This window comes from Arachis hypogaea, chromosome 13 (assembly GCF_003086295.3).
Source record: "Arachis hypogaea cultivar Tifrunner chromosome 13, arahy.Tifrunner.gnm2.J5K5, whole genome shotgun sequence".
Taxonomy (NCBI): Eukaryota; Viridiplantae; Streptophyta; class Magnoliopsida; order Fabales; family Fabaceae; genus Arachis; species Arachis hypogaea.
Window position 1 is genome coordinate 47885072 of NC_092048.1, and position 72089 is coordinate 47957160.

At 37.7% G+C, this 72089-nt stretch overlaps 1 protein-coding gene, 1 long non-coding RNA gene and 2 other non-coding genes across 4 annotated transcripts; 2 read left to right on the forward strand and 2 right to left on the reverse strand.

The window, feature by feature from the left end:
* Positions 1 to 1156: 1156 nt before the first annotated feature.
* On the reverse strand, positions 1157 to 2419 carry LOC140178149 (uncharacterized). Its single transcript, XR_011870392.1, has 3 exons — positions 2281 to 2419; positions 1545 to 1578; positions 1157 to 1293 (listed from the first exon to the last, which is right to left on the reverse strand). It is a non-coding gene; the product is annotated as an uncharacterized lncRNA (long non-coding RNA).
* Positions 2420 to 37678: 35259 nt separating this feature from the next.
* Positions 37679 to 42591, forward strand: LOC140178150 (uncharacterized). Its single transcript, XM_072213395.1, has 2 exons — positions 37679 to 38694; positions 41799 to 42591. The coding sequence occupies exons 1-2, from the start codon at positions 38101 to 38103 to the stop codon at positions 41931 to 41933; spliced, it is 729 nt and encodes a 242-aa protein (XP_072069496.1). The 5' UTR covers positions 37679 to 38100; the 3' UTR covers positions 41934 to 42591.
* Positions 42592 to 45674: 3083 nt separating this feature from the next.
* On the reverse strand, positions 45675 to 45782 carry LOC112739043 (small nucleolar RNA R71). Its single transcript, XR_003169984.1, has one exon. It is a non-coding gene; the product is annotated as a small nucleolar RNA R71 (small nucleolar RNA).
* Positions 45783 to 52754: 6972 nt separating this feature from the next.
* LOC112739644 (small nucleolar RNA R71) lies at positions 52755 to 52862 on the forward strand. The gene has a single exon (XR_003170575.1). It is a non-coding gene; the product is annotated as a small nucleolar RNA R71 (small nucleolar RNA).
* The last annotated feature ends 19227 nt before the right edge of the window (positions 52863 to 72089 follow it).

Genomic DNA, 72089 nt, shown 5'->3' on the forward strand with positions numbered 1-72089 from the left:
CCTCGCTCGCTCTCCCGCTGCGGGGGCAACTGTTACGGATCCGACCCACGGATCCCGCATACCCGGTTACCCGGGGACGACCCGCTTCAACACGAAGGCCCAAACACCGGCCCTTCAAAGCCTCTAACCCAAATATCTCTCTTATCTTAACTAAATAAGATAAGATAAGATATCCACCGTCACCTATAAATAAGAGGACCCAGGTCCCCCCAGGTATTCATTGATTCCACACACTTTCTGCCTCTTAGATCCATTCTGACTTGAGCGTCGGAGTGTCTTTGCAGGTACCTCCCCCCATCGTCCCAGCCAAGCCATCCGGATCCAGTTCGCCCGCGGATTCCCGATCCACCCTTCAAACCGTACCAGAGACTTCTCGTACAAATTCATTATTCCCATCCGTTTTAAGAATGTCTGATTCTCCATATAATTGACTTCTCACTAAATTAATAAGATAGATTTATACTGTCGATTATAATACTTTATTTTATCTATAACTTAGCTAGGCAGTCTTTTCATATATTACACTATTAATTAATACAAGCACTTATTGTAACCATAACTTGAACAATATTAAAACAGATACAAATAAATACAAGAGACAATAATAAAATTTTGAATTTAGCTAACATGTGCTCGAATGATACAAGTTAAAATTATTAATTAAAAAATTTATTATAAAAAATTGTATGATAAAAAATATAATCAAAATTAGTGTATAAAAAATATTGAGAATTTTAAATTTACAAAAAAAAGAGAAAAAATTAATGAAGGGACTAATTTGGTGCATGCCATTCAATTTTAGAGACTAAAATGAGTCATTTAATGTAAAGTAAGAGACCAATTTGATGCATATATAACAATGACACAGTGGATGACATATGGACAAATAACATTGTAACATGTGGCATGATCTGACACGTGGCATAACCATCCACATAAGTATACTGCGGTGTGTTGCTAACCGACACGTCATCATATCGTTACACGTGGCCAAACCATGAAGTTACATGTGTCACCAAAGGTCTACTTCATCAAACCACCTTAGTGTGTCGTTAACAAAAAACAGGTAAGGGACTAATATGATAGAATTTTTTTAATCTCAAAAACATAATTGGTGCAATTAAAATCTCAGAAACAATTTTAGTGCATAGCTTCAATCGCATAACCATTTTGAAGATACCATAAAGTGTTAATGCTGGCCAACAAATCACGATAATAATGAGTTATTCTTAATGTCTTTTCATGTAATCCAGCTTTTAATGCTTCAGTGCTACTCATTGTGGTACTCCCAACCTTCATAAGAATCAATAGAATTTTAAGAATGACTGCTACATTAAAATATTATGACAGAAAATTTAAAGAAATTGTTAGAATTTAGAAAGAAAAAAAAAACCCATTTGTGCTAAGAAAGAAAATTATAAACTAAGAGAAAATCATATGCTCTAAGCGAAAAGCACATAATAAATATATTGAACATCTTCCTATACTCAATGTGCAACACATAAAGCAGCAAAAACAATACATTAAAGAGAAAGAGAAATAACCTGGATTGTTAAATGATCCATCGGCATTATCATCCTGTACCAAATGAATAGCATATAGATAAATGTAAGGGTAAATTATTTGATTAGAAAAATGGAATGAAATAGAAGTAACTATAACAATTTACAGAAAATCTCACTGCTAAAATGGAACAACATTCACAACTTATATATCATAAATATATTACATTAAAATTATTAACATTACAGTTCACGTTATGCTCTTCTTTAGATAAAATTAGGCCTTCTAATCATCTGTTGCTGAGTATTGTCTAAGCAATAATACCTTAATCATAGTTAGGACATAAGAAACTAAAGATAAATTGTAGAAGTCTATGACTCTGTTGATTTCTCAAATTACGTACAGCTGAATTGCTGAAATAAATTAATTGACTAAACATGCTAATTGCTTTTAAATAAAGAACTTAATCACAAAATCCTCAAAGGTTTTTTATAATGGTCATTCAAGCAATGCAGAATTTCGATTTTCTCATACTTGATAATGTTTTTAGTAAAATCTTTATGCAGTGTCCATGTTTAATCTGAATAAGCACAGAATATTTAGTGAAAGATCCAACCTCGTTACATATGATAGAATGAGTAGATGATTTAAAATCATAAATATAGATACATGGATCAATAATCCAAAAACACTCCGAAAAATTCTGCTCTATTTGCAACATAGAGTAATTAAACAAAAAGAACTTGAGCATAAGATACAATAGTAACGATTCAAAACCTTCGTAGTGCAGAAAACACAGAACTGCAATTGGCTCTCCAAGTATTTTCGGCTGATCAAGGAAATTGGCATTCGAACCAAGAGCAAAGACACGCAATTGAGGAACGAATTGTGCAGAAACTTATAAGCATCATTAGCTGTTTTAAAACAATTGGTGAAGCACATAATTAAATTTATCATCACATAATATATATAGAAGCATAGGAATTAGTAAGACTTTGTTGTTCTACACATTATTATAATATTATGCAATATCTTTTTTTTAATTACATGGAAGCATAGAAAATAGCAAGGCATAAAAAAGTGATACATAATATAAAAGGGGAAAACTCAATTGCAGTCGATTTCACGTGAAGTTGATAGTTGAGAGTCGTTACATGAAAATTTAGTCAAATAAGTCAAATCATCTAACGACTCTCAGTTATCAACTTCACGTGAAGTCGACTGCACTTGAGTTTTCACCAATATAAAATATAGGAAACATTTCAAGTGCATCGGGAGTATCGATACTCCAATTGTTTTAACCGTTGATCTAAATTATAAAAAAAATATATAATATATATTAATTGAAATCAACGGTTAAAATAACTGGTGCACCGGTACTCCCTGGTGCACTTGAAAAGGAAACATTTTAAGTATACCGAGAGTATCGGTGCTCCAATTATTTTAACCGTTAATTTGAATTATAAAAAATATATATAATATATATTAATTGAAATTAATGATTAAAACTTGAAATGTTTCCTAAAATATATAAGACAGAAAACATAAGAAAGAGTAAGACATAGAGTTATTTTATAGATAATATATGGAAGCATAGGAAATATAGCAAGATATAGAAAAGTGATACTTTGTTGTAGCATAATATTATGCTACGTGTACACTAAAATCAGTCACCAAAGTTAGTTATCAGTATAAAATACATACTAGAATACTAATATATTAAACTATACATATATTTATACATAAATATATTAGTGGCTGATTTTAATAGTTAATTTTAGTCTATAAATAACATTTTTGTATCTTTTAAGTGTGTCTTCTTCTTTTTCAATTTCTTCCTTCTAAGGCTTGACACTATCTTGATATGTGGCAATGCAATCTTCTTTTTCAGATTATCCCAAGGAACTTTCCCAGCCTCCCACCAGGTATTTGAGTATACTACTTTTTTATCATATTCATCAGTTCTATGACAGTAGTCTATACATTACGACAAAAAAGTAAAAACAAAAATTACTTCTTTCAGAAGTTGAAGCCACTAATTTATCAGAAGACGATAATTAATAGTTTTTACTTTATTAGGAAGCAAACAATACTTATAAGCTAATATCAAAACAAACGTAACTGAATCATACACAATGTAGACTAAAGATATATATTATAGACTATTCAAACATTCCACCGAAAATAACAATACACTGCTATAAAAGCATTCCTGTAAATGTGAGACCTGACCCCCAATATAATTAAATCCATTATGAGCAAGGTTTTCGAACTCATCAATAAAATTAATAGGCATTATACAAATTTTTATGTTAATATAAAAGTCAAATAATGCATGGAATTATCATAATTCCAAAGATTCAAACTGAAATGCCTTTTTTTCTTGGAGATGAAAAGATCATAACATTATAATATTAGAATAAATAACTGCAATACCTTCTTGTCTTAAACTAAAAAATATATAATTTAGAGTCCTAAGTGAGGCTTACTTTTTAGTATTGATTGTGCATTTTATTGGTGAAAAATTACAATAAATTAATTTACCATTTTATAATACCATCCACTTTATCTTCAATTGTTCTTCCTGTAGCACAGGTACACATTATTTTAGATAATTAGATAGACAAATAGGTAGTACATAAATTGTCTCTGCAATTTTAAAAAGTACCTTTGCTTATTGTTCTTCATTTCTGTTGCTCGATAGAAATAGATTCGAAGCTTTTGCAACCATTTTTTTTTTCTTTGCAAATGCTTTTCCAACCAAAGTACTGACTACCGTCAGCATCTATCTTCTCTGTCAGTTACTACTTCCATTACCAGTGACCTTCTTTTTTTTCATTGATGATATATATATGTGTATTTTAAATCTCTATTCCATTTGTGCTTACTTTACATTTGTCTCAACCAAAAAGAGAGCATGAGAAAGAAAGAAGAGAAGGAGAGATAAAGAGAGCCGTTTGGATTTACACTGAAATTATTTTAAAACCCTGAATTTTTTTTTTTTCTCAAACACTGATTTTAAATGCTTAGATTTACACTTGCATGCAAATAGATTGAGAGCCGTTTGGATAGCTTGATATACTTTTTTTTTTACTTTTAATTTATGAAAAGATATAATATTAAGGTAATTTTTTTTATATCTAATTAATTTGAGAGTATTACATACTCTTTTTAGATGTTTCAATTAATTGGTGACAAGTGTATTTATTAATTCTAATCAGTAAATAAATTTTTAATTTTTAAAAATAAAAAATAATAAATTTAATACATGTATTAAATATTTTATATATACATATTTTAATACATTGTACATATATTTAACTCTGGTTAAATCAAACCATTATATGTGGTAAACTTTAAATAAATTATTTAAAAGAAAAAAAGAATTAAAATTGAAACGTTGTATATACTGCTGGAGAAAGAGGGAAGAACATAAAACACTAATCATTTTCATCTAATTTCGTCTTTTTCTCTTTTCTATATTCATAGAAAAAATTCGTTTTCGTCTTATTCCCTCTCCTTCACTCTCAGTATATACCTTCTTTTTCCTCCTTCTAGTTTTCGAAAGTCGTCGATCTTGTTGTTGTAACCCAAAACAATCGATCGTTCTTTTTACCGTTCTTCCATTCAAAGTCGCCAACATAACAAATCTCTCTATCTCAAAATCAGATACTACCACACTCTCAGCATTTGCGAATTGTTACAAATAAGTCACTCTTTGTTCTCTTTTTTTTTCTCTTGTTTCATTCTTTGCTAGTGTTAGGTACGGTGCTCTAGCGACGCTGTGTTTACACTTTGTGATAAAGCATCGAAACATCGAGATGACTTCATAAAAATCAGAGAAGACATTATTTGATTGATTATGAAACTCCATAAAAGACACAATCCTAATGAGAAGCTGCCTTCTACCGCCAACTTGGTAGGTGACCCAAGTGTTGTGAAGACAAAAGGAGCCTCACGACAAACAACTAAGACTGTTAAGGCTTGTAAGTGTTCGCATTGTAAACGGATTGGTCATACGGTTCGTAGCTGTCCAAAACTACATGGTGGAGAATGCTCAGTAAATTTGAACGAAGAAAAATTACATACTGACAATGACCAATCAAGTACAGAATCAAATGGTGTTATGGTAATATTTATTATTGATTTTTCTTTATTTAGTGTAGCGACTTTCAATTCTAAAAATATAAATATAAATATGTTATAATTTATTTTATAAATTGAAATTTTCTATTTTTAGAAATCATTTTATTATAAGTAATTGAATTAATTTTTATAACTATTTGAGTTCAATCAAAGTTATATTCTAATATATATATATATATATATATATATATATATATATATATTATGGTAAAATATTCTACATAATTAAAACTATAATTCTAGTAATTTATAAGTAATGAAACTTATATGTATATTTTAATTTGAGTAATTGATATTTTAATTTAAAAATAGAGTTTAGTTAATAATAATATTATCGAGTTCGATATCAACCGATATGAGTAACTATCGGTACTCTTCGGTGAGTTTAGTTTTGCTAATGCTTCACCAAATATCTTTTATCATTAGTAAAACTAATGTCATTTATATTAATAACTCATATACCTTTAATTTTATATATTATTATTATTATTATTATTATTATTATTATTATTATTATTATTATTATTCATTGCTAGTTCTACTAAGAAAACCTTATAATATTATAAGTTACACAATTAGATAGTGTAACATTATAAGTTACGTTAATATATATAAAGAAAGAGTACTCGGTCACTTTTATATATATATATATATATATATATATATATATATATATATATATATATAACGTACGAAGAAATGAAACGGTGAAGAAAGAAGAGCGTAACCGAGAGCGAGAAGTGTGAGCATGTAACTTCTTCGGACTTCCGGCTTTAATTTTTTGCAATCTGTAACCCCAATAAAAATTCTAATTCAATAAAAGTATTCGTATCATCTTTTTCTACACGTTGGCACCACTTTTGATCGGTGAAAGTTGATGGTGATGTAATCCCTCTACTCCTTGAGTTCGGCCAACTGGAGTTCTAGGAGGCACAGATGATTCTGGACGTTTTTTTCTTCAATAGTTTGGTCAGAAAACTTCTCCGGAACTTTGAATATTTTGATTCCGTACGAATGTATGATTTTGATTTTTCATACTTAATGTTTAATGTCACGTGAAAACTTAGGCTAGAAGACCTTAAGATAGGAACGAACTGAATGAATTATTGATGAATTTGTATGTGTTGGATTATGACTTCGATGAGCATGAAATAATTATAAAAGTTGATATGTTGAGGATTTATAGTGAGTTTGTAATATTGAATTGAATGGATTGGTTGAAAGATATGTGATTTGATTTTTGAAATGATTTGACATTGAGAATAATTTGAATGACTGAGAGTGGTTTAGTTTGGTGGTTGGGACCCTTGAAGGGTGGCAGAAGTTCGAGTTTTAGAGGAAATGATGCTGAAATTTCTATAAAAATTAGAAGCTTGGTTAAAGTAATTATTCAAGAATTTTAAGAAACATATGTTTTAAGTTTGATTTATTTAGAGAATAATGCATTATGTTTTGAGTTTAAATTATTGATGAATGGAATGGGGGGATAATTGATTTGAGGAGATTATGAATATTGATGAAAGAGACAATTTTGAGAACAATGCTGTTACGGTGGGTAACCGGAGATTAATGGGTTGGATAGCGTTGGTTAGCCCAAACGTATGAAGGAGGTGGCTTTCGAATGGATCTGTTACTCGGTGTTCCTCCGTCCGACTTGTACGTGTGAAAGAATGGGGGGTGGTACCTGCAAAGACACTCCGATGCCTAAGTTAGCAAGAGTGCGAGCAGGTTAGAGTGTATTGGAACTTAGAGATACCTGAATAGTGTCAGTGTATTTATAGTGGTGAACCAATAACCACCGCTGAAGTAGTGCCACCTTTTTAGGTGGATAGCCGTTCCCATATCTTAGGGAGGTTAAGATATGGCTCTATGAAGTGGTTAGAGAGTTTCTAGGGGAAGTTACCCATTCGAATGAGTGTTATCTGCCAGCTAACCCTCGTATCCGACTTCTTTGGAGCAGGTCGTGTTCAGTACCGACTTCTTGGGATGAAGGCTAGTATTGGGTGAGGACCAACCCTTTGGGTTGGGCTTCTTTGCTTGGATCCTGGGCCTTTATTATTGGGTCAGGGTATGAACAGTGCCCCTACTCGAGCCCAATCTCTTTTTAAGGTTTGGGTTCGAGTATTCTACTCGGGGTCGTAGCCGATTTGTAAGAGGACCGACGTGATGGTTTGAAACCGACGTGACCTTTCGTGACCTTTTGGTTCTGACAGTTACGTCTAATCAAGCGTCGTGTCCGTTAGGGGTGTGCGTAGGGATTCAATAGCCTTGGTAACGGTGCATCTTCATTAATGACTACCCCTATTTTACCATTATGCCCCTAACGTTCTTATAAATACTTTCCCTCTCTTTCGTTGTTTCGTTTCTGCGATCTTTCAAATTTCCCTTGCATTCGTTCGTACTGCATTCTTGTGCTTTCGAAGGCTTTTGCTTCCAACCCTCATTTCCAGATAAAGGTTAGTTTTTTAATATGCCTTTGTAGATAAATTTGATTTGCAGACTTTAGTTTCGCATCCCCCTCCCTTTAGAGACCGTGTTGGTGATTTTTCTTTTCCCCTTGTAGGTTTTGTCACCCCTTTTTTAGAAAAAGAAATGGCTTCTGTAGATGCTCTCTCTCACTGGGTTGATGTCACAGTCTTAGGGGAGGAACCCTCAGTCGATTCTGAGTTTATCACCCATCTTCGTACTCGCCACAGAATTTGTTCTTCTGAGGAGGACGAGCCGAAGTATGAGTTAGTGGCCCCAGGTCCCGAAGACCGGGTTTGCTTTGGGAGGGCTAATGAGGCTGCCTCCCATTTTTTCTTTATGTATGAGTGTATGATCACCCGTTTGGGTGTTTTTCTTCCTTTTTCAGACTTTGAGATGTCTGTTTTACGTCATTGCCGAGTCGCTCCTACCCAGCTTCACCCCAACTCTTGGGGTTTTTTGAAAATTTATCAATTCATCAGCCATGCTTTAGAGTTCCCGACTTCTTTAAAGATTTTTTTCCATCTTTTTCATATGACAAAACCCTTTAGTGGGATAAACAATAAACAACAGTGGGTATCGTTCCGGGCCATACAAGGTAGGAGAATTTTCACCCTTTTTGACGAATCCTTCCACGACTTCAAAAACTATTTTTTCAAAGTGCAAGCTGTAGAGGGTCACCACCCCTTTTTTCTGGATGATAACTCTTCCCCCCGCTTTCCTTTATATTAGTTGGAGGCCTCCCCTTGTGAAAAATATGGTCTTGACGACCTGGATGATGTGGAGGCGGCCATTGTGGGGTTCCTCCGAGAAGTTTGGGGGAGGTCTCTATACTTGGACACGAAAAATTTTCTCCAGGGGTCTCCGAGTTTTATCCAGGCGCAAATAGGTAGCTTTCATTTGGTTTTCCGACTTGTCTGATTAATTCTTCCGACTTGTCTAATCTATCAATTGTTGCTTTTTTCAGAGATGGCAAAAACAAATGCCCAGGAGTCTTACCAAAGAGTTCAGGAGGCCAAGGCGAGGTCTCGTGCCAGGTCTGGTGGTGCTAGGGCGGTTGCCTCTCCTCCTCCTCCTCCTCGTAACGTCGGGACTCCCTCCCAACCTATTGTGATTTCCTCTTCTGCTTCCTCTCTGCCACCCCCCTCCATCCGACCTACTCCTGAACCAGAGAAGAGGAAGCGTAAGACCTTAGAGTCTGGCGCTTCTGGTGAGGCGGACGCTCTTGCGTTCGTCCGAAAGAACATTTATCCCCATGCTCGTATGAGCATGGATAATGTTTCTGTTCGGCACTACCTCACTGCTGTGGTTGAGGAGAGTCTCAAGACGGCGGGAGTTTGTGGCAAAATCTTAGATATATTTGAGAAGACTCCTCTCAGCTCTTTAGGGATGACCTCGAGGGTCGAGGAGCTGGAAGGCAGGCTTCGCATATATCAGGAGCACGAGAGGGAGTTGGAGGGGAAAGTCGCTAAGCTGAAGGAGGAGAGGGATAGCCTCCGGGAGAAGGAGAAGAAGTTGCAAGCCTAATGCAACATGGAGGTGGATTTGAGGAAGGCAGTGCAAGCCAGCTACAACAGTTTATTTGATGATCTTGTGTCTGTAAAGAATGACTTGCTGAATGCCCGGAAGGCCTATACCAAGTTGGAGGACTCTATTGCGGATGGTGCTGATGAGGCTTGGAGGGTTTTTAAGGAGCAGGTCGGAGTCATTGCTCCTGACTTGAACCTTTCTCCTTTAGACCCTGATAAGATTGTTATTGATGGTGCCATCGTGGATCCTCCTGTCCCCGTGGTGGAGCCCGAGTCCGATTTGAAGACTCGGGGGCAGAGGATCATAGAGTCCCCTCCTCGCTCTAAGGACGCTCCGAGCTCTTCTACCGCTCCTCCGGCTTTCTCTCCAACTCCTGGTCCTGGTGGTGGTGATCCTTCTACTCCTCTTGCAAAGAAATAATTTGTTGGCTATTGGGGGTCCGGCCTGTGGGCCCCCCCTTTTTAAACTCTTTATATTTATTTGTTGATGTTTGAACAATTTTTGGCCTTTTAAGGCCGTAAACAAAATAGTTTTATCATACCCTTTTTTGATAAGGGTTTAATTTTAACGATTAAATAAATACCCCCTTTTTTGGATAAGGGTTTTGAGTTACCTTGTGCGCGCATGCTCTTCTATTCGTAGTTCTTTTGATTTTTGATCTTTTCTGGAAAAAACCTTTTCTTTGGGCTTTCTGAATCTTTATGATTTCAGGGCAGCCTTATAATCTTTTCTTAGTTTTTTCCTATCTCTTTTTGTTATTCCTAGTACTCAATTTCGTTTCATTGAGCTTTTCGTGACTTAGGCTACTTTTGCGATTCATTTTAGTTTTACTCGGTTTCGCATTCCGACTTATGAGTCAGACTGTTCCCGAGTTTATCATGATCGACTTCCATAGCCTCTTTACGCCGACTTGTACCTCGTCGTTTTATCCTGACGACCATCTAGGTCGGTTCATGGGATTTTCACGTTTTGTTGAGCTTAAATCGGCGCGTTTCGTAGAAAGAGAATAAAAAAGGGAATTTAAAAGAGATATATGAAAGAGATCTTTATTAATTGAGGAGGTACCTTATTGCTACTAAGGGCTTTTGAAAATCTATTTTCCCTTAGCCCCTACTGTGATGCCTCGTTAAAAACCCTTTTCAGAAAAAACCCTTTGATTTTGGGAAAAAATCATGAAATTGGGAAAAGAGTACATCAGGGAGTAGGATTCGCTTTTAGCTGTAGTACCTTTTCATATTACAAGCATGCCATGATCTTGGTAACTCGTTGCCGTCGAAGTCGGTTACCCTATAATAGCCTTTTCCTAAGACCTCGTTGATCTTGTATGGTCCTTTCCAGTTAGCAGCGAGCTTTCCTTCCCTAGATTTGTTGACTCCAATGTCGTTTCTGATTAGGACCAAGTCATCTGGGGTGAAACTCCTTCGAATGACTTTTTTGTTGTATCTTGCGGTCATCCTTTGCTTCAACGCTGCTTCTCTTATCTGGGCTTCTTCTCGGATTTCGGGGAGCAAGTCGAGCTCCTCTTTGTGCCCCTGTATATTCCCGATCTCGTCGTGGAAGATTACTCTTGGGCTTTGCTCATTGACCTCTATTGGGATCATGGCTTCTACGCCATAAACTAGTCGGAAGGGTGTTTCTCCAGTGGCGGATTGGGGGGTTGTTCTGTAAGCCCATAGTACTTGTGGGAGCTCTTCAGCCCAAGCTCCTTTCGCCTCTTGTAATCTTTTCTTCAGCCCTACCAGTATGACTTTGTTGGCTGCTTCGGCTTGCCCATTGGCTTGTGGGTGCTCCACCGAGGTGAACTGGTGTTTGATGTTCATACCGGCTACTAGGCTTCTAAAGGTGGAGTCGGTGAACTGGGTTCCATTATCTGTGGTAATGGAATAAGGTATCCCATACCTTGTGATGATATTTTTGTAGAGGAACCTCCGACTTCTTTGTGCAGTGATAGTAGCCAGTGGTTCTGCTTCTATCCACTTTGTGAAATAATCTATTCCCACTATTAGGTACCTGACTTGTCCTGGCGCCTGAGGAAAAGGACCTAACAAATCCATTCCCCATTTTGCAAAGGGCTACGGAGAACTGATGCTAATGAGCTCCTCTGGAGGAGCCACGTGGAAATTTGCGTGCATTTGACATGGTTGGCACTTTTTCACAAACTCTGTGGCATCTTTCTGCAAGGTTGGCCAATAGAATCCAGCTCGGATTACTTTCCTGGCTAATGACCTTGCTCCGAGATGGTTTCCGCAGATTCCACTATGTACTTCCTCTAATACCTCGGTGGTTCTGGAGGTCGGTACACATTTTAATAATGGTGTTGATATCCCTCTTCTGTAGAGGATATTTCTTGCCAGGGTGTAGTGTTGTGCTTCCCTTCGGATTTTCTTGGCCTCCCTTTCCTCTTTGGGGAGGATGTCGAATTTCAGGTATTCGACTAAGGGGTTCATCCATCCGAGGTTTAATCCGACCACTTCGAAGACTTCTTGTTTGTCTTCTATTTTTACCACTGAAGGTTCCTGGAGAGTCTCTTGAATCAGGCTTCTGTTATTTCCTCCTGGCTTGGTACTTGCTAACTTGGATAGGGCGTCTGCTCTGCTGTTTAGATCCCGAGTTATGTGTTTCACCTCAATTTCTGCAAAGCGCCCAAGGTGCTCCAAAGTTTTTTCCAAGTACCTCTTCATGTTTGGGTCCTTTGCCTGATATTCTCCACTTATTTGGGAGGTCACCACTTGGGAGTCACTGTATATCATCACCTTTGTAGCACCGACTTCTTCTGCCAGCTTCAGTCCTGCGATCAAGGCTTCATACTCTGCCTGATTATTTGAAGCTGGGAATTCAAACTTGAGGGAAACCTCTATCTGGGTTCCCCTTTCATCTACCAATATTATGCCTGCACCACTTCCTATTTTGTTGGAGGATCCATCTACATAGAGTTCCCATGTAGTTGGTTTATCCTCTTGATCTCCTGCGTATTCTGCAATGAAGTCGGTGAGGCACTGGGCTTTAATCGCCGTCCGAGTTTCATACTTCAAGTCGAACTCGGAGAGTTCTATTGCCCATTGAACCATTCTTCCTGCAACATCCGTCTTTTGGAGGATTTGCTTCATGGGTTGGTTCGTGCGGACTCTTATTGTGTGAGCTTGAAAGTAAGGCCGTAGTCTTCGTGAGGCTACCACTAAGGAGTAGGCAAATTTCTCTAGTTTGTGGTACCTTAGCTCAGGGCCCTGTAGAACTTTACTGATGAAATAGATTGGGTGTTGACCGTCCTCGTCTTCTCTTATCAAGGCTGCTGAGACAGCCTTGTCTGCCACGGATAGGTATAGGACGAGGTCTTTTCCGGCTACAGGTCGGGTCAAAATAGGAGGTTGGCTCAAAAACTTTTTGAACTCCTGGAACGCCTCCTCGCATTCGGGAGTCCATTCAAACTGGTGTCCCTTTCTCAATAGGGAGAACAGTGGAAGGGATCTTAGTGCTGATCCTGCCAAAAACCTGGAGAGAGCTGCAAGTCGGCCGTTAAGTTGTTGGACTTCTCTTAAACAAGTCGGACTTCTCATTTCCAGGATAGCTCTGCACTTATCGGGATTGGCTTCGATCCCTCTTTGCGTTAGCATGAATCCCAGAAATTTTCCTGCCTCCACCGCGAAGGCGCACTTTGCAGGATTTAGTCTCATCCCGTGCGACCTTATGGTGTCAAAGACTTGTGAAAGGTCAGGCAGGAGGTCAACTTCTTTCTTGGTCTTTACCAGCATATCGTCGACGTATACTTCCATTAAGCTTCCTAGGTGAGAGGCAAACACCTTATTCATCAACCTCTGGTAGGTGGCTCCTGCATTTTTTAATCCGAATGGCATGACCACGTAGCAAAAGTTGGCTCTGGGTGTGATGAATGATGTCTTCTCTTGGTCTGGCTCGTACATCGGGATTTGGTTATACCCCGAGTAGGCGTCCATGAACGACAAGTATTGATATCCCGAGCTAGAGTCTACTAAGGCATCAATGCTTGGTAGTGGATAAGGGTCCTTGGGACATGCCTTATTTAAGTCGGTATAGTCGACGCACATCCTCCATTTGCCATTTTGTATTTTGATTAGCACTACATTGGCTAGCCATGTTGGGTATTTGACTTCTCTGATGAAGCCAGCTTCCAGGAGCGCCTGTACTTGCTCTTCTACTACTAGGGCTCGCTCTGGGCCGAGCTTGCGTCTTCTTTGTTGCACAGGTCGGGACCCCGAGTAGACCGAGAGTTTGTGGGACATGAGCTCGGGATCTATCCCAGGCATGTCGGAGGCCTTCCAGGCGAAGAGATTGGAATTATCTCTTAGGAGCTTAGTCAACCCTTGTCTTAGGGTTTCCCCTAGGTTGGCTCCTATGTGGGTGGTTTTTCCTTCCTCTTCGCCGACCTGAATCTCCTCGGTTTTTTCCCCGGGCTGTGGTCGCAGCTCTTCTTTAATCCTTGCTCCACCGAGCTCTATTGTGTGGATTTCTTTGTTCCTTCCTCTCAGGTTTAGGCTTTCATTGTAGCATTTCCTTGCCAACTTCTGATCTCCCCTTACCGTTGCTATCCCCGCTGAGGTCGGGAATTTCATGCAGAGGTGGGGCGTCGATACCACCGCTCCGAGTCGATTAAGGGTAGCTCTGCCAATTAAAGCATTATAGGCTGACCCCACGTCGATGACTATAAAGTCTATACTTAGAGTCTTTGATTTTTCCCCTTTCCAAAGGTGGTGTGGAGGGGCAAAAATCCTAGTGGCTTTATTGGCGTGTCGCCTAATCTGTACAAGGTGTCGGGGTAGGCTCTTAACTCTTTCTCATCTAATCCCAGTTTGTCGAAAGCGGGCTTAAAGAGGATGTCCGCTAAACTTCCTTGGTCTACTAGTGTTCTGTGGAGATGGGCATTTGCCAGGATCATGGTAATTACCACTGGGTCATCGTGCCCCGGGATTATTCCTTGCCCATCTTCCTTCGTGAATGAAATGGTAGGGAGGTCGGATGACTCCTCTCCGACCTGGTAAACTCTCTTGAGATGTCTTTTACGAGAAGATTTTGTGAGTCCCCCTCCCGCAAACCCTCCTGAGATCATATGGATATGTCTCTCCGGAGTTTGTGGTGGTGGGTCTCTTCTATCCACATCATCTCGCTTTCTTTTTCCATGACTGTCCGACCTTTCTATGAGATATCTGTCAAGCCGACCTTCTCTGGCCAGCTTTTCTATCACATTTTTAAGGTCGTAACAGTCATTTGTGGAGTGCCCATATATCTTATGGTACTCACAGTAATCACCGCGGCTCCCCCCTCTTTTATTTTTAATGGGCCTGGGAGGAGGCAGCCTTTCGGTATTGCAAATTTCTCTGTATACATCCACTACAGGAACTTTTAGAGGAGTATAAGAGTGATATTTTCTTGGCCTATTGAGGCCGAGTTCTTCCTTCTTCTTAGCTTCCCTCTCCCTCTCTTTCGTTGAGGGAGGGTGACCAGGTCGCCAACTCGGGTCTCTTAGCTTAGCATTTTCTTCCATATTGATGTACTTTTCAGCTCTTTCCTGTACATCACTTAAAGAGGCGGGGTGTCTTTTTGATATGGACTGTGAGAAGGGACCTTCTCTAAGACCATTGACTAGCCCCATGATGACTGCCTCGGTGGGCAGGTCTTGAATCTCCAAACATGCTTTGTTGAACCTTTCCATATAGGCTCGTAAGGACTCCCCGACCTCCTGTTTTATTCCCAGGAGACTTGGTGCATGTTTTACTTTGTCTTTCTGGATGGAGAACCTCATCAAGAACTTCCTTGAGAGGTCTTCAAAACTGGTAATCGACCTCGGAGGGAGGCTGTCGAACCACTTCATCGCTGCTTTTGACAAGGTTGTCGGAAAAGCTTTGCATCCCGTAGCGTCAGAAGCGTCAGCCAGATACATCAGACTTTTAAAGTTGCTCAGATGATGCTTTGGATCAGTGGTTCCATCGTAGAGGTCCATATCGGGGCTTCTAAAGTTTCTCGGAACTTTTGCCCTCATTATGTCCTCACTAAAAGGATCTTCCTCCCCTAAGGGCGAATCTTCTCTACCGTCGTGGGAGTTCTGACCTTTGAGGGAGGATTCTAACTTTAAGAGTTTTCTTTCTAACTCTTTTCGTCGCTCCATCTCCTCTTTTAGGTTCTTTTCGGTTTCCTTTTGTCGTTCCCATTCCTGTTCTAGCTGCTCGAGGCGACTGTGGACTAATCCCATGAGCTCAATTGCGTGGGATGGTCCTTCTTTTTCTGATTCGCGCCCCTCCGAAGAATTTACCTTCGGGTTTTTGATTCCGGAGGTGCCTTCCCTGTGTTGATCATTGGCTTCCTGGTGAAGGGTCTGGTCTGCCTCATTGTTTCCAGTGTTCAGATTCTCTTGTTCAGAATCTGTCTCCACATGACCCTCTTCAGGGGATCTATCCGCCATCACTGGTTGATCTCTCGGGTCCCCGGCAACGGCGCCAATGTTACGGTGGATAACCGGAGATTAATGGGTTGGATAGCGTTGGTTAGCCCAAACGTATGAAGGAGGTGGCTTTCGAGTGGATCTGTTACTCGGTGTTCCTCCGTCCGACTTGTACGTGTGAAAGAATGGGGGGTGGTACCTGCAAAGACACTCCGATGCCTAAGTTAGCAAGAGTGCGAGCAGGTTAGAGTGTATTGGAACTTAGAGATACCTGAATGGTGTCAGTGTATTTATAGTGGTGAACCAATAACCACCGCTGAAGTAGTGCCACCTTTTTAGGTGGATAGCCGTTCCCATATCTTAGGGAGGTTAAGATATGGCTCTATGAAGTGGTTAGAGAGTTTCTAGGGCGGTTACCCATTCGAATGAGTGTTATCTACCAGCTAACCCTCGTATCCGACTTCTTTGGAGCAGGTCGTGTTCAGTACCGACTTCTTGGGATGAAGGCTGGTACTGGGTGAGGGCCAACCCTTTGGGTTGGGCTTCTTTGCTTGGATCCTGGGCCTTTATTATTGGGCCAGGGTATGAACAAATGCAATATTGATGAATAAGGATAATATTGAATGAGTTTGAAATAAAATGAGCTATGGATTGTCGACGAGATTGATATTCACCTTGATAAATTATGATTGAATAATCTCATGAATTATGTATGTAAAGACATTCGTTGACCCCACTTTAACTCCCCGAGTTTCTCCATGGGTATGCACATATATATGAATTGAGCTTGGGGTATTGTCTCCCCCATGTCAGCTTGGGATTCTTCCCATGGATAATTTTGAGCTTGGGGATGTGCGTACAGAGTGACTATCCACGGTTAGCTACCAGGACATGTCGGGCTGGCTATGTAACCGACAGATGATATCATCAGCCATAGGGCAGGCATACATCATATGCATTTGTTTGAGTTTGCATTACTTGGGTTTGCCTATTTGAATGACTATGCCTACTTGCTATATGTCTTATTTACTGTAACTGCATTCTATTTGTGTTTTCCTTGTCTGTAATGTTTGTCTATGCAACTAAGAGGCCCCTTGTCCAGCCGAGGAGTGACGAGGATTGTTCCACCAGTGATTCGGAGGATTGGAGGTGACAAAACGTGAAGTATTAGGTTAAAGATAGATTCAGAACTTGAATACCTTAGATAACTTACCTAATTTATGGTTTAGTTTATTTTCCTTAAGTTTGATTCTGAGTGTCGGAGTACTAGGAATGCCTTTGGCTTTCTCAGGACCTTTTATATTAACTATGCGGGCACATTTACCATGCTGAGAATCTTCGGTTCTCATTCCATATATATTTTGTTGTTTTTCAGATGCAGGTCGAGAGGCACCTCGTTGAGCGTCTGGAGACCCTCCTTACAAGCGAAGAACTATCTTTTGGACTGTCATATTTTGTTTTTGGGCTAGGTATATATGTTTATAGAATCTCCGCATGTACATTTTGTGTTTTGTCCCTCCTAGAGGTCTTGGAGATACATGTATTTATTTTGTAGTTTGAGTTTTATTTTGGGTTGTATATATATATATACTCTAGCCGACCTGCGAATCTGGAGCTTGCTATCTGAGTTTTGGAACTCTGATATGTATATATATTTTTAGCTTTCTTTTGATCTTACTTATCCGTTTTACGAATATCCTGCGAGTGTGACAAGATTTTCTGTTTATCGTTTTTGTTTAGCTTATTCTTCAAGGCTCCTAGATATGATTTCATCCAACTATATTTATGTACATACCCTTTCTTTTAGAGGTCGTAATACCTTGTCACCTCTGCTTTCCGACTTAAGCGTAAGGCTCTGTGTGGTAGGGTGTTATATTTAGGGTACAATCTTTTTTGTACTACTTATTTCTTTTAAAATTTATGTGTTACTGGAATATATTGTATTACAAGATAAACAATTTTGTGTAGCAGATACTCTATCAACTGATATTGTCAAATCATTGCTGAGTAATGCATCTCCTACTGGTTATCATATAAACCAGAGGATTCCAGGGTTTACAAAACTCTAACCGAGATATCTTGGGGTTGAAGCTCCATTTGTGAGTGTCAATTGCTTAAGTTTTATTCGTCCAAACACTTTTGAAGATTTTCTAATTCTTGAGTTATTTTAAATTTGGAGACTTAATTTTTGTTATCTTTTATTTTTCTTAATAGTGGCTATCAGTATTATTTGCACCGCCAACTACCGTGGAATTAGATGACAGTGAAATCATGGTTGCAACCTACATATTTGAAATAAAAAAAAGATAATGAGTTTGGGAGGTAACTTATTTTGAAAAAATATTATCTTTGTACTTTGTCATCTTACGATCGTATGAGAAGAACAATGATAGATTATTATTTTATATTTAATCAATTGTAGGCAAGAGATATTAGCAAAAGGATGCAAATTTGATGCAACTAGAGATTCTTTTTTTAACTTAATTCCAAAGGGTTGGATTGACCAAAATGTAAGTTATTTTAGTTGATTTAATTTTGGATACCAATCCAATCTCATGATTATTATCATTATCTAACCATGTCTAATATGCATTTAGATACTAGACGTATATGCTCATATGCTAAATGATGAGAAAAAGACTACTTTCGGAGTTTTAAGACATTAGTATATGCCCACAGTCTTTTCGGTAAGCCACGTGTAACTTATAATAAATTTCTTTAATCAATATTTCAATAATTATCAATATTTGTCACACTTGCTTGTATAAGGTAATATAAGTGCTCCAAATTGTAATACCCTACCATACAGAGCTTTACACCTAGGTTGTAAAACAGAGGTGGCGAGGCGCTACGACCTCTAAAAACAAAATACATATATATATAATAATAGAAAGAATATAATAAACTATGAGCCTTGAAACAAAACAGTAAACAAAAATCGCAAAATAAAAAGTGCAACGCTCAATAGAAAGGATTACTTGCATGCTAAGAAACCTAAAAGTTCAAGATATAAATAAGCAAGAGAGGGAAAAGAGGGCCAAGAATACAGCATAACTGGCTCCTGACTTAACCTGCGAAGCCAAGGCTAGCCGGAGAATATATATACATACATATACAAGTATCCCAAAAACCAAAGTACAAAAATGAAACCCTAACTCTTCTGTAGCCTCTAAGAGGAGTAAAATAAACAAGTTTCTTGGAGAGTAAGCTAAATATATATATACAAACAGAAATCCAAAATACACCCAAGGACTACTTCGCTTCCCAGGATCCAGACGCCTAGCGAGGAGCCTCTCGACCTGCATCTGAAAAATAACAATACAATATGGAATGAGAACCGGAGGTTCTCAGCATGGTAAAAGTGCCACGCGTATAATAAATAAGGTCCTGAGAATACCATAGGCAATCCTAGAACTCCGTTATTCAGTTATCCAACTTAAGTACTAAACAGAAGCCATAAACAGGGGTAGGTATTCTAAATCTACCTAACTTACTCAAGTTCAATCCTAACCTAACACCAAACCATTTTTCCATCTCCTCCATCCCTCCATCATCCATGATGCAATAGAAACAAGCAACCAAACCAGTTCATGCACAAGTAATGAGCAGATAGTACAAATAGCAAGTATAACAGGTAGCATGTGATATATATCAATTAGGCAAACCTAGGAAATACAAAGCAATCAAAACAACCAAATGCATATGATGCATGCCTGTCCTATGGCTGATGGGGCCCATCTGTCGGTTATCCAGCCAACCCGACAAGTCCGAAAACCTTAGACTGTCCCCCGTCGCGCATCCCCAAGAGTCTATGCATAGAGTTTACATTCATTCATCATATAATCACTCAATGGGGGCTATCCATACTTGAAAATTTATACGTGCCCGGTCACCCTTACAACGTAGGGTCAACAGAGTATCGAGATTCAACTTGAAATACGTGGTGGCGAGCCACGGTTTTTACCCAGAGAAACTCGTATCTCAGATATCATTATTCATAAGTCATGGTAATTATTATCAATACATCATCATATATCAAGCCTTAGTGTTAAACTTCATTAACATTCTTATTTTCTTCATAAAAGCCACCATTTACAACTTTCTTCACCCTCAAGTTATCTTGTTTTCCTAGCTTCTTTTATCTAATGGATCTAAAACCATACTTTAAGCCTTAAAGGGAAGAAAATAGAGGTTTAGAAGTGAAAAATTGGTTTAAAACAGTCAAAACCGGTTTTTGCAGCAGGCAGCATCCACGCGTATGCGTAGGCCACGCGCACGCGTGGAGCGTACATCAAGTCATGCGTACGCGTGAGTCATGCGTACGTGTGAATATGCACACACGCGTACACATGCCTCTCGCACATGCGTCGCCAAAATTCCACGCCACGCGTATGCGTGGATGAGCATTTTTCCAAAAATTTGGTAGAATGCCTTGAAAGCTTACAGCAACTAGATTTTAACCCCTGCTTCACAGTTTCATGTATCAAATTTCCATTATCCATAAATTTCTCCTCAAAATTCTATTTTTCACAAAATTGATATCGTTTAAAAATTTACAAAACCTTCTTTCATTTACAACAAACCACAATTCAATCCAAAATTTGAGGAGTAAATAATAGGCTTCCAAAATTCATCAAAAACTGGTTTTTAACCAATTCCCAACCAAACCTCATTTTCATCAACTTAAGTTTCTTACCATTAAAACTTGAATTATAATACCATATCAACCGAATTCATCAACAATCATTGATAATATAACTTTTAACCAACTCAACCAACCTTAATCATCAATAATTATCCACATTTACCTCATACATCAATAACCCTTCATTTGTTTATATCAACTCTTCACCTATACCAACCTTCATCATATATTTATCAACCTTCTATCAACATATACCAATTAAATGCCATTAATATAAATCAACCATTCATACACATTAATCCATCAACTTCACATATCAACTCTTTATTAACAAACACCAACCATGATCCATCAATATATCAACATCAACACAACCCATTATAAGCAAGTCCAAGAGCATAAAATTAATAACCTCAATACCTCATAATTCCAATATATATTCATCATAATTTATTCCAACAACATTACAAAACTACTCATTAAATGCAATTAATAATTCAACTTATCATATGGTTCCTCTAACCTAAGTTTTCACAACACCGTAAATATTAAACGTGTGAAACTTAAACCATACCTTAGCCGATCACTTAGTTCACCCAAGGCAGCCTCACAACACAAAATACAACCCCTCCAAGCTCAATTAAAACAGTCCCAAACCAAGCTTTGATCACCAACAAGCCTCTAAATACTCCCATTCAATTCCAATGCATATATACCCACTTATTCTACACCTAATACATATACATGTTCCATAAATACAAGATTGAGCTAGGATTACGGTATCCTTACCATACCCATATACTCAATAGCTTGAGCCCATAAATTCTGAAAGCTAACTTGAACGTAGAACACAAAAATTGGACAAGATTTCACTATAGGTTTTCAATTTTACCAAAGAAAGAGAAATAGAGATTCTGAACCAAATATGAGGCTTACCACTGAAATTGTTCAGATAGAAAGGTAGAGCTCGACGCGCTGGACGCGTGGCCACAAACGGTGCGGCGATCGGAGCTCGGATGGAAGAGTTATGGTGGATCAAAGGTTGTGAGGGTTGAGAGTTCCTCCTCCCTTCCCCAATTCTGTTTGTGTTCGTTGCATGCAATGGGGAAGAAGAGGCTGCTGTTTTGTTTAAATGTTTGGGTCCAGTTGGACCCACAGGCCCGGTTTGGTTCCGGTTCAATCGGTTCGGCCCTTTCGATTTGTGGGCCAAATTTTTTAAATTGGTATCAAAATTCTCGTTTCGACGAGCTCTATCCTATTTTGATATTAGTTTTGCATTTTTAGCTTTCCTAATTAAAATTCAATTTATTAACTAATTATTTACCGATTTTAGTGGGATTTACACAAATACTTATATTATATAAATAAATTAAAATCTTTTGCACCAAAAAAAATATATAATTTTCATCCTCATTGGGTGCAATATTTATATGTAACATTAGTTTGGCAATTTAACATTGACAAAATTATATTTTTCACATTGTACAGCAAATGGCATTGTTGAAAACTATCTCAAGTAGTCAAGCTCGAGAGGATTATAAAGAGGCATTCATAGGCAAAGTTGAAGTCCTTAGAAAGGTAAAATCATATGATACAATTTTATCTCTACCAAATTAATATGTGTTCCTCTATTTGTTATGCATGCTTAATAAATAAAATAATTATCTTTGTTTGACAGCTTTTTTCATCAAGATGTAAAGTGTTGAATCTTGTGATAATAAATTTATTTTGGATAATAAGTCTTATGACTATATGAGACTTCATATTGAAGTCACTCCCATGATAGAAATTTTAATACTCTTCATAAATAGAATTATATTTTTTAACTATCACAAATAAAAAATAATTAATTCTTGTATATATGTACAGATTTATGTGCCTGTTAATGAAAATAATTTTTATTAGTATCTTGTTATTTTCGACATGAATCAGTGTCAAGTAATTTTGTTGGATTCCAACCCAGATCCTAAGAAGAAAGCACCTAAAATATTCAGCATTAAGCAACTGGTATATCATTTCTGTATTCAAACATTTATAGCATCAATTTTACATCTTCATTTATACTTATAAAAATACTAATTCAATTTTAACCACTTATTAGGCCTTGTACTTTGAAGGGATGCTTCAACATGACTCTTTCTATGATTTTGAGAGCACAATTAGGTTTAAGATGTCTGAGTTTTCCATTTTGGAAGCTCTCTGAATAGGAAGACAAATAAATGACTCGTAATTTTCTAGCTCTTTATTTGGTTTGTCAAGCAATCTTTTTTCTTTTGTCACATTGTCTAACTAGTACTTTTTTTTTCATATAAAATTTAACATAGCTTTGATCGATATTTGGGTAGTAACTTGGATAAAGAATTGCATTTGGATTGATGATTATAACATTTATGTAAGTTACATTACATGATAAATTTTTAATTGTTTAATTTCTAATTACATAAGTGTGACTTACTACTGGTTTTATCATTTGAAGGTTGATGACGCAACTAGGATGCACATTGCTATAGATTTGATCATGAAGTCATACAATCTGAAAAAAAAAAAAAACACCATTATTAAGGCTGCTAAGAAGAACTACACAAAATTTGAGGAAAAAAAAAGAATTTAGTTAAAAAATAAGAGTATAAGTTACTTCTTAATGCATCAGTTGAAAAAATTTTAAATAAATTATGTTAACTATAAATGATATAAATAAGTCATTTTAGTGCTAGTACTTTGTAATGCGACTTTTTTGTGGTAGCTATCTATTATTATAGAATCTTTCTATATATAAATTAAAATCTATAACAATCCTATATATTTATATTTTGAAATATTGAATTTTCTTTCTTTTGTAAGAATAGATTTCATTATGACAGATTTTTTTATAGAATGTGTCAACAATTTTTATCATTCAAAAAAAATTTCTATTAGACTATAAAATCAACAACAAAGAAGGGTATATTTACAAATTTTTAATGTATATATCACTTTAAATACATATAGAAAAGTAATCCCTAGTTACATTATTTACAAAGAGAATTTCAATAGCAGTTGGCTTTCCAAACATTGCAAAATAATGCATCATTTTCTTATATAACTAACTGAAGGAGTGACTGATTTTTAACAAATCAAATTTATAACTTCATTACCTGCATGTTACGAAACTATCATTAAATAAAAATCAAGAAACCTCAAAGATATAATTTTGTATCATAAGTAATTACAAAAGATCACATATACAATAATTTTAACTCAATAATGATCACTATTACATAACTAATTTAAATTTGTATGTTCAAAGAAAATTTATACAAGTAAATATTATAAAATACTTCAAATTAACTGATCTGTTCCTGTTAAATTTGTATACCAATTTTTATTGATTTGTTTAGCCGCTCAAAATGAACATCACATCTATATAATCAAGTATAAACTAATAAATCATAAACAGGAGATTATAATCATCAATATTCGAAATTTTATATGAGCTATAACCTATATCTATGTTGTAGGATTATTAAGAATTGCTACTATTAATTTTTTTCTAGTACTCTTTGAAGTACTCCTTGTTTTGGTGATTCTAAATTAATGAAATAGTATTGCTACTGAAAGAGAAAAAAAAAAGGAGAAAAAATCAAAGATAATAGACTTCAAAATAGATTATGTAAATGATAGACAATAATAAAGAATAAACACACTTGTACCAATTATTAGTCGCAAACAAATAGTACTAATTTTAATCAATAGAAAGAATGAAACAAGAGAAAAAAAAAGAAAATAAAGAGTGACTTACTTATAACAATTTGCAAATGCTGAGAGTGTGGCAGTATCTGGTTTAAAGACAGAGAGATTTGTTATCTTGGCGACTTTAAATGGAAGAACGGTAAAAAGAACGATCGATTGTTCTGGATTCCAGCAACAAAATCGGTGACTTTGAATTGAAGAACAGTAAAAAGAAAGATGGATTGTTCTGGTTTATAGCAACAAGATCGATGACTTTCGAAGATTAGAAGGAGGAAAAGGAAGGTATATCCTGAGAGTGAAGGAGAGAGAAGAAGACCAAAACGAATTTTTTCTGTAAATATAGAAAAGAGAAGAAGACGAAATTAGATGAAAATGATTAGGGTTCTATGTTCTTCCCTTTTTCTCCAGCAGCATATACAACGGCCCAATTCTAATTCTTTTTTTTTTCTTTTAAATAATTTAGTTAAGGTTTACCACATATGGTGGTTTGATTTAACCAGAGTTAAATGTATGTACAGTATATATATATATATAAAGTATTTAATACATGTATTAAATTTATTATTTTTTATTTTTAAAAATTAAAAATTCATTTGCTGATTGGAATTAATGAATACACTTGTCACCAATTAATTGGAACATGTAAGAAGGGTATATAATACCCTCAAAATAATTGGGTATCGAAGAAATCACCTAGTATTAATGTCTTGTTTCAAAAAAAGGTATAGTATTAATGTCTAGTACAATTTTTAAAATCAAATTGCAGCTTTCTAAAAAATTATTTTAGTGTGTACAGAGAAGTTAAAAAAGTGACTTCTCTCATAATAAAAAGCTTTTTATCACTCTTCTCTTAAAATAAGCAGTTTTAAACTAAAAAACTAAATACAAAATAACTTATTTATAAGTTATTTTTAATATAAGTATTTATTGTTTAAGCTATTTTTTTAAAAGGAGCTTAATTAAGCTGTTTATCCAAACCGGGCCTAATTCCTTGTCGAATAGATAGGCTGGACTCTTGTCGAGCAATGAATCAAGCACTAATGATTATTATTATTATCCATCCTGCTCTTGACAATTATTTTGAAGGACCTCGAGATCCAAAAAAAAATTTTTTTTGTGAGACTGATTAACCCTTCTATCAATGATTTCTCTCTAGGGTTAACGAAACCTGACTACGTGTCATGTTAAATTGCTTATTTGACTATTAAGTGCCAGCTTAGATTAGTATATTAATGGCTCACTCAACTTTGCTAATTTTTTGAAAAACAAATTCCCTCTAACATGAGCAGCCCCATTATTGAACCTAACTGCCACTTTCTCCATGTAACAGTTATGTGATTGTTTCTACCACTATAAGTTATGGGGATCATTTTTCAAAAAATAAGAATTGCACTCTGTATGATTATAGTCTTGGCGGAGGCAGTAGGAGATGCACTTTTTCTGTTAGGCAGTCAAAGAAGAAAAAATTTATCTCTCTCAGATGTCGCTTTAGTAGCAAATAGCAATACGATTCTCTTTCAATTTTGCACAAAACTTAATCCAAATAGTTTTTTCTTGGATGTCCTAATTGTAATGTAAGTAATTATTCATAACTTTTGCATGAAGTTGATATTTTTTTGCATATTTCTAATCCTGAGAAATTTGTATAATTTGTGTATTTTTATAATTGAGTTTTTTAATTTTCAGACAATAATTTCACATGGTAGGTATTTTAAGTTGTTAGATGTATTAATTGAAAAAAATACTGATAAAAATATTATTGTAAAAATACTATTTTAATAGAAAAGAGATCGAATGAGTTAAAGCATACAGTGAAAGAATTAGATATGGAATTGAATATAAAAATTGAGAATGATATTAAATCCAAGGTGATATATATAATAACAAATATTTTAGAGTTATAAGTTTAGGTGTGATTAGTATCCTAATTACATTAGTCTTTAGGAGATGTCTTAAATAAATTATGCAAGATTATCTTGGGTACGTTATGGTAATTATATTACAGTTTAATGCTTTTGAGATGTAACTGAATTTATATAAGAATATATTTCATGCTAATAAATTTGTTGTCTCCTTACTTTAGATTCATAATGCGTTGAAGAAAATTAGACTATACTACAAATGTGTAAGCACATCTTATGATGAATAAATGTATGATAACATGGTAATAAAATAAGATGAACTCTATCATATTCTCTCTAAAATAAAGGGTAAATTATTTCTGTGATATATACAATAATTATTAATAAATTATCTTTTCATCAAAACTTCAAGATTCACATTATCTTCTCTTTTTTTTATATTTTTCTTAAAATTTAATAACAGTGTCATTTTCATCATCTCCACCAAATACACATCTTCCCTAATTTAAAAAAAAAAAAAGAATGCATTGGTGGGAGCATATTAAATTATTATATTGTCACAAAAAATATTAAATTATTATTCGAATAACAATAAGATAAAATAGAATAAGTATTTTAATATTTACATTTGCCTCAAATATTAATTAATTATTTTATTATTCATGCCATTAATTACCTACAAGAATTTTATTTATGGTGTAAATTTATATCTGTCATACAAACCCATACACTCTTGCTTTTCTCCGAACGTAATATCTTCTAATACGAAAAAAAATCTTAGAAAGAAGAGAGCTGAAAAATTGATAGTTGTACTCGTTGAAATTGGATATTAAAAACGTAAGAACAAGTTCAAAATCCTAACTTAATTGATTGGAAATGGTGATTCGATTTGAAAAGAATTAGAATTTTAAAATTGGAGAAGAAGAAGTGTATTTGGTGGGAATGATGAAAATGATAAGATAACGTGAATCTTGAAACTCTGGTAGAAAGATAATTATCAATAATCACTGTATATATCACAAATGATAATTTATCCTTTCTTTTAGAGAGAGTATGGTAGAATTCACCATAAAATAATTGTAAGCATAATCCAAAATATCTGTTTCATCAATCTAAATTAAGATTGTACAATACAATTTTTGTATGTGCATGATGCTTTGACGTCTTTAGTGAATTTTTCATATTTTTTTAGTAGTATTCTTAGGTTTAATTTAAAGTTCTTATATTTTTTATGAAGTTTTCATAGCTAATCATGTATCTAGAGTTGTTTTAAAATTATTGTGCATCTAGGATTAGTTTTTAAAGTAATAAAAAAAGAAGATGAACAAATAAGAAAGGCACAAGATTGAACCATAGTTATCAGAACCGAATCGGTGATCAAACCGATCAGGTTACTGAGTCACTGGGTTATTGGTTCAACCGGTGGGTCACTGGTTGAACCGGTTGACTCGGTACTATGTAAATAAAAAATAAAATAGTCAAAAATTTAAAATTATAATTTAAAATAGATATTTTTACTAATATTTTAAGAATATCAAACTACTTTAAAATAATATGGACCAAAAATAATAAGTATTTTGTTATTTTTATTCTATCATAAATATTTTTATTTTTTTTATATTAAAATAACTATTATTTTAAATTTTAATAATTTATTAATTAGTTTATATCTATTATATTATTATATACTACAAATATTTATTAAAAAATAATACTAATAGATGTTATATAATTATGAAAAAAATAAATAAATTTATAATTATTGTTAAATAAAAATATAATTAATTTAATAATGAGTAAATTTATAACTAAATTTAAAATAAATTATATAAAAGTAAATTATTATATATATATATTATAATTTGTATAAATTTTAATGAAAATCACCACAGCCTGGTGGCCATGCATAGCCTCTTTTCTCAAGAGGGGAGGGGTTCGAACCCCATATGTAACATTTTGTTAAAATTTAGTTTCTAACCGGTTCGGTTGGACCGAACTTTACCGGGTTCGCACCGGGTTTAACCGGTTCGCAGCGGGTTGATACCTTATTCGGTCCAAACATCGGACCGGACCGGTTGAAGGTTTGATTCACCGGTTTTTTGATTGAACCGACCGATTCGGTCCGGTTTTGATAACACTGGATTGAACTCCCAAAAAAACAAGCACCGGGTTTAACCGGTTCGCAGCGGGTTGATACCTTATTCGGTCCAAACATCGGACCGGACCGGTTGAAGGTTTGATTCACCGGTTTTTTGATTGAACCGACCGATTCGGTCCGGTTTTGATAACACTGGATTGAACTCCCAAAAAAACAAGCACTGGACACCCAAAAATTACCAAATGGGCACCCAACGCCGAACTCACCAAGTCCAGCGCCCAAATGGGTGCCCAAATCTAAGGAATCCAAACCCCAACGCCTTCAACAAGCAAGCAAGTAAGGGTATCCTGCTGGCGCCCAGTGCTAGTGAAATTTATTTCATGGGCGCCCAGCACCAACTTCAAAGTAAATTTTGGCGCCAGTGCTAGTGAAATTTATTTCATGGGCGCCCAGCACCAACTTCAAAGTAAATTTTCACGTCCAGGGGTCCAAAATGCATCCAAGTTAGGTGCTAATGTTCCAAGTCCAGTGCTAGGCCCATGATCCTCTCTCAAGAAGCTCTAATTCAGCTCAAAAGATTCAAGATTTGAATGATTAGTTATCATTAATTTCTTCAAGAAAGATAAGATTCAATTTTAGTTTATATTTAAATTATTGTTTTAGTTATCTTATCCTTCCAAAGATAAGATTAGATTTAGTTTTTGAATTTGAATTTTAAGATAGGATTTAGGATATAAATAAGTGAATGATGGTTCACAGAGATCATCTCATAATCTATTATCCAACATCTTATTTATTAGCTTTTGTTTTTCTATTTATCTTCAAAATCAAATCTTTTCAAATCCTTTCAAATCTTATCTTTCTAGATTCTTAATCTTTAAAATTTTAAATTTGAATTTTAAATTTTTAAATCTTATTTAGTTTGACTCTTTCTTTTAAATTTTAAATTTCAAATCTTTTCTTTTTTTCAAATTCAAATTTCAAATCTTTTTGTTTGACTTTCTCTTTTTGAATTTTAAAATTTTCAAAATTAAATCTGTATCTTTCTTTTTAAATCTTGTTAGTTAATTGTTTGTCTTTTTTTTTATTTCAAAAATTTTTAAATCCTTTTCTTTTTAATTTTTTATTTTATTTTTGAATTTTTTGTTTATTTTCCATTCTTTTTTTATTATTATTTTTGAATTAAAAAAAGTTAATTTTTAAATTCCCTTTCCCTCTTTAATTTTCAAAATCTCCCTCTTTATTCTCTTCTATTTCTTTTTGGATATCTCACTGGAAGCTCCCTACACTGTGACATGGAGACTCTCATTTTTCTTTGTCTCTTATTTATGTATGCAGAAACACCGAAATCACTATGGATCAAAAGGGAAATACACGAATTGGGAGACCTCTGGGTTCCTATACATTTGACTTTCCTATTGACTCAGATGCCTTTAAGGTTAACCTAGACCAGATCTTGCTATTACAGCAAAAGTGTCAGTTTCATGGATACCCACAGGAAGACCCCCAGTAAGTTCGTCTTCGACTTCCTGCAGTTCTGTGACACTGTAGAGGCCAATAGAGTCGATCCTGAAGTCCCCATACTAAAACTCTTTTCATTTGCTCTGAGTGCTCAAGCAAATGAATGGTGGCATATAGAACTCAGATGAAGTGTGAAAACCTAGGATAAGGTTGTTAACAAATTTCTGAACAAGTTCTCTCCCTCACAGAGATTAACTAAGCTGGTGACAGATGTTCAGACCTTCAGGCAGAAGGAGAACGAGTCTCTCCATGATGCTTGGAAGAGGTACAAGTTGATGTTTAGGAATTGCCCTCCCCATATGTTCTCAGGATGGGGCAAGACAATCATCTTCTATGAAGCCATCTCTGAGATAGCCAGGAAGACAGTAGATCACTTTGCAGGTGGTTCTCTGTATTTTATAGAGACACACGAAGAGGCAGATGAGCTCATTGAGATAGCTGCCAACAACCAATACTTATACTCCTGTGAGGAGACCCCAGTTAGGACAGAAGTTCTAGACATGGAGACTGTAGCCGCACCCCCTGCAGAGATTTATAATGCTCCTAGTGATATGAGTGGTAACTACCCTCAATGAGACATTAACACCCACGACCAGTGGACACCTGAGCAGGGTAATATTCCTCTTACTGAGTTGTTTGAGGAGGTGCATCCCTATAAGGCCTTCACAAAAAGCTTGATGCTCTCTGGGAAGGAGACCTTAAAAGAAAGTGGAACAGTAGTCTTCACCAAGGAGGCCGAACCTCAGGAGCTTGCTACTGAGGGACTGAAGGCAATCAAGGGCCAGGAGGATCCTGAGAATACCATTGAGCACGCCCCTATAGAAGAGAAGGAACCTCAAGTTGATTCTTCTCTGGGCATGCAAGAGGAGCTTGTGATTACCACAGAGCTCGCCCTTGCAGAGGTAAAAGAGCCTCAAATGCTACCTTTCCTAGGCATGCAAACAGAACCAGAAGATGAGACTGTGGTACTGACTAAAGAGTGTAGTGCTTTAGTCCAGAATGAACTACCAAGGAAGATGCTAGACATAGGGAGATTTTAGCTCCTATGTCCTATTAGAAAGATCACTTTTAACAAGGTCCTGTATGATCTTAGCTTGAGTCTATATCTGATACATTCATCTGTGATGAAGAAGCTGGGAATCTAAGAGGCACAAGAAACAAGGATTACCTTGCATGAGGACTGGATGGTGTTCGAGGTTGTTCACCCTCCATTACCCCCGGACAAGAGAGGCACTTGCATAAAGGATTTAGCATTCAAGCCTCCCCTCTCGATTGAAACCAATTCAATCCCTCCTAAGACTAAATGTAAGTTTGGTATTGGATGTACACTATCCACCAAGGAGGAAGGCCCCAAAAGGAAGATGCCTAGGGGTTGGAAAAACAGAAATATCCCTACTGAAGGCTTTTCACCATGGAAGACGGTAATATTCACTTATCTCATCATAGTATTCACCATGGAAGAGGAAAATGGCACTAAGGGACACCAACATATTGCTGCAAACCCAACCCTGCCTCATGCAGTGAACCAAAGCCTGTCTCTTGAGCGTATTGAGCTAATCCATGAGAGCACCGAAAGGACGCTCTCAGTAAGGATTAAGAGTTTAATCCTCTATGACTACCTTCCTCCTTGAAAGGAGCTGTCCATCAAGCTAATGACATTAAAGAAGCGCTTGTTGGGAGGCAACCCAACAATGAGTAAAGTATTTCTGTTCTTATTTCTTTTGTTTATTTTCATTTGAGTTTATTTTAGTTTATTTTTAAAGTTTTTCCTTGCTTTTTAATGTTTGTGATCATGTGTCGTAGTTAGAACAGAAATAGAGACAGTTAGAGTTGGAAATAGAACACCCTGGAGTAGAGACCCTGCTGGCGTTGAACGCCAGTGATGGGCCAAAAACCTGGTGTTGAACGCCAATCAGGGGCAGACCCTGGGCGTTCAACACCCAAGCAGAGGCACAGACCTAGCATTAAACGCCAGGAAGGAGCACCCCAATGGGGGTTCAACGTCTTATAAGGAGCATCAAGCTAGCGTTGAATGCCAACCAGGAGCAAGAGCTAGGCGTTCAAATTCCACAAGGGGCAGGGAATTCAAATTTCCTAGCCTCCCAAGACCAGTGGGTCCCACAGAAACTCCACCTACCCCACCTACCTCACCCTCTTATCTCTCCCTCTTTCTTCTTCTCCTTCTACTCTCTCATTCCCAATTGTTCATATTTGCTCGAGGACAAACAAAACTCTTAAGTTTGGTGTTGCAAAACCTTTGCTTTTTGACTTCTACCACTCCTAAGTATAGCACCAAAGACTGGTGAAACCTCAAGGAAGAGGAAGGGAAAGGCACTTGCCTCCACTTTTCCCCACCTTATATGTCACCTATGCAATTCAGCTGGAATTGTAATAAAAGGAGACATCTCCATTGAGAAGGACAAGCCCATCACTAAAAGAAGGATAGAGCATGTTAGAGAACCGGCACATAGACCACCGCAAGAGCATGTGGAGCCGCCTCAACAAGAAATCCTTGAGAAGCCTCAAGGATGTATTTTCCTCCTCAAAAAATTTTTTGGGACCAATTGCACACTTCTCTAGGAGAATTGAGCTCTAGCATGGATCAACTAAGGATGGGACATCAAGAGCACTCCACAATCCTCCATGACATAAGAGAAGATCAAAGAGCCATGAGAGAAGAACAACAGAGACAGGGGCGTAACATAGAAGAGATCAAGCGGTCCATTGGCTTCTCTAGAGGGAGCAATAGTCGCCGTTACTAACGTGGATCCGTTCCTTTTATCTCCTGTTTGCTTATGTTATTTTTCTGTTTTTCATGTATTTTGTTTTACTGTCTGTTTCTAGTGCATGATCATCTATCTTTATGTCTTAAAGCTATGAATTATTCCATGCATCTCTCACCTTGCTTAAAAGAAAAAATTTTATTTGAAAAAGAAAAGTAAGATGCATGAATTTCGAGTTATATATTAAGAATAGTTCAATTATTTGATGTTGTGGCATTGCTTTTGTTTTCTGAATGTATGAATAAACAGTGCATATTTGATGTTGGAGTTAAGATGTTGGCTCTTGAAAGAATGAGGATAAAAGTGAAATATTATTGGTGATCTGAAAAATCCTAAAATTGATTCTTGAAGCAAGAAAAATCAGCATGCGAAAAAAAATGTGAAAAAAAATATATATAGCAAGCAGAAAAAGAAAAAAAAAAAAGTAAAAAAAGACAATAGCTCTTTAAACCAAAAGGCAAGAGCAAGGATCCAAGGCTTTGAGCATCAATGGTCAGGAGGGCCTAATAGAAACATCTTAGCCTAGGCAGTTCAAATGAACTGCTTCCCTAACTATATGCTTGTGGTGTGAAGGTGTCAAGTGAAAAACTTGAGACTGAACAGTTAAAGTCGTGGTCCAAAGCAACGCTTAAGAACTCTGGACACCACTGGCTGGGGACTCTAGTAAAACTAAGTCACAATCCTAAGGGGTTCACCCAGTTAAAGTGTCGTGGCATTTATGTATCTGGTGGTAATATTAGAAAACAAAGTACTTAGGGTCACGACCAAGACTCTAAAGAAGCTGTGTTCAAGAATAAAAAAGAACTTAACTAGGAGAATCAATAATATCATCTAGATTCTAAGTTCCTAGAGATGCCAACTATTCTGAGCTTCAATTGAAAGTGAGGTGCCAAAACTATTCAGAAGCAAAAAGTTACTAGTCCCGCTCATTTAATTGAAACTGAACTTCATTGAGAACTCCGAAATTTATTGCATCCTTCTATTTCTTTTTATCCTACTGAGTTTTTGGTTGCTTGGGAACAAGCAACAGTTTAAGTTTGGTGTTCTGATGAGTGGATATTTTATACGCTTTTTGGCATCATTTTCATATAGTTTTCATTAAGTTTTATTATGTTTTTTATAGGTTTTCGTGCAAAATTCACATTTTTGGATTCTACTATGAGTTTGTGTTTTTTCATGTAATTTCAGGTATTTTCTGACTGAAATTAAGGAGTTTGAGCAAAAGTCTGATTCAGAGACAGAGAAAGCACTGCAGATGCTGTTAAGATCTGACCTTCGTGCACTTGAAAGAGCTTTTCTGGAGGTACAGAAGTCCAAATGGCGCGCTCTCATATATTTTACCCTCATATATTTTTTTCCTAAAAGACCTTCTTACCCTTCATTAAGTTAGTTAATAATTTTTAATTTTGACTTTATGCCTAAAATTATTAATATGCCCCTAAGTACTCTAGTTTTACCGTTTAACCTGATTTACTATCAAAATGTTACCGTGTTAATCTTAATATTTTTCTATTACCAAATTATCTATAATACTTTTAGTTAATACCAATTCTATTCTTAGGGACCTAAAAGATCATTTGATCCTTTAATAATTTGTTTACTTATTCTAGTTACCACTTTTTACCGTTTTACTTCTAATTTTTACTAAAGCTTTTATTTAGGCCCAAAACTTTATTGTAATTATAATTTTGACTCAATTAATTTATATAATTACTAATTTATTCTTAATGATACTAAGCTCATAATTGTACTTATCTTTCAATTAAATTATATTTTTAACCCTCTTTTTATCCAAAAATGACCATAACACCCTTTTTACTTTTACACCTTTGTTTCATAGGATTAAAATCAGTTTTATAACCTCTTATTAACTCTTATACACGTGACTTTCATGATCATTTAGTGACTAAATTTTCAGGGGTCCAGTTTTTCATTTTTATGCACTTTTAGTGACTTTTAAGACTTGAAACTTAAACCCCAAGTGTTCCAAATAATTTCGGTGATTTTACACAATTTCCAGAGGTAAATAAGCTTCATGTATTACTCAAATAATAGTCCTAAAATAGAGAAACATCACTGAATTTTAAAATTAAGAATCAAGTACAAGATCACCACAAAGTGGCTCATATGAATACCAAAAAACAAGCATAAACATACTCTAAATAATCTTAACTCTTACCTCTTATGTCATTCAGTTATTAAACCTTTCATACACTATAAAACGTGCACACAAGGGAAGGAACACAGCTGGTGATGGTGTAGTTTTCTTTTTGGCCGAAAGTACGCAAAAACGTCAAAATTCAACCACTTTGAGATCGAATCTCTCTAACTCCTTAGGCGTGCTCTATGGGTGCTTCAAGAGGAGTTATCTATACATGGAGGAGAGTAAGAATTCACCATGGCTACTATTTTTTTTTAAAAAAGAAACGAGAAAGAATCAAGAGTTTACCTAGCCGAAATTTCGGTATAAACACAAGAATTAGCGAAAACAGACAAGAGTTTGTATTTGTATGGATTGAGTACTTGAAGAACACATGAAAAACAATAGAAGAAGAGTTGAAATAGGGGCTGGGGGTCAGAGAAAAAGTGCAAGAATTTTCTCTCTTTCTCTCTCAAGAATTCGGTTAAAAGAGTGTAAAAATGTGTAAAGTGTTTTGTGAATTTTGTGGCCAATGCTTCCTTAAATAAAAAATCAAAGTCTTGCTGAATTTATAATGGTAAAAGAGTCTAAAGTTTTCATAGTTAAGAGCTGGGCTTTAATGAATAAGGAGCGTGAAAACGAGGAAGTTTGATCAGCGCTTGCATATTGAGCTTATCTGCAATTAATCGCAGTTAGTTATTCGAGGTTAAAAGCACAGCAGAGAGGGATGAAAGGCTGAAATAGTCTCGGCCTAGAGGCTGAGAAGGAGAGACAAGTTACTTGGGTGGCAAGTAAGAAGATTTGGGGCCTCTAGGAGTCGTTTGTGGAATACTAGTCAAAAATTCGGTTGGGAGTAAATTTTACCGTGTGGTGAAATAATTAATGGCTAAGATTTATTCTTAAGGAAATAAATCATGAATGGATAGCTAATATTAATCTTCGGACACAATTACCAAGGTAGAAATTATTTTTACCACTAGTTTCGAAGTTTTCGATTACAAGAATTTTTATCGGCGCACGCAAAACTGTCACTAAAAGTGAATTTCTAGCTCAAAAAGTCTCTAGTAAAAAAAATAAATTAATAGTAAGCTAATATTTATTATTTACTAGTTAAACATGACTTAGAGGAATTAATTACCCTCATAAAACCAATTTTAACCTTATTGATGGTCTTTTTCTATTTAATTTTTTTCTTTTTTTTAATTTTTGTTTTTTTTTTTACCATTGGACTAGCCTCACTATTTCTTATTGAGCCGTGATTCGAAATTTTGCAAAATAAATTTTAAAATAACTAAAAAAATTTATTTACGAAAAATCAGGTTCTTACGGATCTCTTACTTTCTCTTATAATTTTCTAGTTCTATTTCTATCTATCCATCTAAATCTCACAACAGTTTTCATTTTTTTTTTCTTTCCCTCTTTAAATATGTACTGCCATTTAGATAAATAACACTATAATTCAAAACTATTAGTATAAACACTTTCACCTAGAACTGAATATGTAATTTAGCAAAGTTTAATTAGAAATGGCATTATATCATTGTAGTAATAATTAAGAGTTTCTTTAACTCATATAATGATGTATTCTAAAGTCTATTTCTTATATAAAATGTCATATGATTTAGTCACAATATAGAACTCTTTCTAACTTCAACTAAATGGAAATCAATTATAGAAAGCTAATTAAACTTTCTCAATGCAGGATTCATAATGCGACGCGAGATGAGGACTCAAATCAAATGTCACCCACTGATGATGCGTTTAATAATGATATACATATTCGGCCCCTCTGATGTCATTAGTCATTATTGTAAGCAGTAAATAAATCATTAGCTTTCTTTATTAACTTTATCATTTCTTCATTTTTAATCTTTTACTTTTAGGAAGGATTATCTGATGGAACGGTGTTCAATTCATGTCAACCAAGTTGGTCATCGTGTTTCATATATATTCTACAATATTAAACAAAATATAAGTTACTTATATTTTCTCATAAACTAATATTCATACAATTTTCTTGAGATATCGATTTAATTAAATACTTAAACAAGATGAGAACTTCCTTAGATATAATTTATATTTGAATACATTTAGGTTACGTTTGTTTATAAAGACAGATACTGAAACAGGGACACTGAGACAGAGGAGACATGGATAGAGACAATTTGTCCAGAGACACTGAATTAGTGTATTTTGTGTCCATCCTAATAGGAATGACACAAAGACACTAAAAAGAGACATAACTTATTTTTTATTTTTTCTTTCATTATTCTTGTTAATTTTTTATAATTATATTTTTTATTGTTATATTTTTCATCTCAAATTTTTTAAATGAAAAAAAATGAGAATAAATTAAATTTTCATAATTTGTTTTAGTTTATCACCAAACAAAATACAAGAACACAAAATTTTATGTTTCTGTCAATCAGTGTCTTATCCTATCCTATTCTCAGTGTCTTATCCTGTCCTATTCTTAAAAACAATCGCAGCCTTAAAATCTGACAGCAGTTATTTTTTTGTTCCTATCAAGGGGATATTGAAATACCGTTAAATTTGAATACATTTAAAGCTTCAATTCATTTTGGTAAGTAAGGTCTCTCTATCCTTCTCTACTAGTAGTGTGTTATTCTCATGGCTGAAATGCCCATTTCGCATGGCCTTGCTTGGCATTTCGCGTGCGCCTTGTGTGGATTGGCCTGAAAACCTGTTTCGTGTAGGTAAATTGAGCCTTACGCATTTTCGTAAATATTTTTTTAATTAAAATATTATTTATAAATTAAAATTAACTATTATATATTTATGTATAGCTATATGTATTTAACTCATTTTTATTATTACTCATTGATTTTGATATATATCTAATATAATTAATTTTTACTATATATATTAAAAAAAAAAACCGACCAAAGCAACACAACAGCTTGGAAGAACGGGACCGCATCAGGGGCAGGACTTGATTCGCACGGAACGGGTCGGTACCATGCTGGGTCGGAGGAAAACGGTTCGGGTAAGGAAGAACCAGCAGGGGTGCGCCTCACAGCTCATGGAAGACTCCGCGCAAGGTGAATCTTAGGCACTGGGGGCTGACTCACGGCCTAGATCCGACGGGGGTCATCTCACGGCTACCTCACAAGGAGAAGATCCACTTAAGGCGGCTGTAGAGGAAGCGCGTCGGTCCGGGCAAGAGAGCGGGAGTGAGGGCTGGCTGAACGGTGAAGCAGCAACGTGGAGAGGAGGAGGACGACTCGAACCGGGTGTTGCAAGCACGATGATGTCGCGGGATCTCCAAGTAGAAGACGATCCTCAGCCCTGTAATGGTGCAGTACTTATGGTGCTTGACGGCGGACTGATGATGACTCAAAGAAGAAGACACGGCGTGGAGGCGGGAGGGTGCAGATCTTCAATTCATGAGGTAGGAGCTGATGTGTTACAAGGGGCTGATGGCACAGAAGAAGGATTAGAAAACGGGCTCAGTGATTATGCTAATCCAGCACAGAGCTGCAGAGATACTCAAGGTAATCAAGTTTGTGGTAACTTTGGGATGGGATTGATAGCCGATGGTGACAGAATTATACCAGTGGTCAATGCCGAAAATGGTTACAACGATAAGGAAAATGTGGGGGACGCAGCACATACCAACGGGGATGACACCAGTGATAATGGGGGCTTAACTTTGGAGGAGCAGCATTTAGAAAATAAAAGAACCTGGGAGCTAGCAAGGGAGTCAGGAGCAGAACTATATAACGAAGAAGACGACATCATGGCGATTCTCCAACAATTGAATGAAGAAGCTGCCCAGAAAAAAAGGATAGAAAAACAGAAGGCAAAAGCAAGACGGAGTAGACCAAAAACTCATAAAAAGGTGTGCAATATTTTATTGAAATGATTTTTAGTTCTTGAAATGTTAGGGGTTGAGGGGTGACGAAAAGTTGAGGATGGTTAAGGAACTGAAACGGAAGTATAGATTAAATATGTTAGGTTTGGTGGAGACTAAAAGACAGGTAATAACTAAATTTGATATACCAAATATTTGGGAAAATAGTTGTGCAGGGTGGGACTATGTTGAATCTGATGGTGCATCTGGTGGGTTGTTGTTAATATGGGATGATGAGTTTCAATTATAAAAGGGAGAGATGGTTATGTGTTGAAGGGGAGTTATTGAAGAATAACTTTAATTGTGCCTTTATCTTGGTATATGGTGCTCATATTAGAGACGAGAAGCTTGTGGTATGGGAGGAGCTGAGCTACATAGCTGGGTTATGCCAGGTTCCCTGTTGTTTCATGGGAGATTTTAATGAGATTCTACATGTGGAAGAAAGACGAGGTACTGATAGTTTATCCTTAGCAGTGGAAGACTTCAGGAATTGGATACATGACATGGGTGTAGTGGACTTGCCTATTACTGACCGCAAGTTTATTTCGTTCAGAGGTCGTTCCTGCAGTCGAATTGATAGAGTTCTGGTTAACCTGGAGTGGCTTGAGAGGTTTCCAGAGACTAGGTTACGAGGGGGTCCAAGAGGCTTGTCTGATCACTGTCCGATCATAGTGGAAGATAACAAGCAAAGGGATGGACCGAGGCCGTTTCGTAGTCTTGATTCGTGGTTTACACACGAAGGGTTCCTGAGAATGGTCAAGGAGGAATGGAGAGGACTAGGAGAGGCGCAATTCACAGATAAATTGAAGGCCTTGACAGCTCCTCTGGGAAGGTGGCACAAAGCCAATTTTGGTGACATGGACAAGAAAATCATGAAGTTTGAAGAAGAGATTAAGAAGATTGATGATATGGTGGATGATGGGGTCTATGATGGAACAATGGAGGCTAGAAGAAGGGCGCTTGTGGTTTGCTGTGAGAAATGGTATGTAAGGAAAGAACTACATTGGAAGCAAATGTCTCGCTCTAGACATGCGAGGGACATTGATAAGAACACGAGGTACTTCCACAGCTTAGCTTCTGCGAGGAGGAGGAACAATAGGATTGATGCGTTACTTGTTAATGGAGGATTAATAAGGAATCAACCTAGAATTAAGATTGAGATTAGGGACTTTTATAAGAAATTATATCATCAGGAAGAGTATCCTTTGGTGGGGTTCAGGGATGGTCTAGTGGAAATGATTGGTGAAGAGGATGCTTTGGCTTTGGAGGTACAACCGACTCCTGAGGAGGTTAGAGAAGCAGTATGGGACTGTGAATCTTCTAAGGCACCAGGAAGTGATGGGTACAACATGAACTTCATAAAGAAGTGCTGGAACGAAATTGGCTCTGATTTTACGACAGTGGTGTTGGAATTTTTCATAACGTCCAAGTTACCGGCAGATGCTAATCTTACCTGGGTGGCGCTGGTTCCTAAGTTTACTGAGGCTAAGGAAATCAAAGACCTGAGGCCGATTAGTATGGTAGGCTGTGTGTATAAAGTCATATCGAAAATTCTGGTTAGGAGGATGCGAGCAATAATGCCACGGCTAGTAGGGGAGACTCAGAGTGCTTTTGTTAAGGGGCAGAAGATTCATGACGGGGCTCTTATTGCATGCGAAACGGTTCAATGGATTAAGTTGAGGAAGAAGGAAGCGGTTATAATAAAGCTAGACTTCCAAAAAGCATATGATAGAGTCAACTGGAGCTTTGTAGACCTGGTGTTGCAAAAAATGGGCTTTGGACGGAGATGGAGGAGTTGGGTTATGGAGTGCGTAAGCACATGTTCTATGTCAGTACTGATGAACGGGTCGCCTTCTAAGCCGTTTAAGATGGAAAGGAGCCTGAGACAAGGCGATCCACTGTCTCCATTTCTGTTTGTACTTGTTGCTGATGTTCTACATAGGATGTTCAGTGAGGCAGTAAGAAATAGGCGTATATCACCGCTACTGGTTGGTAGAGACCATATTGAGCTGTCGCATCTTCAATTTGCGGATGATACCGTTCTATTTTGCCCCCCAGAGGAAGAGACCATCAGGAATTATAGAATGCTTCTTCGATGCTTTGAAGTGATGTCGGGATTAAGCATCAACTTTGATAAATCTAGTTTGATTCCAATCAACTGCGAGGATCAATAGGTGCAACGAATGTGTAACGTACTGGGCTGTAAGGTAGCATCTCTTCCAGTGAAGTACTTGGGAATTCCGCTAGGAGCTAATCCGAGGTTGGTAAAGACTTGGAAGCCCATCATAGATAAAGTGGAGGAGAAACTAGGCATGTGGAAAGCCAAGGTTCTCAATAAAGCCGGTAAGCTGGTGCTGATTAAATCTGTATTGAACAGCCTTCCTGTCTATTTCTTGAGTTTATATAAAATGCCAAAGGCAGTTGCAGAGAAGTTGATTTCCTTACAGAGAAGGTTTCTCTGGAGCAAGGAGGATGGAAGGAATGGTATAGCCATGGTCAGGTGGGAGGTGGTGCAGGCTCCCAAAAAGTTTGGCGGGTTAGGCGTCGGGGATGCCATGGTGCGAAACATAGCCCTCCTATTTAAGTGGTGGTGGCATTTTTCAAAGGAGGATTGCCCCTTATGGAAGAAGGTGGTTTGCTCTTGTAATAACCTAAACCCAAATGTGATGCTATCATCCCAGGCATTACCTTCCCGAGGGGGGCCGTGGAAGGATATCTGCCATTTACAGTTTAAGGATCAACAAGTTAAACAAAAAATGATTACTGGGTTGTCTATGGATATCGGTGATGGTAGAAGAACACGGTTTTGGGAGGATGTATGGCTGCGTGGCGGCTCTCTGAAAGATCAATATCCTAGGCTCTTCTCGGTTTCAACCCAAACAGGATCCGTGATAGGGGATTGTGGGTTTTGGGATGGGCTAGAGTGGAGATGGAACTTCCAATGGAGGCGAGAGCTATTCCAATGGGAGTTGGATCTAGTGAACCAGATGCATGATACTTTGAGAGTGATAAATCTTGCTTATGACAGAGAGGATAGAGTTGTATGAAAATTTGATAAAAAAGGCTTATTTTCTACTAACTCCTTTGTGCAGGTGCTGCAGGCAGAAATAATTTCGGAGGACACAGCGAGTTACAGCTTTACAAGGACAGTTTGGAAAGGCCTAGTTCCACCAAGAATTGAGCTGTTCGTTTGGTTTGCTCTGACTGGAAAGGTGATGAGCGGATAATTTATACACTTTTTGGCATTGTTTTTGGTATGTTTTTAGTATATTTTAGTTAGTTTTTATTATATTTTTATTAGTTTTTAAATAAAAATCACTCTTCTGGACTTCACTATGAGCTACAGAAGCCCAATTGGCACGCTCTCAATTGTGTTGGAAAATAGACATCCTGGGCTTTCCAGAAATATATAATAGTCTATACTTTGCCCAAGATTTGATGGCCCAAACCGGCGTTCCAAGTCAGCTCAAGAATTCTGGCGTTTAACGCCAGAACTGGCACAAAAGCTGGAGTTAAACGCCCAAACTGGCACAAAAGTTGGCGTTTAACTCCAAGAAAAGTCTCTACACATGGAAGCTTCAATGCTCAGCCCAAGCACACACCAAGTGGGTCCGGAAGAAGATTTCTGCATTAATTACTTATTTCTGTAAACCCTAGGCTACTAGTTCTCTATAAATAGGACCTTTTGCTATTGTATTTTCATCGTTGAGAAGTCTTATACTTGGATAGACCTTTTCACGCTTTTGGGAGGCTGGCCTCATGGCCATGCCTAGACCTTGTTCTTATGTATTTTCAACGGTGGAGTTTCTACACACCATAGATTAAGGTGTGGAGCTCTGCTGTTCTTCATGAATTAATGCAAAGTACTACTGTTTTTCTATTCAATTCAACTATATTACTTCTCCAAGATATTCATTCGCACCCAAGAACATGATGAATGTGATGATTATGTGACACTCATTACCATTCTCACCTATGAACGCGTGACTGACAACCACTTCCGTTCTACATGCAAACAAGCTTGAATGTGTATCTCTTGGGTTTCTGATCTAAGATTGGAACCTTCGTGGTATAGGCTAGAATTATTGGCGGCCATTCCTGAGATCCGGAACGTCTAAACCTTGTCTGTGGTATTCTGAGTACGATCTGGGAAGGGATGACTGTGACGAGCTTCAAACTTGCGATTGTTGGGCGTGTGACAGACGCAAAAGGATCAATGGATCCTATTCCAACAAGATCGAGAATCGACAGATGATTAGCCGTTCGGTGACAGCGCATTTGGAACGTTTTCACTGAGAGGACGGGAAGTAGCCATTGACAACGGTGATGCCCAACATAAAGCTTGCCATGGAAAGGAGTATGAATGGTTGGAAGAAGGCAATAGGAAAGCAGAGGTTCAGGGGGAACAAAGCATCTTCATACGGTTATCTGAAATTCTCACCAATGAATTACATAAGTATCTCTATCTTTATTTTATGTTTTATTTATCTTTTAATTATCAATTCTCCATCACCATCTGAATTAGCCTGACTGAGATTTACAAGGTGACCATAGCTTGCTTCCAGCCGACAGTCTCCGTGGGATCGACCCTTACTCACGTAAGGTATTACTTGGACGACCCAGTGCACTTGCTGGTTAGTTGTGCAGAATTGTGACAAAGTGTGATTCACGTTTAAGAGCTCCAAGTCCTTTGGCGCCATTGTTGATGATCACAATTTCGTGCACCAAGTTTTTGGCACCGTTGCCGGGGATTGTTCGAGTTTGAAAAACTAACGGTTCATCTTGTTGCTTAGATTAGGTAATTTTATTTTATTTTTATTTTCGAAAAATTCAAGAAAAAAAATATTTTTTTCTATTTTGTTCTTCAGAGTTTTTAAGAATGAATTCTAGAGTTTCAAGATGATTTGTTGAAGTTTGGCTGAATGTGAAGCCATGTCTAATCTTATTGGACCGAGGTTTCAACTTATCATCGCAAGAGCTTGTTGATTTCTATCAATTTTGATGTTGTTAGCAATGATCTGCTAAAGCTTGGCTGGTCATTGGCCATGTGTAGTGTTTTGGACCGGAGCTTTCATTGAAAGCTTGGCTGGCTAGTAAGCCATGTCTAATTCTTGGACCGGAGTCTTAGATTAGCATTGCAATGATTCCTGGAACTCTTATTAAAAATTTTTGAACCCTTTTATTTTCTTTTCCACTCAATTTTCGAAAAAATCACAAAAAAATTTATAAAATCATAAAAATAAAAAATATTTTATGTTTCTTGTTTGAGTCTAATATCTAATTTTAAGTTTGGTGTCAATTGCATACCTATAATTTTCGAAAATTACATGCATTATGTTCTTCATTAATCTTCAAGTTGTTCTTGATGATTTCATTGCTCTAATCTTTAAATTCTCTTGTTTTGTGTGTTTTGTTGTTTCTTATATGCATTCTCAATTTGTTAGTGTCTCTTATATGAAAATTTTTAAGTTTGGTGTCCTGCATGCATTGTTTGTTTGATTTGAGTTTCCTAAGATTAGTTGTATTTTGATTGTTTCTCATCATTGAAAAATTCAAAAAAATTCTCAAAACTATGTCTTTTCATGTCAATAATACAGAGAATTGAAGATTTAGAACATTCAGCAGAGGAATCAAACAGAAAAAGCTGGGCGTTCAAAACGCCCAATGAAGAAGGAAAACTGGTGTTTAAACACTAGCCAGGGTACCTGGCTGGGCGTTTAACGCCCAAAAAGGTAGGATTTTGGGCGTTAAACGCCAGAATGGATGCCATTCTGGGCGTTTAACGCCAGGAGGACACTAGAGGGAAGATTTTGTTTTTAATTCAAATTTTTTTTCAAATTTTCATAATTTTTCAAAATCAAATCTTTTTCAAATCATATCTTTTCAATCATATCTCTTCAAAATCAATTTCTTTCCATTTTTTTATTTTTGAAAATCCTTGCTATAATTAATGATTTACTTCAAAATTTTCAAGTTGTTACTTGCCTATTAAGAAAGGATTAAATTTTAAATTTTAAGAATCATATCTTTTAATTTCTTGTTAGTCAAGTAATCAACTTTAATTTTTAAAACTTTCTCTTTTTAATTTGATTTTCAATCATATCTTCTCAATCATATCTTTTCAATCACATCTTTTTCAAAATTTACTCTCAATCATATCTTTTTACTCTTTTTAATTTCAAAATCTTTTTCAAAAATCACTTAATTTCTTTCCTAATCTTAATTTTCGAAAATCTCAATCAAATTTTCAAATTTCTTTTTATTATTTCAAAATCTTTTTAACTTATTTTCGATAATTCTTCCCCTCTTCTCACATCCTTCTATTTAAGGGACTAACACTCCTCCTCAAGGTGCAATTCGAACTCTATCCTTCTTTATATGTTCGAATTCTCTTCTATCTACCCCCTCCTTCTATTCTTCTGTTCCTCTGACACCTCAAGGAATCTCTGTACTGTGACATAGATGATTCCCTACTTTCTTGTTCTCTTCTCTTTCATATGAGTAGGAACAAAGATAAAGGCATATTTGTTCAAGCTGATCCTGAACCTGAAAGGACCTTGAAGAGAAAACTAAGAGAAGCTAAAGCACAATTCTCTCTAGAGGGCCTAACAAAGCTTTTCAAAGAAGAAAAAACCATGGCAGCCGAAAACAATAATGCCAACAATGCAAGGATTGCAAATTAGTTTGAGCTTAAGCCTCAATTAGTTTCTCTAAAGCAACAGAATTGCAAGTTTCATGGACTTCCATTGGAAGATCCTCATCAGTTCTTAGCTAAATTCTTGCAAATCTGTGACACTATCAAGACCAATGGGGTTGACCCTGAAGTCTACAGACTTATGCTTTTTCCTTTTGCTGTAAGAGACAGAGCTAGGACATGGTTGGATTCACAACCTAAAGAAAGCCTGAACTCTTGGGAAAAGCTAGTCAATGCCTTCTTGGCAAAGTTCTTTCCACCTCAAAAATTGAGCAAACTTAGAGTGGAAGTCCAAACCTTCAGACAGAAGGAAGGTGAATCCCTCTATGAAGCTTGGGAAAGATACAAGCAATTGATCAGAAGGTGCCCTTCTGACATGCTTTCAGAATGGAGCATTATAGGTCTTTTCTATGATGGTCTGTCTGAACTATCCAAGATGTCATTGGATAGTTCTGCTGGAGGATCTCTTCATCTGAAGAAGACGCCTGCAGAAGCTTAGGAACTCATTGAAATGGTTGCAAATAACCAATTCATGTACACTTCTGAAAGGAATCCTGTGAATAATGGGACAAATCAGAAGAAAGGAGTCCTTGAGATTGATACTCTGAATGCCATATTGGCTCAGAATAAAATATTGACTCAGCAAGTCAATATGATTTTTCAGAGTCTGTCTAGAATGCAAGCTGCACCAGGCAGTACTAAGGAAGCTTCCTCTGAAGAAGAAGCTTATGATCCTGAGAACCCAGCAATGGAAGAGGTGAATTACATGGGAGAACCTTATAGAAACACCTATAATCCTTCATGGAGAAATCATCCAAATCTCTCATGGAAGAATCAACAGAGACCTCAACAAGGTTTCAACAACAATAATGGTGAAAGAAACAGGTTTAGCAATAGCAAGCCTTTTCCATCATCTTTTCAGCAACAAACAGAGAATTCTAAGCAGAGCCACTCTGACTTAGCAACAATTGTCTCTGATCTAATCAAAACCACTCAAAGTTTTATGACTGAAACAAGGTCCTCCATTAGAAATTTGGAGGCACAAGTGGGACAGCTGAGTAAGAAAATTACTGAACTCCCTCCTAGTACTCTCCCAAGCAATATAGAAGAGAATCCAAAGAGAGAGTGCAATGCCATAAACACGTCTCCCATGGCCAAACCTGGAGAGGAGGAAGAGGCAGTGATCTTCACTGAGGAAGACCTCAATGGACGTCCACTAACCTCCATGGAGTTCCCTAATGAGGAACCATGGGAATCTGAGGCTCAGACTGAGACCATAGAGATTCCATTAAATTTACTTCTGCCATTCATGAGCTCTGATGAATATTCCTCCTCTGAAGAGGATGAAGATGTTACTGAAGAGCAAGGTGCTAAGTACCTTGGAGCAATCATGAAGCTAAATGCCAGGTTGTTTGGTAATGAGACTTGAGAGGATAAACCTCCATTGCTCATCAAAGAACTGGATGACTTGACTAGGCAGAAATTACCTCTGAAGAGACAAGATCCTGGAAAGTTCTCAATACCTTGTACCATAGGCACCATGACCTTTGAGAAGGCTCTGTGTGACCTGGGATCAAGTATAAACCTTATGCCTCTGGTATGCGAAATTGTTACTCAGGTTGTGAATTATTGTTCGAAATTGATTCCCTGGCAATGGCACCAAAAACGGATGCACAAAACCATGGTCTAAACATATCTTCACAACTTCACATAACTAACCATCAAGTGCACTGGGTCATCCAAGTAATAAACCTTACGTGAGTAAGGGTCGATCCCACGGAGATTGTTGGTATGAAGCAAGCTATGGTCACCTTGTAAATCTCAGTCAGGCAGATATAAAATAGTTGTGGAGTTTTCGAAATTAAATAATAAAAGAAGGATAGAAATAATTATGTAATTCATTGGTGAGAATTTCAGATAAGCGTGTAGAGATGCTTTTGTTCCTCTGAATCTCTGCTTTCCCGCTGTCTTCATCCAATCAGTCTTACTCCTTTCTATGGCTGGCTTTTTGTAAGGATGTCACCGGTGCCAATGGCTACTTTCAATACTCTCGGGAAAATGGTCCAAATGCTCTGTCACAGCACGGCTAATCGTCTGGAGGCATCACCCTTGTCGATGGTTGCATCCTATTCCTCTCTGTGAAAATGGTCCGATGCGTTGTCACTGCATGGCTAATCATCTTGGAGGTTCTCGATCATACTGGAATAGGATTTACTATCCTTTTGCGTCTGTCACTACGCCCAGCACTCGCGAGTTTGAAGCTCGTCACAGTCATTCAATCCCAGAGTCCTACTCGGAATACCACAGACAAGGTTTAGACTTTCCGAACTCTCATGAATGCCGCCATCAATCTAGCTTACACCACGAAGATTCTGATTAAGAGATCTAAGAGATACTCATTCAATCTAAGGTAGAACGGAAGTGGTTGTCAGGCACGCGTTCATAAGGAATGATGATGATTGTCACGTTCATCACATTCAGGTTGAAGTGCGAATGAATATCTTAGAAGCGGAACAAGTTGAATTGAATAGAAAAACAGTAGTACTTTGCATTAATCTTTGAGGAACAGCAGAGCTCCACACCTTAATCTATGGAGTGTAGAAACTCTACCGTTGAAAATACATAAGTGATAATGGAGTTCATTGGTCTCGGCCCCAGAGGGGAACCGGAGTAACCAAGACTACGAATACAATGATAAAAAGTTCTATTTATAATAAACTAGTCACTAGTGTTTACAGAAGTAAGTAATTGATGCATAAATCCACTTCCGGGGTCCACTTGGTGTGTGCTTGGGCTGAGCTTGAAGTCTACACGTGGAGAGGTCATTCTTGGAGTTGAACACCAGCTTTTGTGCCATTTTGGGCGTTGAACTCCACTTTGCAACTTGTTTCTGGCACTGGATGCCAGAATTGGGCAGAGAGCTGGCGTTGAACGCCAGTTTGCGTCGTCTAAACTTGGGAAAAGTATGGACTATTATATATTTCTGGAAATTCTTGGATGTCTACTTTCCAATGCAATTGGAAGCGCACCATTTTGAGTTTTGTAGCTCCAGAAAATTCATTTTGAGTGCAGGGAGGTCAGAATCCAACAGCATCAGCAGTCCTTCTTCAACCTCTGAATCTGATTTTTGCTCAAGTCCCTCAATTTCAGCCAGAAAATACCTGAAATCACAGAAAAACACACAAACTCATAGTAAAGTCCAGAAATGTGAATTTAACATAAAAACTAATGAAAACATCCCTAAAAGTAACTAAATTCTACTAAAAACATACTAAAAACAATGCCAAAAAGCGTATAAATTATCCGCTCATCACAACACCAAACTTAAATTGTTGCTTGTCCCCAAGCAACTGAAAATCAAATAGGATAAAAAGAAGAGAATATACTATAAATTCCAAACTATCAATGAAACATAGCTCCAATCAAATGAGTGGGACTTATAGCTTTTTGCCTCTTGAATAGTTCTGGCATCTCACTTTATCCATTGAGGTTCAGAATGATTGGCATCTATAGGAACTCAGAGTTCAGATAGTGTTATTGATTCTCCTAGTTCAGTGTGATGATTCTTGAACACAGCTATTTTATGAGTCTTGGCCGTGGCCCTAAGCACTTTGTTTTCCAGTATTACCACCGGATACATAAATGCCACAGACACATAATTGGGTGAACCTTTTCAGATTGTGACTTAACTTTGCTAAAGTCCCCAATTAGAGGTGTCCAGGGTTCTTAAGCACACTCTTTTTTTTGCTTTGGACCTTGACTTTAACCGCTCAGTCTCAAGTTTTCACTTGACACCTTCACGCCACAAGCACATGGTTAGGGACAACTTGGTTTAGCCGCTTAGGCCAGGATTTTATTCCTTTAGGCCTTCCTATCCACTGATGCTCAAAGCCTTGGGATCCTTTTTATTTACCCTTGCCTTTTGGTTTTAAGGGTTATTGGCTTTTTGCTCTTGCCTCTTGGTTTTAAGAGCTTTTGGCTTTTTCTGCTTGCTTTTTCTTTTTCTTTCTATTTTTTTTCGCCTATTTTTTTTTTTGCAAGCTTTGTTCTTTGCTGCTTTTTCTTGCTTCAAGAATCATTTTTATGATTTTTCAGATTATCAAATAACATGTCTCCTTGTCATCATTCTTTCAAGAGCCAACATATTTAACATTCTTAAACAACAACTTCAAAAGACATATGCACTGTTCAAGCATTCATTCAGAAAAAAAGAAGCATTGTCACCACATCAATATAATTAAACTAAGTTCAAGGATAAATTCGAAACTCATGTAATTCTTGTTCTTTTGAATTAAAACATTTTTCATTTAAGAGAGGTGATGGATTCATAGGACATTCATAACTTTAAGACATAGTTACTAACTACTAATGATCATGTAATGAAGACACAAACATGGATAAGCACTTAACATAGAAAACGAAAAACAGAGAAAGTAAGAACAAGGAATGAGTCCACCTTAGTGATGGGTGCGTTTCTTTCTTGAGGAACCAATGATGTCCTTGAACTCTTCTATGTCTCTTCCTTGTCTTTGTTGCTCCTCCCTCATTGCTTTTTGATCTTCTCTAATTTCATGAAGGATGATGGAGTGTTCTTGATGTTCCACCCTTAATTGTCCCTTGTTGGAACTTAATTCTCCTAGGGAGGTGTTGATTTGCTCCCAAAAATTCTGTGGAGGCAAGTGCATCCCTTGATGTATCTCAGGGATTTCTTGATGATGAGCTTCTTCATGTGCCTGTTGAGATTCATGAATGTGCTCTCTTGTTTGCTCCATCCTTTTCTTAGTGATGGGCTTGTGAGATGAATCTTTCCATCTTCCATGGCTCAGAGGTGGAAGCATTTGTCTTCCCTTTCCTCTTTCTTGAGGTTTCTCTGGCCTTAGGTGCCATTAATGGTAATGGAAAAACAAAAAGCTTATGCTTTTACCACACCAAACTTAGAATATTGCTCGCCCTCGAGTAAGAGAAGAAAGAATAGATGAAGAAGAAGAAGATATGGAGGAGATAGAGGGATGTGTGTGGTGAATGGAAAACAGAAGGGATGACCATGAATGGAGAGAGAGAGGGTGAGGTGGGTGGGGATCCTGTGAGATTCACAGATCCTGAGATGATCCTGTGGGGTCCACAGATCCTGAGATGATCCTGTAGGGTCCACAGATCCTGAGGTGTTCAAGAAATTACAACCTTGCACCAAATTAGGCATGTAAAATGCCCTTGCACACAACTCTAGGTGTTCAGCACCAGGTTGGTGCCCATTTTGGGCGTTCAACGCCCATTTGTTGCCCATTTCTGGCGTTGAACGCCAGAACCATGCTTGTTCTGGGCGTTCAGCGCCAGCTCTTCTCCAAGGTGCAATTCTGGCGTTCAGCACCCAGATGCTGCCCATTTTGGGCGTTCAGCGCCCAAATACTGCCCATTTTGGGCGTTCAGCGCCAGAACCATGCTCTGTTCTGGCGTTGAACACCAGACAGGTGCTTCCTCCAGGGTGTGATTTTTCTTCCGCTGTTTTTGATTCTATTTATAAATTTTTCGTTTATTTTGTGACTCCACATGATCATGAACCTAAGAAAACATGAAAAACAAAAATAAAATTAGATAAATAAACATTGGGTTGCCTCCCAACAAGCGCTTCTTTAATGTCAATAGCTTGACAGTGGGCTCTCATGGAGCCTCACAGATGTGCAGAGCTTTGTTGAGACCTCCCAACACCAAACTTAGAGTTTGGATATGGGGGTTTGACACCAAACTTAGAGTTTGGTTGTGGCCTCCCAACACCAAACTTAGAGTTTGACTGTGAGGGCTTTCGTTGACTCTGCTTTGAGAGAAGCTTTTTCTGCTTCCTCTCCATGGATGCAGAGAGAGATCCTTGAGTTGTAAACACAAGGTTGTCCTTATTTAATTGAAGGATCAATTCTCCTCTGTCCACATCAATCACAGCTCTTGCTGTGGCTAGGAAAGGTCTTCCTAGGATGATGGATTCATCCTCTTCCTTTCCAGTATCCAGGACTATGAAATCAGCAGGGATGTAAAGGCCTTCAACCTTTACTAACACGTCCTCTACTTGTCCATAAGCCTGTTTTCTTGAATTGTCTGCCATCTCTAATGAGATTTTAGCAGCTTGCACCCCAAAGATTCCCAGTTTCTCTATTACAGAGAGGGGCATGAGGTTTATTCCTGAACCAAGGTCACACAGAGCCTTAAAGATCATGGTGCCTATGGTACAAGGTATTACGAACTTTCCAGGATCCTGTTTCTTCTGAGGCAATGTCAATTGATCCAGATCACTTAGTTCATTAGTGAACAAGGGAGGTTCATCTTCCCAAGTCTCAATACCAAATAATTTGGCATTCAGCTTCATGATTGCACCAAGAAACTTGGCAGCTTGCTCTTTAGTAACATCCTCATTCTCTTCAGAAGAGGAATACTCATCAGAGCTCATGAATGGCATAAGGAGGTTCAATGGAATCTCTATGATCTCTAGATGAGTCTCGGATTCCTTAGGTTCCTTAGAGGGAAGCTCCTTATTGATCATTGGACGTCCCAGGAGGTCTTCCTCCTTGGGATTCACGTCCTTCTCCTCTCTTGTGGGTTCGGCCATGGTAATTAATTCAATGGCCTTGCACTCTCCTTTTGGATTCTCTTCTGTATTGCTTGGAAGAGTACTAGGAGGGATTTCAGTGATCCTTTTACTCAGCTGGCCCACTTGTGCTTCCAAATTTCTAATGGAAGACCTTGTTTCATTCATGAAACTCACAGTGGCCTTAGATAGATCAGAGACTAAATTTGCTAAGCTAGATGGATTCTGCTCAGAATTCTCTGTCTGTTGCTGAGTGGAGGATGGAAAAGGCTTGCTATTGCTAAACCTATTTCTTCCACCATTATTAAAGCCTTGTTGAGGCTTTTGATCCTTCCATGAGAGATTTGGGTGATTTTTCCATGATGGATTGTAGGTGTTTCCATATGGTTCACCCATGTATTTTAACTCTGCTATTGCAAGGTTCTCAAGATCATAAGCTTCTTCCTCAGAAGATGCCTCTTGAGTACTGTTGGATGCAGCTTGCATTCCATTCAGACTCTGAGAAATCATATTGACTTGCTGAGTCAATATTTTATTCTGAGCCAATATGGCATTCAGAGTATCAATTTCAAGAACTCCCTTCTTCATAGGCGTCCCATTACTCACAGGATTCCTCTCAGAAGTGTACATGAAATGGTTATTAGCAACCATGTCAATGAGTTCTTGAGCTTCTGCAGGCGTTTTCTTTAGGTAAATGGATCCACCTACAGAAGTATCCAATGACATCTTTGATAGCTCAGATAAACTATCATAAAATATATCCAGGATGGTCCATTCTGAAAGCATGTCAGAAGGACACTTTTTGGTCAGCTGCTTGTATCTTTCCCAAGCTTCATAAAGGGATTCACCTTCCTTCTGTCTGAAGGTCTGAACATCCACTCTAAGCTTGCTCAGCTTTTGAGGAGGAAAGAACTTGGCTAAGAAAGCCGTGACCAGCTTATCCCAAGAGTTCAGGCTGTCTTTGGGTTGAGAGTCCAACCATATTCTAGCTCTGTCTCTTACAGTAAAAGGGAAAAGCATGAGCCTGTAGACTTCAGGATCTACTCCATTAGTCTTAACAGTATCACAGATCTACAAGAATTCAGTTAAGAACTGAAAAGGATCTTCAGATGGAAGTCCATGAAACTTGCAGTTCTGCTGCATCAGAGAAACTAGCTGAGGTTTCAGCTCAAAATTGTTTGCTCCGATGGTAGGGATGGAGATGCTTCTTCCATGTAAATTGGAATTTGGTGCAGTAAAGTCACCAAGCATTCTCCTTGCATTGTTGTTGTTGGGTTCGGCTGCCATCTCCTTTACTTGTTCGAAATTTTCAATAAGGTTGTCTCTGGATTGTTGTAATTTAGCTTCTCTTAGTTTCTTCTTCAGAGTCCTTTCAGGTTCTGGATCAGCTTCAACAAGAATGCCTTTTTCCTTGTTCCTGCTCATAAGAAAAAGAAGAGAATAAGAAAAGAAGAGGAATCCTCTATGTCACAATAAAGAGGTTCCTTATTGTTAGTAGAAGAAGAGGAGAAGAAAAAAATTCGAACACAGATAGAAGAGGGGGTTCGAATTTGGTGAGTGATGCGAGGAAGAGATGTTAGTAGATGAATAAATAAATAGAATAAGATGAAAGAGGGAGAGGATTTTTGAAAATTATTTTTGAAAAAGAGTTAGTGATTTTTGAAAATAGTTTTTGAAAAAAAAATTAGTAATTTTCGAAAATCAAAAATTAAAAAAATAATTAGTTAATTAAAAAGAAATTTTTGAAAAAGAGGGAGATATTTTCGAAAATTAGAGAGAGAGAGAGAGAGAGAGAGAGAGAGAGAGAGAGTTAGTTAGGTAGTTTTGAAAAAGGTAAGAAACAAACAAAAAGTTAGTTAGTTAGTTGAAACAAATTTTGAAAAGATAAGAAGTTAGGAAGTTAGAAAAGATATTTTGCAATCACTTTTTTTGAAAAAGGTAAGATAAGAAGATATTTTTGAAAAGATATGATAGAAATTAGTTTTTTTGAAAAATATTTGATTTTTAAAATCTCAATTAATGACTTGATTCACAAGAAATCACAAGATATGATTCTAGAACTTAAAGTTTGAATCTTTCTTAACAAGTAAGTAACAAACTTGAAATTTTTGAATCAAAACATTAATTGATGATGTTATTTTCGAAAATATGATGTAAAATTAAGAAAAAGATTTTTGAAAAATATTTTTGAAATTTTCGAAAATAACTAAAAAAATTGAAAAAAGATTTGATTTTTGAAAAAGATTTTGAAAAAGATAAGATTTTTAAATTGAAAATTTGATTTGACTCATAAAAACAACTAGATTTTAAAAATTTTTGAAAAAGTCAAATCTAATTTTCGAAATTTTAAGAGAGAAAAAGGGAAAGATATTTTTTTGATTTTTGAATTTTTAATGATGAGAGAGAAAAACATGAAAATTATGCAATGCATGAAAGTTATGGATCAAAACAATGAATGCATGCAAGAATGCTATGAATGTCAAGATGAACACCAAGAACACTATGAAGGTCAAGATGAACATCAAGAACACATTTTTGAAAAATTTTTAATGCAAAGAAAACATGCAAGACACCAAACTTAGAATTCTTTAATGCTTAGACATAAAGAATTCAGGAATGCATATGAAAAACAAGAAAAGACACAAAACATGCAAATTCAAAGATCAAACAAGAAGACTTACCAAGAACAACTTGAAGATCATGAAGAACACTATGAATGCATGAATTTTTTTCGAAAAATGCAAGATGAACATGCAATTGACACCAAACTTATAACATGACTCAAGACTCAAACAAGAAACACAAAAAATATTTTTGATTTTTATGATTTTCTAAATTTTTTTGGAATTTTTTTTCGAAAATTATTTTGAAAAAGGAAAATAAGGATTCCAAAATTTTTAATATGAATTCCAGGAATCTTATGCTCTTTAGCCTAAAGCTCCAATCAAAGGGTCAGGCATGGCTTAATAGCCAGCCAAGCTTTAGTATGTAACTCAGACATGACACGCCTGACATGCCCTACACAGAAGAATTAGGCATGGCTTTACAGCCAGCCAGGTTTCCACATGCTTCATGAAACACTAGAATTCATTCTTAAAAATTCTGAAGAAAAATATATTTTTGAAAACATTTTTATTTTAAAATTTTTTTTTTCGAAAACAAAGGAGAAATTTTTGAAAGAATTTTGAAAAATTTTTGAAAATAAAACAGAAAGAAAATTACCTAATCTGAGCAACAAGATGAACCGTCAGTTGTCCAAACTCGAACAATCCCTGGCAACGGCGCCAAAAACTTGGTATGCGAAATTGTTACTCAGGTTGTGAATTATTGTTCGAAATTGATTCCCTGGCAATGGCACCAAAAATGGATGCACAAAACCATGGTCTAAACATATCTTCACAACTTCGCATAACTAACCAGCAAGTGCACTGGGTCGTCCAAGTAATAAACCTTACGTGAGTAAGGGTCGATCCCACGGAGATTGTTGGTATGAAGCAAGCTATGGTCACCTTGTAAATCTCAGTCAGGTAGATATAAAATAGTCGTGGAGTTTTCGAAATTAAATAATAAAAGAAGGATAGAAATACTTATGTAATTCATCGGTGAGAATTTTAGATAAGCGTGTAGAGATGCTTTTGTTCCTCTGAATCTCTGCTTTCCCGCTGTCTTCATCCAATCAGTCTTACTCCTTTCTATGGCTGGCTTTTTGTAAGGATGTCACCGGTGCCAATGGCTACTTTCAATCCTCTCGGGAAAATGGTCCAAATGCTCTATCACAGCACGACTAATCGTCTGGAGGCATCACCCTTGTCGATGGTTGCATCCTATTCCTCTCTGTGAAAATGGTCCGATGCGCTGTCATTGCATGGCTAATCATCTTGGAGGTTCTCGATCATACTGGAATAGGATTTACTATCCTTTTGCGTCTGTCACTACGCCCAGCACTCGCGAGTTTGAAGCTCGTCACAGTCATTCAATCCCAGAGTCCTACTCGGAATACCACAGACAAGGTTTAGACTTTTCGGACTCTCATGAATGCCACCATCAATCTAGCTTACACCACGAAGATTCTGATTAAGAGATCTAAGAGATACTCATTCAATATAAGGTAGAACGGAAGTGGTTGTCAGGCACGCGTTCATAAGAAATGATGATGATTGTCACGTTCATCACATTCAGGTTGAAGTGCGAATGAATATCTTAGAAGCGGAACAAGTTGAATTGAATAGAAAAATAGTAGTACTTTGCATTAATCTTTGAGGAACAGCAGAGCTCCACACCTTAATCTATGGAGTGTAGAAACTCTACCATTGAAAATACATAAGTGATAATGGAGTTCATTGGTCTCGGCCCCAGAGGGGAACCGGAGTAACCAAGACTACGAATACAATGATAAAAAGTTTTATTTATAATAAACTAGTCACTAGGGTTTACAGAAGTAAGTAATTGATGCATAAATCCACTTCCGGGGCCCACTTGGTGTGTGCTTGGGCTGAGCTTGAAGTCTACACGTGGAGAGGTTATTCTTGGAGTTGAACGCCAGCTTTTGTGCCATTTTGGGCGTTGAACTCCACTTTGCAACTTGTTTCTGGCGCTGGATGCCAGAATTGGGCAGAGAGCTGGCGTTGAACGCCAGTTTGCGTCGTCTAAACTTGGGCAAAGTATGGACTATTATATATTGCTGGAAATTACTGGATGTCTACTTTCCAATGCAATTGGAAGCGTGCCATTTTGAGGTCTGTAGCTCCAGAAAATTCATTTTGAGTGCAGGGAGGTCAGAATCCAACAGCATCAGCAGTCCTTCTTCAACCTCTGAATCTGATTTTTGCTCAAGTCCTTCAATTTCAGCCAGAAAATACCTGAAATCACAGAAAAACACACAAACTCATAGTAAAGTCCAGAAATGTGAATTTAACATAAAAACTAATGAAAACATCCCTAAAAGTAACTAGATTCTACTAAAAATATACTAAAAACAATGCCAAAAAGCGTATAAATTATCTGCTCATTAGCCTCTCTCTGTAATGGAGAAGCTAGGGATCATTGAGGTACAAGCTGCAAGAATCTCACTGGAGATGGCAGACAATTCAAAGAAACAGGCTTATGGACTTGTAGAGGATGTGTTGGTAAAGGTTGAAAACCATTACATCCCTGCTGATTTCATAATCCTAGAAACTGGGAAGTGTATGGATGAATCCATCATCCTTGGCAGACCCTTCCTAGCCACAGCAAAAGCTGTGATTGATGTTGACAGAGGAGAATTGATCATTCAAGTGAATGAAGACTCCCTTGTGTTTAAAGCTCAAGGATATCCCTCTCTCACCATGGAGAGGAAGCATGAAGAGCTTCTCTCAATACAGAGTCAAACAGAGCCCCCACAGTCAAACTCTAAGTTTGGTGTTGAGAGGCCACAACCAAACTTTAAGTTTGGTGTTGAACCCCCACATTCAAACTCTAAGTTTGGTGTTGGGAGGTTCCAACATTATTCTGAACATCTGTGAGGCTCCATGAGAGCCCACTGTCAAGCTATTGACATTAAAGAAGTGCTTGTTGGGAGGCAACCCAATCTTTAATTATCTATGTTAAATTTCTATTTTCTTTTGTTATTTTATGTTTTCTATAGGTTGATGATCATGTGAAGTCACAAAAACAATTGAAAAAGCAAAAACAAAAGGGAAAACAGAATGAAAAATAGAACACCCTGGAAGAGAAACTTACTGGCGTTTAAACGCCAGTAAGGGTAGCAGAATGGGCGTTAAACGCCCAGTCTGGCACCATTCTGGGCGTTTAATGCCAGAAATGGGCACAGAACTGGCGTTTAACGCCAGGAATGGGCAAGAAGCTGGCGTTAAACGCCAGAAATGCTGGCGTTAAACGCCAGAAATGGGCAGCAGCCTGGCGTTTAACGCCAGGATTGGCAGCAAGGGGCGTTTTACACGCCACATGGTGCAGGGATGAGAAATCCTTGACACCTCAGGATCTGTGGGCCCCACAGGATCCCACCTACCCCACCTCTCTCTCTTCTTCACCCATTCACCAATCACCTCAATACCTCTTCCCCAAAAAACCCCTCACCTATCAAATCCCACCATTCTCTTCACCACTCACATCCATCCTTCATAAAACCCCACCTACCTCACCATTCAAATTCAAACCACTTTCCCACCCAAACCCACCCATAATGGCCGAACCATACCCCCCTCTCCACTCCTATATAAACCCATCTTCACTCCTTCATTTTCACACAATATACACACTACTTCTCCCCCTTGGCCGAAATACTAAGCCCCCTCCATCTCCTCTTTTTCTTCTTCTTCTACTCTCTTCCTTCTTCTTTTGCTCGAGGACGAGCAAACCTTCTAAGTTTGGTGTGGTAAAAGCTAAAGATTTTTGTTTTTCCATAACCATTTATGGCACCAAAGGCCGGAGAAACCTCTAGAAAGAGGAAAGGGAAGGCAAAAGCTCCCACCTCCGAGTCATGGGAGATGGAGAGATTCCTCTCAAGAGTGCATCAAGACCACTTCTATGAAGTTGTGGCCAAGAAGAAGGTGATCCCCGAGGTCCCTTTTAAGCTCAAAAAGGGCGAATATCCGGAGATCCGACATGAGATCTGAAGAAGAGGTTGGGAAGTTCTCACCAACCCCATTCAACAAGTTAGAATCTTAGTGGTTCAAGAGTTCTATGCCAATGCATGGATCACCAAGAACTATGATCAAAGTGTGAACCCGGATCCCTAAGAATTGGCTTACAATAGTCCGAGGGAAATACTTAGATTTTAGTCCGAAAAATGTAAGGTTGGCATTCAACTTGCCCATGATGCAAGGAGATGTACACCCATACACTAGAAGGGTCAACTTTGATCAAAGGTTGGACCAAGTCCTCATGGACATATGTGAAGAGGGCGCTCAATGGAAGAGAGATTCAAGAGGGAAGCCGGTTCAACTAAGAAGGCATGACCTCAAGCTTGTGGCTAGGGGATGGTTGGAGTTCATCCAACGCTCATTCATTCCTACTAGCAACCGGTCTGAAGTTACAATAGACCGGGCTATCATGATTCATAGCATCATGATTAGAGAGGAAGTAGAAGTTCATGAGGTTATATCCCAAGAACTCTACAAGATGGCAGACAAGTCCTCTACTATGGCAAGGTTATCCTTCCCTCATCTCATTTGTCACCTCTGCAATTCAGCTGGAATTGACATAGAGGAAGACATCCTCATTAATGAGGACAAGCCCATCACTAAGAAAAGGATGGAGCAAGTGAGGGAACCTCACCAAGAGCATGAGAAAACTCCTCATCATGAAATCCCTGAGATACCTCAAGGGATACATTTTCCTCCACAAAACTATTGGGAGCAAATCAACACCTCCCTAGGAGAATTAAGTTCCAACATGGGACAACTAAGGTGGAGCACCAAGAGCATTCCATCCTCCTCCATGAAATTAGGGAAGACCAAAGAACCATGAGAGAGGAGCAACAAAGGCAAGGAAGAGACATTGAGGAGCTCAAGCACTCCATAAGATCTTCAAGAGGAAGAACAAGCCATCATCACTAAGGTGGACCCGTTCTTTAATTTCCTTGTTCTTTATTTTCTATTTTTCAAAAATTATGCTTTATGTTTATTTATGTTTGTGTCTTTATTACATGATCATTAGTGTCTAAGTATCTATGCCTTAAAGCTATGAAAATGAATCCATCACCTTTCTTAAATGAAAAATGTTTTTAATTGAAAAAGAAAAGAAGTGCATGAATTTCAAATTTTAAAACAGTTTAATTATTTTGATGTGGTGGCAATACTATTGTTTTTCTGAATGAATGCTTGAACAGTGCATATTTTTGAATTTGTTGTTTAAAGAATGTTAAAATTGTTGGCTCTTGAAAGAATGATAGGAAAAGGAAAAATGTTATTTGATAATCTGAAAAATCATAAAATTGATTCTTGAAGCAAGAAAAAGCAGTGAAAAGCTTGCAGAAAAAGGATATATGCGGAAAAAAAAGAGAAAAAAAGAAAAATGAAAGAAAAAAGAAAAGCAAGCAGAAAAAGCCAATACCCCTTTAAACCAAAAGGCAAGGGTGATAAAAAGGATCCAAGGCTTTGAGCATCAGTGGATAGGAGGGCCCACAGGAATAAAATCCTGGCCTAAGCGGCTAAACCAAGCTGTCCCTAACCATTTGCTTGTGGCGTGAAGGTGTCAAGTGAAAACTTGAGACTGAGTGGTTAAAGTCGTGGTCCAAAAACAAAAAGAGTGTGCTTAAGAGCTCTGGACACTTCTAATTGGGGACTCTAGCAAAGCTGAGTCACAATCTGAAAAGGTTCACACAGTTATGTGTCTGTGGCATTTATGTATCCGGTGGTAATACTGGAAAACAAAATGCTTAGGGTCACGGCCAAGACTCATAAAGTAGTTGTGTTCAAAAATCAACATACTTAACTAGGAGAATCAATAACACTATATGGATTCTGAGTTCCTATAGATGCCAATCATTCTGAACTTCAAAGGATAAAGTGAGATGCCAAAACTGTTCAGAAGCAAAAAGCTAAAAGCCCCGCTCATCTAATTAAAACTGATCTTCATAGATGTTTTTGGAATTCATTGTATATTCTCTTCTTTTTATCCTATTTGATTTTCAGTTTCTTGGGGACAAGCAACAATTTAAGTTTGGTGTTGTGATGAGCGGATAATTTATACGCTTTTTGGCATTGTTTTTGGTATGTTTTTAGTATATTTTAGTTAGTTTTTATTATATTTTTATTAGTTTTTAAATAAAAATCTCTCTTCTGGACTTTACTATGAGTTTTTGTATTTTTCTATAATTTTAGGTATTTTCTGGCTGAAATTGAGGGACCTGAGCAAAAATCTGATTCAGAAGCTGAAAAAGGACTACAGATGCTGTTGGATTCTGACCTCCCTGCACCCAAAGTGGATTTTCTGGAGCTACAGAAGCCCAATTGGCACGCTCTCAATTGCGTTGGAAAGTAGACATTCTGGGCTTTCCATCAATATATAATAGTCCATACTTTGCCCAATATTTGATGGCCCAAACCGGCGTTCCAAGTCAGCTCAAGAATTCTGGCGTTTAACGCCAGAACTGGCACAAAAGCTGGAGTTAAACGCCCAAACTGGCACAAAAGCTAGCGTTTAACTCCAAAAAAAGTATCTACACATGGAAACTTCAATGCTCAGCCCAAGTACACACCAAGTGGGCCCGGAAGAAGATTTCTGCATTAATTACTTATTTCTGTAAACCCTAGGCTACTAGTTCTCTATAAATAGGACTTTTTGCTATTGTATTTTCATCGTTGAGAAGTCTTATACTTGGATAGACCTTTTAACGCTTTTGGGAGGCTGGCCTCACGGCCATGCCTAGACCTTGTTCTTATGTATTTTCAATGGTGGAGTTTCTACACACCATAGATTAAGGTGTGGAGCTCTGCTGTTCTTCATGAATTAATGTAAAGTACTACTGTTTTTCTATTCAATTCAAGTCTATTTCTTCTCCAAGATATTCATTCGCACCCAAGAACATGATGAATGTGATGATTATGTGACACTCATTGATAAACCCATATTTTATGATGTATTTTGTGCTCAGTTTGAGTGATTTATTCAATCCTTTACCCACTTATTCATGTTAATTGCATGGTTTTACTTTCCCTTCCTTATTATGTGATGTATGTAAAAAACATGTTTCCTATGCTTTAAAATTTATTATTTTAATTACCTTTATTTCCATTCGATGCCGTGATTAGTGTGTTGAGTAGTTTTAGATCTTCTAAGGCAGGAATGATTCAAAGGATGGAAAGGAAACATACAAAAATGGAAGGAAAGCACAAAACGGAGTCCTTGAAGAAACTGGCATCCACGCGATTGCAGGGACGACGCGATCGCGTGCCAAGCGCGAAGAAGCAGTGACGCGGTCGCATGACTGACGCGACCGCGCGCCTTAAGCAAAACGCACATGACGCAGTCGCATGACTGACGCGACCGCATAGCAAGGAAAAGCTCCGAACGACGCGACCGCGTGACCCACGCGGACGCGTGACCCACGCGAACGCGTGACAGAGGCCACGCACCAAAAATTGCAGAAAACGCTCATAGCGAATTTTGAAGCCCTTTTTGGCCCAAATCCAAGTCCAGAAGGCATAGGCCAAAGGTTATGAAGTGAGGGACTGCATCCATTCAGAGAGAGCTCGCCAATTTCCACTTCTCATGTTTTAGATCTAGTTTTGAGAGAGGTTCTCTCCTCTCTCTCTCTTAGGATTAGGATTTAGGACTTCTCTTAGTTTTAGGAGTAACTCTCAATCCCAGGTTCTTTATTTTTATTTATTCTTCCAATTTAGTTTATGAACTCTTCAGGTTAGATTACAATTTCACTTATTAATGTTATTTGAGGTATTTCAATTCATGATTGCTTTCTTTAATTTATGTTATTGCTGCTTTACATCTGAAGGCATTTTTATTCCAGCAAATTTACTTTTTCCTCTTTTGGTTTTGGTTAAGAAAGCAGTAACTCAGGAGTTATCTTATCTCAACATAATTGATAACTGTTATCTTTTCTAATTGAGTTAAGCTTCAATAATCCCAACCTTTTCTTAGGAAATAAATAGGATTCGAAGATCAAGCTAATTAGTCCCTTGACTTTCCTTTGCTTTAGTAAAGGTCGACTAAGTGGAATTAAGATTCAACTTTCATTGTTGTTGATAAAAATGACTAAGCCTGAACTTCCAATTTCTCATACCTTGCCAAAAGTTTGCTTTACAGTATTTGTTTATTTATTTTAATTGCTATTTAAATCAACTATCATAATTGTCCCTCATTCTTAAAACCCCCAATTCTACAATCTCCATAACCAATAATAAGAACATACTTCCCTGCAGTTCCTTGAGAAGACGACCCGAGGTTAAATACTCGGTTATCAATTTTAAGGGGTTTGTTACTTGTGACAACCAAAACGTTTGTAAGAAAGGTTGATTGCTTGGTTTAGTAACTATACTTACAACGAGAGTTTACTATAACCTCTAAACCATCAATCTTCAGTTCTTCAAAATGGTGCCGTTGCCGGGAAACTGCTAACGTATGCCTTATTATTGGTTATTGTAAATATTTTTTATTTTACTTGTTTATTTATTTCTGTTTTTTCTTTTTAATTTTATTTGCTACTATGAACTCTCACCCCTCTCGCTTTGAGTTTGGTTCTAACTTTGTTGAAGGAAATAGAAGTTGCAACAGGAATATGCATCAAGGTCAGACCAATCAAGGATGAATGGAGCCAAGAGGATCTAATCAACCCTTTAGGCAACAACACCCTCTAAGATATCATGGACAACGACCATTCTACAATACATACCCAACTAATAGATATGGTGGACAATCTTGTAACTACAAACAAGCCCCACCCCGTGCCTATAGACCATCCTCTCAACATAACCTCGAACCACCACACTCACAAGCTTCTCTTCACCATTCGCCACCGTATGATCCTTTTCCACCCCAGTTCCAACCCAATCACTCCCAAACACCACCACTTTCCTATGTCTCATGCCCAAATCCATCACTCTGAGAATCAGAGGTTTGCCTCAAGGCAATAGTAAATAAACTTCAAGCAACTATTTGACAACTGGAGCAAGCAGTAATTCAATTAGTTTCTAGACGCGCGAACATTCAAGGACCAACCACAGCCCCATGTGGACAATCTAATGAAGAGCGTAGCATGAAGGAGATATTAGAAACTCCGATGGACAAGACAGAGCATGAATTCGTACTCGAACAAGTAGAAGAAGCTATCATTGTACAAGAAGAAGAGTTGGTTGAAGATCTAGGAGACGCTGAACCTCCATGGGAATCCAGAGCTGAGGAAAACTCCGTTAAGGACCTTACAGTTAATGCTAAGGAGGATATTGCACAATCCCCAAGGCAGGTCGTTTATGAAGAACTAGACGGAATAACCCAGGACACAAATTCCCTTGATAATGATAGTCGCAAGTCAAGCTCTCTTAGTAATGAACTTGCATCCGCAAGCGACTTCTCTGAGATCGAAGAATCTTCCCCAAATGAATACGAAGATGATGCAGAGGTAGATTTCTCTCAACCTCCCATCTATGACTCAAGTGATGAGGAAGACATAGAAGACTTTGACCAGGACTCAGATGCATTTGAAGAACCTTACAAGGAAGTGGAGGAATTGACAGAAGAACACAAGGGAGTAGAACTCACGGAACCATTGGAATCACCTACCCCAAGGCCATTACCGCCTAATACAAGCTTCAAGTGGGTACAATCCTTAACCTTTAACTTTACTTATTCACTTGAATATGGTTTACTTGAAACAGATGGCCAGCTTAGAGCTCTATGCGGCTTTAAGAGTAAGAGGGAAATGGCTCGTGCTCAGAGCTGGTGCACAAGGTTCAATAAGGTTCCACGCTTCAACTTGAAGTGCACGGATTGGTATCAAGCTCAATTGAATGGATCTCGGAAAGCGTTTGGTCACTATGGTGAGAATCTACTTTCTAAATCGCCCGAATGGAAAAATATAGATCAAGACGGAGGCGAATTTAGATCCGAAGCTTGGGATCCTGGAATCTATTCTGACATTCGTCACCCCGGAATCCTGAAAATCTGTTTAAAGCTGCTCAGAAGCTTTACATGCCTAGTTTGGGACCCCGGAGGCTATTGGCATTCCAAACACTGGTGGAGATTTCTGGATGAATTTAAACACAAGCCACCATAACAGGAAGCTCTTCAAATGTCCAACTTAAGGACTTTAACTAAAAGTGCTAGGTGGGAGACAACCCACCGTGGTATGATCGCTCCTTTTGCAATTTTAATTTTATTCAGTTTTATTTGTTTTTGAATTTTATTTTATTTTATTAAACCTGGAATCATGCACAGCATTCACATCAAGCACTGCATTCTGCATATTGCATTCCGCATTCTGCATATAAAAAAATGGGTGCGCGACGTGACCGCATGCCCCATGCGATCGCGTCGAATGGCGAACTACACTTCCCACGCGACCGCGTCATCCACGCGGCCGCGTGACCTGGAGATCAGCGTAAACATCCAACGTCCAGAAAGTTAGGCTGGAATCGTGTAGCCATTGTGTGTCTAGCACAAAATGGCCCATGCGATCCCATGCCCCATGCGATCGCGTCACATGCACACAACCAATCCCACGCGACCGCGTGAGCGACGCAATCGCGTCGCATGGATTGCACAATTCCCAATAGGAGACAGAGAGTTATACTGGAACGACGCTGGATTTGTGCGTTTAGCACAATTTCCAGCGACGCGATCGCATGCCCCATGCGATCGCGTCATCCCTTCTTTTACCCTTTCCATGCAATTGCACGCCCCACGCGATCGCGTCACTCCCATTTTCACCCCAACCACGCGACCGCGTGGATTCAAAAATATAACCCCCCAGTCACGCGAAACCCTACATTCGCGCACCCCCCTCCAATTCCTCTTCTCCCTCTCTTCTTCCCCAACCCTCAACCACCACCACCCAGACGCCGCTGCCACCCAGACGCCGCCGCCACCTACCCCCTTCCTCCCTCCCCTTCTTTTTCTTCTTTCTTCCTCCCCCCTCTCCGCCACTGCCCTCCGCGAACCACCACCCACCGCCGCCATCCGTACCTGCCGCTCCCACCACCACCCGCAACCCCCAACCCTCTCCCTTATTTCCCCCATTACCCTTCCCAAAGCCCCTACCCCCCCTAACAGCAGCAACCGCCCTGCCCACCTCCGCCAGCCGCCGCACCGGACGTCACCGCCACCACCCCAGCCACCTCTGTACCCCAACCTCCTTCTTTCGCCTTCCAGGTTCCGCAACACGCAATCCCTTTTATCCGTTCGTAGTTTATTCTTATTTTTCCATTTTTGTTCATGTTAGGATAGTTAGATATGCATGTTGTAGTGGATTTTAGGTCGTTAGATAGCCTAGGATGTGGTTAGTGGATTTAGGTCTGTTTATTTGCAATGTTCTTGTTTCTGTTTTATCATATTTGCAAATCTGTTGCTGCTGTGATCTTGTTCATATGATGTACTTTCCTGCATTTGCTGCTCTCTACATTGAACTTTCATGTTTATATTCCGTATATGTAATTGCAAGCTTTAATTTGGATTCATATGAACTGCTTGTTTGCTGTTTATTTTCCGGGAAAGTCCTATTTTAGCCGGAATGCTGCCCAAATTTCTATGAAATATTTCTGTTCATGTCTTGGTTTTGGCATTTTCAACTGTGCTTTCCTATAATTTCACCAAACCAATTCATGAATGCTTAGGCATGCATTTTTATTTTCTTTGATCTCCTGGTTCATAAATTGCACTTTTGATGTTTGATTCCTATTTTTGCCTTCTTTATCTCTATTTGAATCATCATCAAACTGTTTTACTTGTTTAAATATGAGTTACCTATAGCTTCTACCTGTGATTACTTGTTACTTAGACTATTGTCCTTATGCCTCTTACTTTAACCCAATTTTCACTAACTCACTGATTTTAACTCTAACCAACCTAACCTTTTCAAAACTTCTTTTATTGCTTTTCTTTCACTTTCTTTTAACATTCTAACCCAGGCATGATGTTAATTTTTTCTATTTAACTTGCATTCAATTACATTTTGGATTGTGATTTCTTCTTTTCAGACTTTTCACTCACATACAATCCTAAATGCACATTTTACTTAACTCATATTCATTATCCTATTGCTCCTTTGCCACTTTGTGTTTTCTTTGACTATTTTCCTATTTGCTTTCCTATTTTTACTATATCCTGGTTTTCTATTTTTCAGGATGTCAGATTCCCAGAGACGAGGCAAAGGCAAGGCCACTACTGGCAAAAGGAAACGAGGCAAAGCCTCCGTGTCTATCATCGACCTAATGCACGACGCCTCCTTGCGGGAGAAAGCCTTTACCCCGCAGGAGAAGGCCGACCAGCTACTTCCCGCCACTGACCCAGTAAAGTTTGCAAACCGATATTGTGAGCTGAAGTATCCGGTGTTTGCAAACTCCAGGAACCTATACCTGGAGCGGACTTTGAAGATCCCAGAAGAACTCCAGCAATATACCTCTGATCAGATCAAACAACGAGGCTGGTTCTTTCTGGAGAGACCTCTGACTGAGGTTAATACATCTTGGGTTAGGAAATTCTACTGCAACTACTTCAAAACTTCCCTAAATGCAGTGAATCTCAGAGGGAAGCAGATTCTGGTTACTGAGGAGGCAATAGAAGAGGTTCTGAAACTTCTGCCTAAGACTGATCAGACAAATGGCTATCAGAAAGCTGAGGAGGATATGCGCTTCATGAAGTTTGACTGGGATGCAGTCAAGGCCCGGATTGCCCTTGACCCGTCAGTTCCTTGGATCACGGGTCAAAACACCACCATGTCGAAAGGGATCAAGCGGATTTACCTGAACGATGAGGCTTGGCTATGGCATCAGATATTCAGCAACTACATTATGCCGAGCACTCACGAGACTGAGATACCAGCCGCTATGATCACCCTCCTTTGGTGTGTGATGGAGGGCAAGGACCTATACCTGCCACGCTTTATCCGGCACTACATGGCCAGGGTCTACGTCCGAGGCACTCTCCCCTTTCCCTATCTGGTTACACAGCTGGGCCATCGAGCTGACGTGCCATGGGAGGATGCTGATGAGAGGCCACCTGCTGCAGAGTGCAAGAAGCTTATCCCGCACAGCAGGAACTTCCTGGCCTTGGGCTATAGACCCTCATTCCTGACTGCCACTGCTGATGATACGGCTACACCATCTTCCGGTCCCTCTTCCTCCACTGCTGCACCATCTACCCCTGCCACCACCACTGCACCTCCACCTGCCACAGAGCCTGTCTATCATCTGGTGCACCGCTTATTTCGACGACTTGACCAGATGGAGCGTCGCAACAAGCGACGCTACGAGTACCTGAAGCTGATGATACGATCCGGCGACATCCCCTTCGAGCCTGACACACCTTCTGAGGCATCTGAGGAGGAGGCGGATGCGCCTGAGGCAGAGACCCATCCCCAGGGAGAGGCAGAGCAGGCAGACACCCAGCAGGTAGCACCCCAGTAGATCCAGGTTGTAGATCCTGAGATCCCCATTCAGACAGTCCCTCCTCTCCAGCAGTCGGACATTCAGCCAGCCACCACAGAGACACCAGCTACCATCCCTCCAGTGATGACACCCCTTCACACCCTGCTTGAGTGAGCATCAGGGACGATGCTTCATTTTAAGTGTGGGGAGGTCGCCATCTCTGGCGTATTATTTTGGTGAACCACTACAGACTCTTTTTCTTTTATTTTGGATATTTTTCTGTATTTTTCTATATTTTTATTTTTATTTTCTGAGTACTTATACATTGCTAGTTTTATGTATTTTTACTCTATTTCTGCATCTTGCACTTTAGTTCATATCTTGGTTATTTAGTTTAGTTTGCAATTCTAACTTATTAGTGGATTATTCAGTATAGTTTACCCTTTTTATCATAAGATAGCTTAGTTTAAATTGAAAATATAAAAAGAAAGTAAGCTAGGAACTTGAACATAACAGATTTAAATCCATAAACCTTGTATATATAGCATTACATCATGTAGTTAAGTTAACAACACTTCATCAAGGAGAAACACTAGAACTTTAAAGCCATTCAATATAATTTTTACATTGAGAATAATGAGAATTTTTAACTAAACCTGCATGACATACATAAGTGATAAATGATTTTTGAGCTAGAGAACACATAGCCTGTGAGTTTTGAGCTTAATTGTATGGTTACATTCAAACCATAATTTTTATTCCTGTGTGTTCTGCCCTTCTTTTATATTCTGGTATTCTTTACTTTGTTTTAATCTATATGTCCAATTATAGAATATAGAATATAGAATATAGATACATACCAAAAGAATGATTGAGGCCATCATTTGATTTTAGCTCACTTATCCCAAAATAACCTACCTTTTCACATCACCCTTGTTAACCCCCTTGAGCCTTTAAATCCCTTTTTTATTCTATTAGCCACACTACTAGCCTTAAGCAGGAAAACAAAATAAAATCCCAAGTTGAATCATTGGTTAGCTTAAGATAGAAAAATATGAATAGTTTAAATACGGGAAACCCATTGGGAACATGGATGATAAAAACAAAAGGTAGAAGAGTTGAAAAGAATAAAATAACTCAAACTAAGAAATTTTTGGGAAGCATGCTCATGAGAAATCAAAGTGATTAAATTACCATGTACATTAAAAAAAAGTCATTTTTCAGTATTTAATAAAGGGGATACAAAAAGGATTCCCCAAATTCAAATTAAAAGCAATGCACATGGAAAAAAATAAAAAAAAAATGAAACATAAGCATGTAACATCAAGTGGGAAAATATGGGAAAATAGGTAAAGAAGCTTTGTTTTACTAAGTATGTATGTTAGGTGAGATCTTAGTCTAATTAAGGATTCACTTATTAGCTCACTTAACCTTATACATATATCCTTACCTTTACCTTGGCCCCATTACAACCTTAATTAAAGACCTCATGATTTTTGGTATGACTGTATTCTATAATTGTTGATTGGTTAGATGAAGAACAAAGTTATAGAAAGGAAGAATAAAAAGAGGAATAGAGTGATTAACCCAATAAACACTGAGTGACTAGAGAGTAAACACAAATCCAGTGAGGGTTCAATAGCTCATTAATATTTATCTCTGTTTGAATTATCTAATTGTCTTGCAAGTTCATAAAATGTTTTTTCTCCCATCTCAACTGTAAAAGTGCTTATTGATTATCTAAGGTTTGGCTATATATACATATATGACTCTTTGAGAATGTAAATTAATTTAACTACCTGTAAGCTTTATATATGAGTGAATAAATTAGAATTGCATGATGCATCATTCATTTAGGTAGTTGCATTTAGATTAGATTGCATTGCATGACATTCCATCACTTTAACCTTACTTATTACCTTGGAATTAGCATGAGGACATGCTATTGTTTAAGTGTGGGGAGGTTGATAAACCCATATTTTATGATGTATTTTGTGCTCAGTTTGAGTGATTTATTCAATCCTTCACCCACTTATTCATGTTAATTGCATGGTTTTACTTTTCCTTCCTTATTATGTGATGTATGTGAAAAATATGTTTCCTATGCTTTAAAATTTATTATTTTAATTACCTTTATTTCCATACGATGCCCTGATTAGTGTGTTGAGTAGTTTCAGATCTTCTAAGGCAGGAATGATTCAAAGGATGGAAAGAAAACATACAAAAATGGAAGGAAAGCACAAAACGGAGTCCTTGAAGAAACTGGCATCCACGCAATCGCATGGACGACGCGATCGCGTGCCAAGCGCGAAGAAGCAGCGACGCGGCCACATGACTGACGCGACCGCGCGCCTTAAGCAAAACGCACATGACGCAGTCGCATGACTGACGCGACCGCATGGCAAGAAAAAGCTCCGAACGACGCGACCGCGTGACCCACGCGGACGCGTGACAGAGGCCACGCACCAGAAATTGCAGAAAATGCTCATAGCGAATTCTGAAGCCCTTTTTGGCCCAAATCCAAGTCCAGAAGGCATAGGCCAAAGGTTATGAAGTGAGGGACTGCATCCATTCAGAGAGAGCTCGCCAATTTCCACTTCTCATGTTTTAGATATAGTTTTGAGAGAGGTTCTCTCCTCTCTCTCTCTCTTAGGATTAGGATCTAGGACTTCTCTTAGTTTTAGGAGTAACTCTCAATCCCAGGTTCTTTATTTTTATTTATTCTTCCAATTTAGTTTATGAACTCTTCATGTTAGATTACAATTTCACTTATTAATGTTATTTGAGGTATTTCAATTCATGATTGCTTTCTTTAATTTATGTTATTGTTGCTTTACATCTGAAGGCATTTTTATTCCAGCAAATTTACTTTTTCCTCTTTTGGTTTTGGTTAAGAAAGCAGTAACTCAGGAGTTATCTTATCTCAACATAATTGATAACTGTTATCTTTGCTAATTGAGTTGAACTTCAATAATCCCAATCTTTTCTTAGGAAATAAATAGGATTCGAAGATCAAGCTAATTAGTCCCTTGACTTTCCTTTGCTTTAGTAAAGGTCGACTAAGTGGAATTAAGATTCAACTTTCATTGTTGTTGATAAGAATGACTAAGCCTAAACTTCCAATTTCTCATACCTTGCCAAAAGTTTGCTTTACAGTATTTGTTTATTTATTTTAATTGCTATTTAAATCAACTATCATAATTATCCCTCATTCTTAAAACCCCCAATTCTACAATCTCCATAACCAATAATAAGAACATACTTCCCTGCAGTTCCTTGAGAAGACGACCCGAGGTTAAATACTCGGTTATCAATTTTAAGGGGTTTGTTACTTGTGACAACCAAAACGTTTGTAACAAAGGTTGATTGCTTGTTTAGTAACTATACTTACAATGAGAGTTTACTATAACCTCTAAACCATCAATCTTCAGTTCTTCACTCATCACCATTCTCACCTATGAACGCGTGACTGACAACCACTTCCGTTCTACATGCAAACAAGCTTGAATGTGTATCTCTTGGGTTTCTGATCTAAGATTGGAACCTTCGTGGTATAGGCTAGAATTATTGGCGGCCATTCCTGAGATCCGGAACGTCTAAACCTTGTCTGTGGTATTCTGAGTAGGATCTGGGAAGGGATGACTGTGACGAGTTTCAAACTCGCGATTGTTGGGCATGTGACAGACGTAAAAGGATCAATGGATCCTATTCCAACATGATCGAGAACTGACAGATGATTAGCCGTACGGTGACAGCGCATTTGGAACGTTTTCACTGAGAGGACGGGAAGTAGCCATTGACAACGGTGATGCCCAACATAAAGCTTGCCATGGAAAGGAGTATGAATGGTTGGAAGAAGGCAATAGGAAAGCAGAGGTTCAGGGGGAACAAAGCATCTTCATACGCTTATCTGAAATTCTCACCAATGAATTATATAAGTATCTCTATCTTTATTTTATGTTTTATTTATCTTTTAATTATCAATTCTCCATCACCATCTAAATTAGCCTGACTGAGATTTACAAGGTGACCATAGCTTGCTTCAAGCCGACAGTCTCCGTGGGATCGACCCTTACTC

Excerpts from the sequence above, each read along its gene's own strand:
- LOC140178150 (XM_072213395.1), top strand. The coding sequence starts at position 38,101 with ATGATGTCGCGGGATCTCCAAGTAGAAGACGATCCTCAGCCCTGTAAT. Across the intron at positions 38,695-41,798 it reads GACCAAAAACTCATAAAAAG|GTGCTGCAGGCAGAAATAAT; the intron begins GTGTGCAATATT and ends TCCTTTGTGCAG.